The sequence below is a fragment of the Ambystoma mexicanum genome, chromosome 7q (genome assembly GCF_040938575.1).
Source record: "Ambystoma mexicanum isolate Mex_15411 chromosome 7q, UKY_AmexF1_1, whole genome shotgun sequence".
Taxonomy (NCBI): domain Eukaryota; kingdom Metazoa; phylum Chordata; class Amphibia; order Caudata; family Ambystomatidae; genus Ambystoma; species Ambystoma mexicanum.
In genome coordinates, this window is record NC_090941.1 from 256,532,574 (window position 1) to 256,604,662 (window position 72,089).

The window sequence follows — 72,089 nt, forward strand, 5'->3', positions numbered from 1 at the left end:
AAACCTCTAAAAGAACAAATGTATATTCTTTTCCATCACAAAACGAGGTGTTTGCATGAATTACAGCTTGCGTTGGTTTTGTTCAATGTATTTCAAATAAGAACTCGAGTAACAATTGTACAACGTGTTATTACAACAACGCCTTATTGATTTCAGAACGTGCGAGGACTGATATCTCCCAGCTTGAAACATGTTTTGCTATTACAGAGGAAACGTTTGCGGCAATTACAAATGTGCCCTTTTTCTACTGGTATGCAACATTTAGAAATAGAATAGAGGCAGACCTGTGCTTCTCGTAGTATCCCCTATAAATGGTGTAATTTATTGTGTGCTCTTATGTCTACATTACCCAAATGCCATGTATTCCACATGAACGTTGAGATATCAGAATATGTGCTTAATGGATATAGGGTGTTCTAATTTTATCGGATAACACTAAGGATCTGACTATGGGTCTTATCACGAGTTGGGCGGTAACGGCGGTGCTATTAGCGCCGGCGTTACTAGCCCTACCGCCAAACCCCCCAGCGCTAATAGCGTGGGATCACAGGTTTGGCGGAACGGGTATTGCCCATTCCCCACTGAGCCCATTTGGGAATTCCCCATTCCCCATTGGGCTCAATGGGGAATTTTTGCGCTCTTACCACTGGCAGATTTCCTGCCGGCGGTAACAGCGGAAATTTCCGGCGGATTTCCCCCCAGGACAGAGTTGGGGAGAAATCCACCGAAACCCTGATTTGGCGGACCCTTAAATCCGGCAGTAATAGCGCTACCGCTGGATTTAAGGGTTACCGCCGAACTCCTGATGAGGCCCTATGCATGCAATTAGCAACAACGTAAATAATTGTACATGCATTACATTTACACAAGCCTGAACATACCATAGTCCCACCCAACCGTTTATTTTCTTGAAGTGCACTTTTGTAAGTACTTATGAATTTGGTGGAACATTCAATGTGAACAATACATTAGTGGGAATCTGATGTCTAGTCCTGAATTTGGGTCTTTGCTTGTTTTCTGAAAATCAGTCTAGTGTTGTTTTTTAATTTCACTCAAGGGTGGTTTATTAAACAAATTAAAGAAAAAACGTACTCCTAGGCCCAATTTCTCCAATGAACTACCTACTCCAGAAAACAACAAACAGGTGCTCATCAAGACGTCACACAAAAACAAAATGCATCCTCTATCAAAACTACATTAACCTATTTCAGCCCTACCACTATGGAAGGAAAGAAAGAAAGAAAGAAAGAAAGAAAGAAAGAAAGAAAGAAAGAAAGAAAAGAAAGAAAGAAAGAAAGAAAGAAAGAAAGAAAGAAAGAAAGAAAGAAAGAAAGAAAGAAAGAAAGAAAGAAAGAAAGAAAGAAAGAAAGAAAGTCAGTCTAAGTTTCAGCTTAGCATAATGTTACTCCTCTTTGGGAAACAGTGGTGGCTGGTGTTTTGACACCCACCCACAGTGTTCTCCAAGTCTCCATAAGCTCCGGCTTTGTAGAATGGTGAAAATGCAAACCAACAAAAGAAATGTCTCTCAGCTTTAGATAATACAATGTCCTCTTCAGGTCGTCTGAATACGTTCAGCCGTATCCCTTCTTCTGGGATGTATTCTCCTGAACTGAGTAGGTTGGTATTCCTAACAAAAGAAGCACATTTTGCTCTTTGTCATTTTTGGGTGCTTCAAAGTGATTTCCGTCTGTAGGCTGTGGGTCTGATTCACCCTATTGGGATTATCTCTCCCTACACCTGCTTGTGGGATGTCCGTTCTCTCTGCCCTGGGTGGACCAAGTGCTTGTTGAGCCCTGCTGTGTCTTTCAGTGCTTGGTCCCCCTCCTGGATTATTCAGTTTCTTGGCCTTTCATGGGTATGGCCCGGTCAGACTGGTTTGGCCTGTTTCTTCCACCTACTCATGGGGTCTTCAAAAGTCACAGCTCCAGGTGGGATACAGGCATTTTTAGCCCAGTTCGGTATGTGTCCTTCACCCTATTGTGGGATATTCAGAATCTCACTCCTAGACGGGCTGCAGGCTCGTTCAGACCTGTTCAGTGCTCCCCCTGTTAAGGAGAATTCTCATTTCGGTGCTAATTCCCTTCTACCTTAGAGACCCCCAGCTCTTTTGCTGGACTTTAAGACTTTTTAATTTTAACCCTGGAATGAGTGAGCCCTTTTTCTCACTCTCATGTGTTTTGACATGATTTGGATTATGGGTTTCCTTTGTTTTTGGAGTCTGACAAACTCCACAGGCATCTACGTTTTTGTATGGTGACAAACAGCATCTTCATTGCAGTGTCGCAGAGAAATTCCCTAGATTTCCCATATGGTTTAAATACTGTGTCAACTACTGTTCCTAAGAACAGTAAAGTGAAATTGACTTTACTTACCTTTCTCTTTGTATGTCCAACACACACCATCTTATGTGGGTGGCGGGGGGGGGTTACTTAGTAGCCTCTTTTCCTACCTACTCATGTAACATTTGTTATGTTACCCTCACTAATTTAAATGGCTGGTGACAGTGGTTTAATTTTCCTACCATTGTGCTTTTCTACCGCAGGCAGAATCTTCAGCTGCAGTGTAGCACCCATGGGTGACCATTTTGTCAAAATGGCTGTGGTCTTCTTTTTTCATCATTTTCTGTTTGTGAGGTCTTTCTTGGGTTTTACTCTGCAGGCCAAGCCAGGTTTGAGCCCTTTGTTTATTTTGCCTTTGGCGGGTTTCAGTGCTGAAACCCGCATTTGGCCCCAGTGTGTCTGAAAGGGCAGGAAGTGAGGGAGGTTTCCGAAATGCCCCTGTCCTTTGTCTTTAGGAATGCCTGAATGCACGCAGTCCTGATTGGCTGGCTGGCTGGCCGGCTGGCTGTCCTTGCAGGACAGTCACCCTGCTGTTTGAGTGACAGCTAGGATGTGCATGAATGGGAAAAACCTACTTAAAAGGCAAGGGTTTTGGGACTGAAGACAGAGTCGAGCACTGGGAAGAACAACCTGATGAAGAAACCATGAACACAGCTTGTTGCATCCTCCTGGACCTTTGCATTGCCTGGTGAGGCCCTGCTGCTGTGCTGAAACTCCTTTTTCTAATCGACAAGAGATGCTCTGGAAGACATTACTTCTTCCCTTGGGTTAGTAGGACCAACTAACCCCAAGACAAACTCCACTGGACCATCTTCCCCGACTGGCTCTACTTCTTTGCTGCTGCAGTAACCGAGTGCCAGGGGTCGAGAAATTCGTAGTCAAGACCAACGTTTGTGATCCGGCCAGAAGCTCCAGGAGTCTCCCGAGGACCCTCCAGAAGCAGGACGACCAGAGCTTGAGTCCCCTCACCAGAGTGCAGGACTCAAGGAGTGAAGGAAGCCCAACCGGTATCCAAGATCTGCGGTGGTATTGTTTACAACGCACTGAAACCGCCAAGTGCCGCTGACCTGAAAAGAGCCCGTAGCTGCTGCCGACCACCGAATTGCTGCAGCAGGAGTCCTCCAGAAGCCTTCCCTCTTGCCCCCATGCATGAGGCTCAACAAATTAGGATCTGCATTGCTGCAACCAGACAGAAGCCAGCTGAACCACTCTTCTTCTTACCAAAGGAACTGTTCCGACTTGGGAAACTTACCTCCAAGTCATTAGCTTTGCTCTTCTCGGTTGAGACTTGCAGTAGCTACTTTGCTAGAGTTGATTTCAGCTCTGCCTTTCACAGGTGTAACAGCTTGTGACCCTACAGTGATTTTTCTTCAACAAACTCTCTAAACTTTATGCAAGACTTTGCAATCTAAGAAGTGCCTCAGCTCCATAGACTGTGAACCAATTGCTTTGGCTGTCCTGGCTCCCTGCAGACTTTTCTAGTCCATTTGACTTGTATACTTACTGTCCCCCATAGGTGATAATTTGTTTTTTAACTATTATTGCTGGGAAAGGTTTTTATCTAGACTTCATTGGAAAATGTAAAGTGCTCACATGGGGTGTCAACCTGTTTTACCCTTTTCCTTCATTTAACCTTTCCTTTCTGCAAAACCTCAAAACCTACAAAATGTATTAGTGATATATAAATGCAATTACTGTCCTAGTTAGTGAAGTCACCTTCGGGTGTAGGAAGTGTGTAAAAAGCATATCTAAAGAGTATCTACTAGCTTTGTGTTGATTCTGGAAAAATATTTTAAAGTGTATTTTATTGCTACACATATTGCCCTTTTTAAAGAATGCTTATATAAGAACTACTGTTAAATACATAAATAAATACATACATACATACATACATACATACATACATACATAAATAAATAAATATGTATAACATAAACCCTGAGTATAAGTGTTACTTGGCTACCTGTATTTGTGGATTTCTTTGCTATGGCTCTACACCTCACATTTACCCCTCTTGAGATAAGCCTGGCTGCTCATTCACACTACCAACGTGTATAGTACAGGCCTATGCGTAAACGTGGGATACCTAATACCAAGAGGACAAGGGTAGTGTAGTCTCCCCCAGGGTTACTACAGCAATTCTTGCCTAACACCCCCCCACCCCATGTGGTCTTCAGAGTTTCAGCTCAGGGATGTCATTTCACCAAAATGCCAGGGGTAGCGGAAGTGACATCACACAACCCTTGGCCTCTGATGACATCACAGGAAGTGATGTAATTTGACCCCACCCCAAAGTGATATCACAGGAAGTGATGGAACACAAAATTTCACCCCTTGACAAAACAGGAAGTTGCATCACAAAGCATCATTCCTACTTACAGTATGAAAAATAAAGTTACAATATTACTATAATGTGACATACATTTCATACAAGAATGGATCAACATATGTATCGTTAAGATCAGTGTGTATAGGCCCATATTACCAAATTACCGTGAATGCAAGCAGACATCCATGGCCGAATGATAATGATGTGTTATTATATAGCACTTACGCTTAAGTGCTTTATATAGAACAAATATACATACAATATCATCCACCCTGTGTTGGTACTCATTTATCGACTTCAGAAGAATGAAAGGCTGAGTTGAGCTGTTTAAGAACAGACTAATTCAGTGACACACCCCCTGAAGTGTGAATGAAATAGACCTTTAATGAGTTTAGCAATTAAATTAAATAGAATTCCAGAAAGAAACATTATTTTTTATTCCTATTCTTTATTATCTAGGGTCACTGCTGAGAGTTAAGCTTGTGGAAACACTGTTTAAAAAAAATAAAATAAATAAGAGGCCTGAAAAAGAAAGTAGGACACTCCAGAAGCAAAAAGCTGCATGGTGTTTGCCACAGCCCAGGAGATTGCATTTAAAAAAAAAAAGAAAGGTTGTCATTTCTTTTTCTTCTACGGGTTGCAAGGGAGACATCAGGGGTCACAGTTGTGACCTCTGGCAACGACTAAATGATGTCCCTGTTTCAGCTACATGTGGGCTATGGGCTATTTCAGCCATGTTCAGTGTCGGCCTAACTGCCCTCCAACCAGTCTCCATATGCATCTGCATACCTTCTTTCCAGCAGCAGGTATTCAATACTGTAGTCAGATTCTCTGGACCCTACATCATTCTGTGTTATTTGGCTGATTCTCTCCTCTCTGGCTGGTTTCCTGTAAGCATTAGATTCCTCCCTGTAAAGGAGATGATGTTTCCATCGGTCATCGGTCTACCCAAGAGGCGGTGACGAGTACAGATTAGAAATCTTGTAAAACAACAGATGTATCACTTTGTGTGTGCTTCGCTGGGAACTGCTCCTCTTCCCACCATGAGTAAGTAGCCATTGTTTGGCTCTGCTACACCACGTGTGTGAAAACCACAACATTGAGTTTACTGGTCTGAAATTAGTGAGGATTTATTTGTCTATTTTGCAGGTGGCTCCTTGTCTCTGAGGCTTAGGAATGTGCTGCTTGTCTCTGACCTTGGCTGCAAGCCCTGGCTTGATACTTCGTGCAGCCTAATTCTGCTTCTCTTCACCTCTCGTTCTGAGGCCTGTGGCTTCATGTACTTCTACTATAGTTATGCTATAATTGCTATTTGTGTATATTGTGCTGTTGTTCTTATCGGTTAGTAGTATTTTGGCTCTTCCAGGATCCTTATATGATCCTATAGTTCCATATTGTGAGATGCAATTAGCATCTGCAAGTTTGCTCCTGCATCTCTTGCTTCCTTGCATTTCTGCGTTTCTGCATTTGGCTAATGAGAGAAAATAATAAAGGCTTTTGACAGTATGTATGTGTATCTGTCCTCTATCTACAGAACTGTGTAAGCATTTTCTTCATGTGTGCATGTGTATGTCTGTATCTTTGTGCATGGATGCGAGTTCGCTTCATGGCTAACTTTACTATGTCATGGTGTCTCTAATGACGTCAGCACTGTTAGATATTTGTCATTAGTCGATCATGTAGAGTGAGGCACCTCCATCCATAATCAATGAGGCGCCTGTATCCAGAAAGACTTCAGCTGGATAAGGTTTGAATAGTTGTCTGAGAGAATATCTGTTTGCATATGTGCATGTCACTGGCCGTCCTGGGGGCTGGCATGTTGCATTTCTGGCTCTTCAGGCTGTCATGCTTAATGGGATCAAGAGGGACATTACCGGGACCCTCTCTTCAACATCACTAACGTTGTGTCTTACATTAAGGTTTTGAATCATTACAGTACATTTCTGGTTTATGCACAAATTGTAGCATTGTTACAACAGTTCCCTTATTATCACATCTAGTATTGATTAATAAGCCTTGTTGTGTCTATAGAACCTCAGAGGGATGGGATTCCTGTTAAGGGTCTGAACATGATTCTTGTATATAACATACCAAGATGTGTTTCTTAATCTAAATGTTCTGATCATTACAAAACAGTTATGGCTTGTATATAAATTGAACCATTGTTAGAATATTGACTTTAGTGCATTGTGTATGTTATGTCTTCAGTTATACCCCATTGTTGACACTCACATTTGTCTCAAATTCATCACTTTTCAATTCTGGATGTTGTATACACTTTTTTACCACATATTATACCATTGGTGAGCCCAGCTAGTTTCATAAGAAGTGATGCATCTCATTGTCTGCGTTAAGTCCCTGTATGATGGTCCTGAGCTTGCAGATGCTCTTTGCTTCTTCTTGGTGTAGAGTCTTTTCCCGGTCTCCATATCTTGGATCAACTCTGATATGTATAATTCCCAAAAATGTTGTCCCTTTTGTCTGTAGAGTGTTCTTTGTGCCTGTGATCAGCCAATGCAGTCTTTCATTCTGGCATGGTTAGGCTATGGGGATGTTTCACGATTCTCATCCTCAACTCACATATAGCACTTCCTACATACAACAAGTTAATTATTAAATAGAGAAATTATACATTGGCTTAAAATACCTCCTTCTTGATATCCCTCTTCTTTCTCTCACCTCCATACCCAGTTATCTTTACAGGCTATCTATGGATTATGGACAGTAGCACACAGTGAATTTACTTTGGAAAAGATTATGTACAGAAACAAAGATTTGTGTAAACTAGATTATTGTGAGGAAACAATGATTAGATGTGTGGACAGCTAATTGTATTTTGAAAGTATAGAGGGAACAATGTTATATTGGATGCTAATAGTATCAAAGATCCTAAGATTTAGTTATGGTACAGTATAGTTGGTTTTGTTTGCTTCCAACTGTGCCTTGACAAAGCCTAGGTACTGGAAAAAACATTAGCATGTGCCTCCAATTGGATTGTTTTGGCTTAGAAACAGCTTAGGGACATACTTTATGACCAAAAGGACTCAAGTAATTTAACAATAAACCACTTTTGTTTAGTTATTCTTGATCACATTGGAGTTATCAAACATTGGCACAAACTTTCTACCCTGCTCCTCACACACACTTCAATTTTTGACTGACTAGTGAATATCAGTCATAGTTAGGTGTCTGCAGCCAGGGACTTCCTATTATATACTAACGTAACACAATTGAAAATGTATGAGTGGGGCACTCAGGCATATTATTTACTTACCCCCGAAACCTGATGTACTTCACAGTTTGTCTCTTTGACTCTGTTCTTCATAGAGCATAGTCCAATTAGCTTCTCTTATGCTCTTGTGCTTTTGACAGCTATCCTAGCCTTGTATAGAGTGTTCTTATTTATGTCACTCTGTTTTAGTTGGGTTTTTTGCCCGTTAGCTTCTCTTAAGTTATTGTGCTTTTGGCGGCTATTCCAGCCTTGACATACAGGGTTCATATCTCGTGTACTCGTTATTAGCACCTCTGTATGCTGGTTAGCTTATCATAAGTTCTTGTGCTTTTGGCAGCTATCCCAGCCTCGATGTAAAGTGTTTGTATTGCTTCTTTCACTCTGTTTTAGAGGGACGGTATGCCTGTTCAGTTCTCTCTGTTTCTGATACCTGTGTCAGTTTCAGTACTCCTGGAAACCAACAGTGCTAGGTTTTGCTGGTATCCACAAGTCAGTAATGTCGGTTTCCTCATTGGTACTTCTCTCAGCTGAAAAGTTGTTTGCCGGGTGGAGGTCTGGCGCCTGGGCTCCTCTCTTATCTCTGGTCTCGGCCTCGGTGGCTCAGTGCTAGGCCCATCACTGCTCTTCAGTGGTCGCACCACCAGAGAAGACATCTTCCTGTCGTGTGTCTTCCCCTGTCAGGAGCTTCCTGCTCAATAAAAGCATCCGCCGCCCAGCCTCCATCTAGCAGGTCTTGCTCCGTTTAGTCTGTCTTCATTTATCATGATGTAGAGGCAAAGTTCAGCATTACCTGAAGCCAATAGAGACTAAGCGGGAGCTTTGTTGGTTATTGTCATAACAAGAGATGTCAAAGTCTTTCCAACATTCATATAGCCAGAAATGGTCATTTAGACTAGGAGTTGCTTATTGGAATGGGAGTCCTTGTCCAAATAAGCTCCAACTTCCCCAGACCCCTAAGGAGGGATTTGCTTAGCAGGCTTAACTCCCTAGCCTCAAACGGGTTGGCTCCTCTCTGGGGAGAAGGGATACATTGTCCAGCTTCATCACAATACCCAGATACATCCATTCTGTTGTCTCTGACTCTCATTGCACAGATGTACAAACTCACTTGTGTTTGTTTTGAATTTCACATTAGAGCATAAATTGCCAATTATTAATAAGTTTACAGTCTGCCTAGAACCCCACACACTCCTTATTTGCTTCTCTGTCTGATTTTCCTGACAGAGTCCCCAGTACACTCCTACTAGAAACTTGCTCCGTCCTGATGAAGGCCGACACAACAGCAGCTACATAACTCAGCTCTACTAGGCCGAAACACAGTCGTGTTGACTATATGACTTTTAGTCCAAGTGTCCAATGTATACACTGTTCAGGTTAGTGCATTGAAGCCCCTTGTATTGTTTATGTACATGTGTCTCTCATGTTAATCCTGATAAGATCTCAGGGAATTTATTTGTTTTTAATCATAATCCAAGGTACTGACTTTGATTGAGCACAAATTGTATCATGTATACATATTGTATGTACATTTTCAAGCTTCCTTTGATAGCTTGTAAGCTGAATGTTAATTAATTGAATTTATTAAATTTGCCAAACAACAACCATTGCCACTATGTGGTAATCTGTAATAGGAGTGGGTGTATTGGGTTCTTTGACCTTGCTCATTTATTTTACCTAACGTTCACCCACCTGGGTAGAGCAAGGCCGTAACCAGGAGCCCTATATAATATAAAATGTCACATTAGAGCTACATTCATTTTGTCATGTCTTTGAATTTCACTGCATAACTAGATAAAGCCTTTAGGCTGCTAGGGAATGTAATTGCGCAGCTACATCAGAACAAATAATTCACTCTGATGCAAGAAAATCTCACTTCATAGCTTTGTCAACTCAAGATTTGGTGCCTGAAATCTTCATTGCACAGCTAGACCCATACTTGCTGTGTCACCAAATAAGCTAATTGCATATGTGGATTGATTTAACCTTACTTCCAGAGATTCTCTGTGCATAGCTAAAAAAAATGTATCTTGCCACATTTAGCCTCTTGTGCTGCCAATACAAATGAACCCATTACATATTTAGTTGTTTCTACTGCCTCAGTTGTGTATATAACCAAATTAACTTCACTATGCAGCTTGACCAATCCTTATCTTTATACAACACAATATCACAAAAAGATAAAAATCAACCTACTAGATATAGCTGCCAATGATTAAAGTTAATAATCAGATAAGATTAGCTTACAAGCTGCTGAGATGCATTTCTTTCATTGTATAAATGGTCCGACTGATGAAGAATCTAACTTACTTGTTGCGTTAGCCAAAACAGTAATTACTAAGTAAGGCCCTCAGCTGCTAAGGCTCAGGATTAAGTGTGGTGTTGAACACACATATTAATCATCATACACCATCTTTTCTGTCTCACCTAACCAGAGGTATCCACTGCATGACATGTATTTACCGCTCAGCTAGACCGTTCTGCTGCCTTTTTAAACAATCTGCTGCATAGCATACCCATGTGCTTCCATGATCTGAAGCACCTCCAAGAAGCACAAAAGCTACATACACAAGTAATAACAGTCCCACCTCAGAGCAAGATCCAACCATGCTGAGAACAAAACTAATCTGAAGAAAGAAGGAAAGGTGCAGAGTCTATGGCAACACCCAGCAATAAATCATCAAAGGACACAGAATGCTGAACAATTCTCTCCCTAAAAACACCTGTGAAAATGTTAATCTTGTAGACCACTTCGGATAACTTATAGAGTGAGCAGGAAAAATCCAACCCTTTTCAAACATCACCACCAAGATCCTTCTAATGGCAGTCTAATAAACAATGAAGAAATCAAGATTATTCCCTGATATTATGAATGACCTAGATGTAGTCAGCGTTTGATGTGTCCTTACCTGACGTCGAATCCCTTCTCTTACTATGCTCAATCCCACAGACATCTGCACTAAAATTCCTCTTCATATGGAGAACTTCATCCTACACCCCTTTCATTGCCCTAGGCCACAAACATCTGACCATCATAGGAGATTTCAACATCAGGCTCAAAAAAGTAGGTAACACAGTTACAAGTCATTTGTTGCAAAGGTTGACACCCTTCATTTTAAACAACTGGTTCAAGGACCAACTCACAAGGCTGGACAAACCTTGCACAGTGTCTTCCGCAACAGGATACCCATTACTGACTCCATATTAGCCCAATAAATATGGTCTATCCCATTAACCATCTTCACAGATGCACCAGCACTAGTGCAACTTTCCATATGACTGTCAATGTTAACCAGTCCATGGAAAACAACACAAAGTGAATTTCCTGCTAGAAGAACTCAGCACTAAACTGCACATTCCAACAGAAACCTATATGAAATGTGAAGAAACCAGAAGACCTACTCAAAGACATTCACAACTTTATAACCACCACCGTAGCCCAAATAGATACAATACACATTCAAATGCTTATGTAGCAAACACACATTACATGGTTTAACTTTCAGATGAATTGTATGGATGCTCTTGCAAACTTGGAGAGGAAGCAACCATCTAACAGACAATTTGACAAATCACCATCCACTGCACACTACAAAGCCAAAATTATCAAAGCAAAAAAAACCTGCTACAAACAGAGTATTGATTTGCTACAATTAGCAAGAAGGAATTATTAAAAAATCTTACATGAATACAAGAACGCCATAGCTTTCAAATCGGTTCATATCCCCACAGAATTCCCTTACCTCATACTTCAGCAACACACATTTTAAAAATCCAAGAAATCCTTGACAGTAAATAGCAAACAATACCTGACCTACTTATGGAAAGGACCCCCAACAACATATAATGAAACTAGAGGACGTTGGGATAAAGGAAATCATCCTTTGTGGGTTCATGTCCTTAAAAAATGGGGAAAAAGAGACAACTCTCATGACCCCTTTCAGATCGGTTAAATTAACAAAGGGGATCCTGGGAGTCCCTCTGCCAGACATTAGTCCTGGTTACAAGAGACTTACCCAGAGTGTTTAGCTCACTATCTTTCACAGAGAAGAAATATCCCAAACACATCAGTCTTTGTCCTGCCCTGGGGTAGTCCAGCACCGAAATGCTAGGCAATTCTCTTCTGAACGAGAGTACCAACAGCATCCATCCCCAGACACGTGTTTTGGTCTGGATGGACCTCATCAGTAGGGAGGAGCTGTGCCTCTCTAAGAATAGTGAGCAAGGGGTCCACATCTGGATTCCCCTAGTAACTTAGGGTGAGACCCAAAGTTACTTAAATGTGCAAATTAACAAGGGGGGGTCCAGATCGGCCCATCCCAAAATGGCCCTCGTGGGTGAAGAGGAGGAGAGGGTCGCAAGAGTGCCCAGCACATGGAGGAAAGCCCAAACAATGAATCCTCCTAGCCAGTTAATCTTGGCACACACCTGTCCGTGATGACATGCATGGTCCTGCCAGTAAGCACGCACATCATCACGAATCCCGCGTGTGCACAACGCAATACCAACTAGGATGGGCTCAACCCTGTCACGGATCGCCACATCCGCAGGTAGAGGTGTTGAAAGAACAAAGAAATATCGAGACTGAGTATGACAAAGGAAATACATCAATCACGGGCTATAAAGATTCACAGATCTTTTATTACTGTACAGTTTACAAAGCAAAACAGATAACTATCAGGCCCCAACACCCCGCAGTGTGCACCAGCTGACACAGTGAGGAGAGTGAGGTACTGGACATCGAAACATTCGTACTTTTATACAATTTGTGTAATATTGTCCAGCCTTTCTTCACGTTAAAAATTTGTGGTCTAGAGTTTGTGCCTAGTTCACATACAGATTATACAATACTATGCAAAGGCTTACATAGGTTTCTATTTCCTTGGAGACACAATAGTGATGTATGTTCTCGGATCCCCCGGTAAGCCTTGTTCCACATTCCTTTACAATGCAGTTCATTCAAAACATATGTTTGAGGTTTGTTCTTCATTGTCCCAACATATATACAAAGATGAGGCTTGTGAGCGCAGACAACACTTAGATGACAGTTCATATGGAGCGCAAGGTCTCTTTGCTTAGTTTAAACAGTCGGCTCTCAGACAGCCTAAACATTAACAGAACTCAAAGGTCGGAAGGCTTGGTTGCAAGTCGAAATCATAGTCCACCATTTTAGAACAAAGATTACACAAGTGGAAATCAAAATGGCGGATGAATCTTAAAATGGCGGTGAAGTTAACCCTAAAATCGGAACTTTGCAATGCGGTTTTCTGTGTAGAGTGGATAGTCTTAGACCTATATAAATACTAAGGAGGCCCTATATAATTACCGTTTAACAAACCCTCCTTTTGGCCTAAGCCAAGAACCTTACGAAAAATGTTCGCTTTACTCGTAACTCCACGTTTCAATATCCGTACATCCTGAATCACATTCATCAGATGTATCAATTGCCATCAAATCTTTGACAGTAATATCCTCCATTACAAATACATTAGTCATCTTTTTAGGTGCATGTATTTTCAGTCCTAATGTTCCTACAGTTTGCGCACAATATCCGCCTAACATCAAACATATGACAGGAAGACATTGTATGCAACAACAACAAAACAACATAATTCCAAGGATTACCATTAAAACTGAAAAGAGTTTCCATCCCCAAGACTGTAAAAAGTCCCAGAACCAAGCACTAAGATCCCAGTTTCCCTCGGGAACACGTACTTCTGTAAGCCACTAATCTAATCGCTTTCTTTCTGTTCTAACATCATATTGTAGAGTTTGTTGGTGGTCCGGTTGATGGATCTCTCCAATACTCTTGCTAGTCTTCTAATATTCTCAGAATTCATGATCTGTCCCCAAAATGGCACAAAGGATTTCGCTACATCACCCATACTTGGAATGAGTATCACCATTCTCGTCCCGCCTTGGATGAGCCCTAGAGACCTAAGAGGTGGTAGCTAGATATACCTCTGGTAACAAGACACCCAAATAACAAATACCCTGCCAATCCATAGGTAACCAAGGATAAACTTCATTGCCACAAATTAAATAAACAGGATCACCTACATATAAAGGTCTGTCCTCACTAGTCAAGTTCGCAATATGGGCACAACCCTCACAAGTACCCATTGACTGAGAACCATTCCTTTGTATGAAGAAGGAAACAGAGTTGGGGCTTAGATTAATAGTATAAGAGGGAGGCATGGCATCCTGGTTGCCTACGGGAGCCAACTTGAAAGAAATTAGCGATTGGATAGGTCTAGAAAGTTTATCGGAAGGCCTAATAGAAGCAACATTCAGCTTGCTCCTATTTGCAAAAAGGGAGCACCCCAAAGGCATCAGGACTGGCCTTTCAAATTATTTCAAATTAGTCCCGTCAAAATTTCCTGAGATGCTAGCATTCCAACTACCAAGGAGTAATGCCCCTAGGGTGGCATAGCATGCAGTAGTTAGAGGCAAAGGATCAATATCCAACCAACCCAACCCTTTCCCCCGTGTTGTGGCAAATGCAAACAGATCCAGCAATTAGTTCTGTTTAATATCGCATGAGTCTCATTCATAATTAACAAAAGCGCATTGTTGTGATAACTCTGTCTGTGTTGGGAATCCCTAGGAGATAGAGTGTGCAGATGCATGAAAGGAGAAGACATAGTGGGAACACTTTCAGTAGGTATAAAAGTTTCAAGTGGACGCACCCCCTCAATAAACCAAAACCCAAGAGCAATTACTACTGTTAGACCGGTTAACATAATTACAAGAAAACAATACGTCCTCAAGGACCATGGGCCTCATTACGACTCAGGCGGTAAGGGTTTTACGGCGGCGTAAACAGCGCCGACCCTTACCGCCTGAGTACGGGGTCCCTTAGCGCCATGGCGGACTTAACACCTGCTTTTAGCAGGTGTTAAAATCCATGGAACTAAGGGACCATGGAGTTAATTACGCCACCGTAATTTACGGTGGCGTAATTAACGCCTTCCCCACTCCCATTATGCCCTATGGGGCAAAAATGGGAATGGGGAAGGGTAAATGGGGATTGGGGACTTACCGCCCCGCCAACCTCGGAATGGGGCAGTAAGTCCACCAACCACCATGGCGTAAACGTAGTTTACGCCATGGTGGTAAAGTCACGGCCCAGGCGGTAACTTACCGCCTGGGTCGTAATGAGGCCCCATGTATTTTTCTGTCCAATGTCTTTGTTAGCCACACAATTGATAGGTTGCTCCGTATGAGTAGAGATAGCGACAGGCATTGTTCCTCAAAGCTCTTTCCCGTAAAGTTTCTACAATAGACACCGTAGTTCGTTTGCTGGTGATCTCCTGACCACGTGATCTTGATTGAAGATAACTTTTACTCGTTATGCTCTGCTGTAAGTCTAGTGCCGTGGATGCAGATCGTACCTTAAGAATCAGGCAGTGCGTGATCTGCTAACAGTGTGTCATTGCTTCCTGATGGAAGTGGTGAAACAGAGGCAAGGTCGCTCAAGGGTACGGGAAGATCCGAAGAAGAATTTCAGAGACAAAGCAGCAGTCTCCCCAGGCCCCAAGGGCTCAGGAAAAATCTCCAAAATACCCTTGGTGTTGTTCAAGACCGATTGATCACCAGAAGCCAAGCAAGTAGTTTCCTTCTTTTCTTCTTCATTGTGTGGCAAAGGGAAAGGTGTTCTCTTTATATGTGTAGCGTGTATCCAATGTTGTTGGCTGGCTACTCGTACAGCAGTCTGTGGCTAAAAGGACCTGAAATGGTCCTCCTGTTGCGCGGTGCGAGACTGGATGTTCTCTCAAATGACCTTGTGAGCACCCAGTCACCGGGTCGAATTCTGTGACCTGGCCCCTTGTATTTAACTGGGAGGGCTTCTCACACCTGTTGGTAAATCAAATACAAGTTTTGAGTTAACTGGTCACAGTATTCAGATAAAAGTAAATGCTCCACGTCTCTCAATTCCGTAGCTTTAGGAAAGTTCCAAATATTAGCTGGCCTCCCCATTATTATCTCATAGGAGGAGAGTCCAGTTCTAGTCTGTGGTGTTTTCAGGATGGACAGCAGTGCTATAGTTAAGGCATATGGCCATTTCAGATTACTGCTGGCACAGACCTTGGTGAGCTTGTTTTTCAAAATGCCAGTATGGCGTTCTACAAGTCCAGCACTCAGAGCGTGTCTAGCCGAATGAAACCATTTATCGATCTGTAATCCCGCGCATACTTGCAGAATAACAGGGGCTATACAATGTGGACCATTATCCGACCAGATGACCCTTGGCAAACCAAACCTAGGGAAATATTCCTTAAGCATGGTTTTCGCCATTGTCATAGCTGTAGCATCTTTCATGGGGAAGGCTTCAACCCACTTTCTAAAGGCACACATGACTACCAAGACATATTTGTAGTTATTACAACTCTTCCATCTCAATGACGTCAAAATTAATCACTTCAAAAGGCACAGAGGGGGGGCCAAAACTACCCCTAGGTGTCGTCGTACCCTTCCCCGTATTATGCTGTAGGCAAACCATACAATTCTGGACAAAACGCTCAGCAGTTTTTGAGATATTTACATTCACCTAGACAGATTCTAGCATGTTACAGATTTTCCTAGCACATATGTGAGTGGGACCATGTGCCATTGTGATCATAGCGGTGACATATGCATCGGGTAGCATCCATCTTCCCTTTGAACTGTCTACCCAACACCCTTCCTCATCCAACTTTGCCAAACCCATAGCCCAGTGTTTAAGCTCATCTAAAGTGGCATCAGCCTGAATATTCCATATCAAATAAATCCCTTCATCTACTGTACAAGTATGTGTGGCTTCCTTAGTAACATACATTTCTGAATATAAGTCGAAGCAGTCTGTTTAGTACCCTGTCAGCAAAAGTGGTTCCTCTCCCTACATCATCTACTACTTTCTGATGTGCGGTGCACTTCATGATTGCTAGTTGAGTAGGAAGCGCAAGTGCTGAGAGTAGCTGAACTATTAAGGTGCCATGTTGGATTTTTGTTCCATGTGAGGTCAAGAAACCTCTTTCAGCCCAAAGTCTACCGAAGTTGTGAACCACCCCAAAGGCATACTGGCTGTTGGTAAATATATTCACTCTAAGCCCTTCTGAAAGTTCACAAGCTCGAGTCAGTGCAATAATCTCTGCAGCCTGCACAAAGTTAGGCGAAATTCTCTTGGTTTCCATGACCGTGCTTAATGTAGTGATAGCATAAGCAGCAGTGGATGTACCATCCGGAAGTTTGAAACAGGAGCCATCACAAAACAGCTCCCTTTGTGGATCATTCAGAGGTATATCTTTCAAATCAATCCTGCCTTTAGTTTCTTGCTCTGTGGTATAAAGGCAGTCATGTGACATTTTGTCACTGCAAGCAATATCTTGCTGCAGAGGCAACAATTCAGCCGGATTCAATACGCAACACCTTTTAATTTGAAAATGCAGTGCAATTAGGATCAGTTCATATCTTGTTAATCGTGCGGAAATAAGGTTTTGCATTTGCGTTCTATTTAATAGAACGTCTACAGAGTGATGTACCATAATGGTTGAAGTATGGCCTAGAACCATACCCTCACTCTGCTTTACAGACACAGCAGCAGCAGCGACAGCCCTCAAACATCTCGGCAAAGCGCATATCAAATGTGGAGGAAAAATAACCACACAGCCTATTCTTCCCTTCATGTTCCTGCGTTAACACAGCCAAAGCACATCCATCACGTTCATGCACATACAACACAAAGGCCTTATCATAATTAGGTGTGCCAAAACTGGTGCTGATCACAGTGCAGTCTTGAGCAGATCAAAAGCTTTCTGGTGTTCCAAGTTCCATGGTAGTGGCAAAGAAATGCCCTTCTTTGTCAATACCAACATTGGTTTTATCACTAATGAGAAGTTAGGGATCCACTGTCTACAGTAAGAAGCCATTCCTATCAAGGCTCTGGCTTCCTTCTGTGTATTTGGGACAGACATGCCAGAAATGCTCTAAATTCGTTCAGGTGTCAATCTTCTTCCCTCCTTTGGCAGGAGATAGCCTAAATAGGCGACCTCCATGTCGACAATACTGAAACTTTATCAATGAAGCTTTAATCCCATGCTTTGCTAGATGAATAAGCAATAACACAGTGCCTTCCTTGCAAGCACTTTCTGAGTTTGCAGCTAAGAGAAGGTCATTCACGTACTGTAACAATGTACAAGTAGAAGGCAACTCAAGTGTATCGAGCTGCTCTTTCAAAGCCCTACTATAAATGCTCAGACTCTCTGTGTACCCTTGTGGTGCATGGGTGAATGTAAACGAGTGTCCCCCTAGGGTGAACGTGAACAAATATCTACTATCCATGTGTATGGGAATGCTAAAGAAGGCATTCTTAAGATCCACCACACTGATATGAGTAGCAGAAGCTAGAATCATTGTTAGTATTGTCGTTACATCAGGCACAATTGGAAATTGTGGAGCGGCAATCTTATTGATAGCACGCAAATCGGTAATGAAACAGAAAGGAATCACATTATCCCCTTTTTTATACACCGGTAAAATCGGGCTATTGCACAAACTTCCTGCAATTTCTTTGACTACTCCACGATGAACAAAGTCAGAAACTTTACACTTCAAGGCTTGCTCACCATCAACTGAAATCTTATATTGTGGAATTTGTGGCAGCTTAACTCCTGGTTTCAAAACAATTTTAACAGGCTTGATTTGTAAAATACCAACATCATTGTCGTCAACCACCCATAAACACCCCAGAACTTCACTAAATTCTGGCGGCAAAAATCTAGTCAGAAATTGTGAGGCAGAAAATTGCTGAGGTGAAATCGTCAAACGCACTACATCTGAAGAACAATTAATTACCGCATTTAATTCCTTCAACAGATTCAACCCCAACAAATTCTCTCCACAGTTCGTTGTCAGAAGAAACGGACAGTGATCCGTGAATGGACCCAGTGAAATCGGTTCCGGCAGAGAAACCGGACTAACCACTGGCGTACCAGAAAACCCATAAGAAAAATTATTCTGCCCTTAGAGTGGAATGTCTGGAACCCTTGAATGATCAATGGAACACTTCTGTGCTCCTGTGTCTATCAAAAATAGATGCTGCCTATTCCCCACCATCATCTCAATGTAGGGACCTTTCTGATTAACGGGAATATGCGTCGGTTCCAGACCCTGCTTCGGGCTGTCCCAACAGAACAATATATCATCGAAAACAAGATCTTCAGAGAGATAGGCAGTTGAAGGATTATCAAAAATATTTCTGCTATCTACACTAGGTTGCTGATTATCTTGTGAGAAAGACTGAGAATTTTTAGCGAACTGGCTCCTATCAGGACCACTTACCCCAGGGCGGCCTCTGGATCGTCTACCCATGACACCATATGTGTTATTCGACCTTTGCTGGAGGATCAGGCATTGTGCTCCTCAATGACCCTCTTGTCTGCAATAAGCACATTGGTTTGCGTGTACAGGACCCAACGGCGTATTACTTTGTGGAACAAATTGACCTCTAAACTGTTTACTTCCACCTCTAGGACCTCTGACCATCTGTTGCAATAATACCTTGGTTTTTAGACCTCCCCTTTTATTTTCAATCCTTTCCTTTTCATTATTTACTCTATTCTCATAATACTGAGCCATATGCAATACAGATTGTGATTTGGCTTGCCAAGCACCCTCAGAAGTCATTATTTGTGACTGGATATCAGGAAACAATCCACGCACAAATCTATCCACAAACAATATTTTCCCTGACTCGGTGCTCAAATCTTGTCTGCTAAAATCTGAACACACTTTTTTGAACCGATTAAAGAATTCGGTACCACCCTCAGATTTTCCTTGGGTACATGCAGTGAGTTTGTCCCAAACAATCCTTCTTTCTGGAATCAAAGTCTTTAATTTTGTAACTATTCTATCTGCCAAAGTCAGTATCACTTGCAGTGATCTTTCACCAGCTTTCCTTTCTCCAACTAATCTAACCAAGTTAACCCATGTGTCACCTAACCCCACTGAATCATCCACAGTCCTAATCTGTTTCCATAAATCAGCAGGTAGGATCATGGGGAACAACAACTCTATATCACCCAAAGTAAAAACTGACAAATGCAGGACAGATTCTATTTCTTTGTAAAACCCTGTTGGATTCTTCCTAATTTCTGGAATCGACTGTCTAATAGTATTCACTTCCTGTCTTGAGAACGGGACGTGAACAAACTGTGATACATAATGAGCTTCAATATCGATGGCTGCTGCACCTGTTGCAAAATTACCCAGAATCTCAACTTTGGGAACGAATGTCAGAGGAACCTCTTTCATAGGCAGCTGAGAAGTAGGCGATTCAGAACGTTTACTAAGCAACAGAGCCAAATTGAGTGCTAAAGTGGTGAAAGCAGTATCGGACGCAAAAGCTCTTTTATAAACATTAAATAATTCTGTGGGACAACAAACCTTTTTCTTTATACATTCATCCTGCAGGTATTGTACCATTATCTAACACATTCCTCTGCATTTCTGGAGTATACTGACTATATGTATCATATACTTCTACGGGAGATATCGACATATCTGAAATCCATCTAAGCGCATCCCTTGTGCAAATTCGCGTTTCTTCACTCGTTGACTTACAAGGAGGAAGGAACCGTTTCTGCACATAAAAAGCGTCCAAACCATCACCATCTATTTCATCATTCTGTAACCGTTCTAACTCCCTTCTAAACTCAAAAACCCTCTCGGCATGCTCATGTACATTCTCCGCAGTATCCCTTGAATAAGCTAAAACTCTCAGCCCTTGTGGGACATCTGTGTCAGTCTATCTATTCCACATTACAGCCAAATGTATCCCCATCCCCTCAATAAAGACATTCTGATCGGGAATACTTTCTAGATTAAGGAGTGTGGCTAAGACAGTAGATTGTTCACCTTTCTCTATACATTGCTTAGCCCATGCATTCAAATTTCTCCTCTATTCTTTGGAAACTGGGTTCCGCGTTAACATTTTTGATTCAGCACTCACCCCTTTATCAGCTACAAGCAAAGCCGAACCGTTTGGTAAAGAGAGAGTAGATAAATCCTGTACAACAGGTAGGGGAGACACTACTACTGGCAACAAAGACAGATTTACTGGAACAGTAACAGGCGGTAAAGGTGGAGGTACAGGCAGAGGAACAACAATAGGAAGAGGAGCAATAACTGGCGGCGGAGGAGCAACATGAGGAACAGGAATTGCTATGGGAGGAGGAGCGACAGCAGGAAGAGGTAAAACAGCAGGAATGGGTACATAAGGAGGTGGTGCAGTGGCACCAGGCCTAAGTTCATTTAAGAGTTTATCAATTAGCTTATCTGAGGTATAAAAATCTTTAGACAGATTTATTTTCTGTATACCAAGTTGAAAAGCTCTATCCATGTTTCTAACAGACTTGACTGTCCTTGTTGATCATACAATAATGCCTTTTCTGAGTTTGACATGTGACGACATGCATGCTTCTCTTTACTCTTAAGTTGCTGCGTAGCTTCCTTTTTCCAAATTTGTATTACATCAAATGCTGCAGGTCTAGCTTTTTTCTTAAACAATATAGATTCTAAATACTCTATCCAAGCAATCTCAAAACTAGATTTATTTGGGAGAATGTCTAGTTTGTCTGTGCCAAATATCGTTGAATACTATAGTACCAATGCCATACTTACAGTACATAGTACATGCCGGCGACCCCTCCTGTGGTGCCAGACAGCCAAATTCCAAAGATTGTCTGTCTCTGCGGAATAACGCCCTGAAACAGGCAGACAATTTCCCAGGCATGTCAGATTATTGGTGTTACCTGGCACCGATTGTGCTTGTAAGTACAATACTACAACCAAATATTAGGATACTTAGGAATCAGGGCACAACTCACCTGATTCAAAGGACATAGGGAGGTCCGATCGGATTACAAAGGACAAAGGACCCTGTGGTTGGTGATTTCGGCAAAACTGCCCACCTCGATATATGGACCCTCATCAAGATGTCGTGTCGGACCGCGTGCTCACCATCCAGGATCGGATTGTGCAGTACTGTTGAGGTGTCACGTCTCTTCCAAAAAGGGGCCCCCTTTTCTCACCGTCCGATCCCGGTCCAATAGCCACGTCAACTCTTCAACGAGGTGGCAGCAATCTTGAGGGTCTTTATTCGGGCGCCATCTGAAAGAACATAGAAATATCGAGGATGAGTACCACAAAGGAAATACACCAATCACGGGCTAAAAATATTCACAGATCTTTTATTACTGTACAGTTTACAAAGCAAAACAGATAGCTATCTGGCCCCAACACCCCGCAGTGTGTACCAACCGACACAGTGTATGGAGAGTGAGGTACTGGACATCAAAACATTCGTACTTTTATACAATTCGGGTAATATTGTCCAGCCTCTCTTCACATTAATAATTTGTGCAAAACAAGGGGGGGGGGTCTCGGAATCTTTCGACACAAACACAGCCCAATGACCTGTTCTTGGGTGAGTAACCCCTGGGAGAGACTCTAGTCTTTAGCTCACTGTCCCTTTCACAGAGAAGACATTTCCCTGCATATCAGTCTTTGTCCTGCCCAGCGGCAGTCCAGCACCCAAATACTAGGCAATTCTCCTCTGAACAAAAGTACCAACAGTAACCCCATACACGTGTTTCATCCTTGTTGGGCATCATCAGTGAGGTGAAGCTGTGCCTCTCTAAGAAAAGTGAGCAAGAGGTCCACGTCTGGATTGCCCTTTTAACTTAGGGTGAAACCCAAAGTTAATTTATGCAAAACCATGGGGGTCTGGGAATCTCTCTACCGGCACAAACACAGCCCAATGACCTGTTCTTGAGTGAGTAACTCATGGGAGAGACTCTACCAAGTCTTTAGCTCACTGTCCCTTTCACAGAGAAGAAATTTCCCTGCATATCAGTCTTTGTCCTGCCCAGGGGCAGACCAGCACCGAAATACTAGGCAACTAGAGTTTGTGCCTGGTTCACATACAGATTATACAATATTATGCAAAGGATTACATAGGTTTGTATTTCCATTGGGACACAATAGCGATGTATGTTCTCGAATCCCGCGATAATCCTTGTTCCACATTCTTTTATAATGCAGTTCAGTCAAAACATACGTTCGAGGTTTGTTCTTCATTGTCCCAATGTTTATACAAGGATGAGGCTTGTGAGCGCAGACAAAACTTAGATGACAGTTCATATGGAGCGTAAGGTCTCTGCCTAGTTTAAACAGTCGGCTCTCGGACAGTCTAAACATTAACAGAACTCAAAGGTCGGAAGGCTTGGTTGCAAGTCGAAAATATAGTCCACCATTTTATAACAAAGAACACACAAGTGGAAATCAAAATGGTAGATGAATCTTAAAATGGCGGTGAAGTTGACCCAAAAATCGGAACTTTACAACATGGTTTTTCGTGTAGCACGAATAAGGTAAGGCCAATATAAATACTAAGGAGGCACTATATAATTACCGTTTAACAGAGTGTCAGTTGACGTTGAACTCCCCCCTACCTGCAGACGGGCCTGGGATGGGGCATCCCTGCCAGTGCATGGTGATGTAGTCTCAGTATCAAGGACAGGATTAGGCATAAGCCCCTTCACGGCAACCTGTGCTTCCTCCTGCCCCTGGACTGCACCACTTGCCCTAGTGGAATCACCCCCACCAGGCACCATGTATGGGTCTAATGCGGCCTCCTCCTTCTCCTCACCCACCACCAACCTGGATGCCTCTGCACCCTCTACCTCTCTGGACAGCCCCTATGGGGGCTCAATTGCCCCTAGCGCTGCCGAGGAGCCAACCTCGGCCTCTTGGGCATCCCCTCGGCAGCTCTGGCCATGGACGCAGCACCAGTCCCCTCGCTCCCGGAAGATGACATGTCCTGGGAGGGTGACCGGGCCATGCGTCTCTGCCTTGTGGAGGCATCCATGTTGCTCTGCTCCACAGCGCCGTCTCCGCCCTCTTCCTCAGTCACCGCTGTAGATAGGGAGAGATTGAACACAAGCATCAGGGTACTGAACAATAGTCTGCTAGACACAAAGAAATTGCACATGAGTGGCACTGTCAAACGTCACTTCTATCATCACCGTCCACAACACACAGGTCAGTGCAAGCAACACACATGCACAAACAGGCATGGCACGAGCAACAGACATTTGCATCCATGTCCAAGGCACTGTTGGAACATCCAATGGGGGGCTGAATGTCACATGCATCATGGGACATGCTGATCACATGCACACACTCAACCGGACAGTCATGCATCTGGCCATGTCTACCTCCGTCACAGTGGATTCATGGAAAACTAGGCCGCATCAGTCAATTCACGCATTTTGATGGTCATGTGTCATGCATCCATTGTGTTTCCCAGTCACATACACACTACTCAGACACACACATGTATACACCATGCATGACCATGACAGTGACATCAGCACCCATGTCTCACACCCCAAACATGGCCAAGTCCAGATACAGGCATGCAAACATGTGTGCGTTGTCACATGCTGGTGCACATCATGCATTGCAATACAGATGCCACTGACATGGCACAGGCTTGAGTGAACTCACATGCAGCGCTGTCATGGCCATGCACACAGACATACATACATGGGGCATGCTAGACATGAGGCCAAGGTGCACTCTCCTGCCAGACCTCAACATGCAGTACGCTGGACAAGAACACATGGAAATTTACCACTCGAATCCCGACGGGTCTGCAACTCGAGGACCGGGTGGTGAAGCGCTGGGTGTGTGCGCTCCAGGACCCGCATCTGGATGTTGGTCAACTGGTCCCAGCGCCCCACTTCTTCATGAGCTGCAACGAGGCGCCGGACCTTGCTGTGAGTCCTGGACCTGAAGTCCTCCCAGTGCTTCAGGACATGCTTCTAGTCGCGGGATGCCACCCCATCCACGTAGAGGGCATCCACGATGGCTGACCATGTCCTCCTCCGTCCTTCCTTGTCGAGGCACGATGTCAAGAAGAGGGCACCATAATGCCCCAGGACTTGCTCCACCAGGATGCCAACTTTATTTGCAATGAAGCTGACAGCCTCTGCCTCTCTGCCAGGGGGTTTGCACTAGCCCCGGATGGTGTTTGGTCTGACATGGCAACCCCCGAGGCAGGTGTGGGTGGGAAACTGGTCCTGGGGCTGGGTTGTGGAGCGATGGTACACCAGTGATGGTAGACCAGTCGGGAGTCTTCTTGGTCAGTAGACGTGGTCTCAGGAACAGGTTCCCTGGCAATGGCTTCTGTGCATGTACCAAATAGCAGGGCATGTTGGCAGCAGGCAGGCTGGCAGCAGCAGATAGCTCGTAGGAGGCTGCTCAGGGCTCTGCGGGACAGGTAAATGGCCTGGGCAGGAGTGTGGTCTTCCGTGTGTTGTCGCATGGCCAGCTTGATGCAGAGTGAGTCTGCACATTAAAAAACAGCATGTGAGCCTGTTTTGAGGAAAGGCCCTTAGCGCCTATGCACGTAAGCAGTTCGCTGTGCGTGATTTTCGTGGAGACTGATCGCGTGTGTTTCTTTATCTTGTGGTTTCACATGCGATTACTTCATAATGCTTAAAGTTTGTATTCTTGTTTTGGCGAGGGAGTTGCCTATGCGCACACACGCGTGTCTTTTTCTTTTCCACGCAAGTCAGAGGGTGAGTCGTGCATGCTTATTTTTCCCACTGTGGTTGCCCCTGTGTGTCGCGCACCCATTTACGAGGTCAAAGTATCCCGCTTGTTCCATGCGTAATTATTTTTTGTGTCCCTGGGTGCCACGGCGTACTGCCGGAGGTTTATTCCATGCACGTGGGCTACTGGGGGTAGCGTGCACATTTATTATAATTTGTTGGGGTGCCTGAGCATTGCATGACCCGTCTTTTTTCACCAGGGTTCACAGACAGCCTTGCAGGAGCACAGGGGTGTTTCTAACATCATGTACCCTGCCCCCTTCACCCCTATTGCCCAGGACAATTGTTGTGTGCACCTTCCATTGGCAATATACCATCTGTGCCATGGTTGAAAGGCCACCAAAAGGGAAGGGCGGCAAAGCTGGATGACCTCCCAGGGCTGGGGTGTGGTGGGGCACGTGGCTGGAGTGGCCAAGGAGTCCAGGGAGGCCAAGTTAGACGCGGAGGGGAATGTGGCCAGGGTGTTCCACTGGACAGGATGTCCAGCAACTTGCTGGGACAGCCATGACACCACCCCAAGCAGATCAGAGAGATGCTGCAGTCATCCCCAGCGCAAATCTGACCCCACAGCCAGTGCCATCTGCTGGCACGGGCCACCAGGTGGTGGAAGCCGCAGGTGCAGCTGTGGCAACCACCACCCAAGCTTGGGGTCAGACAGGCATGCTGCCTTGGCACAGGACTCCCAGGCAGATTTTCAGGTGAGGAAGGCCAAGTCACGTGTGTCAAAGGTAGCTGTGATCAAGGCACATGTATCTGGGGCAGTGTTGACATCTGCAGCCCCAATCAGCCAATCAGTCTGCCAGCCAGAACTGTGTCAGTCACAGCCCCTGGCACTGAGGCAGTTGTGCTGCTGGGTCCTGGCAATAGCACCCAGCAGCCAAGTGTTAGGGAGAATTCTCTGTAAAGGCTAATTTCCCAAACCTAGTGAGTCCCCCAGCAGCTTTGCTGGATTTTTGGGGTTTATTTTTTTCTCCTGCTAAGAGTGAGACTCTTTTTCTCCCACTCTTAGACATGATTTGAGGTGTTCATTTGACTTTGTATGTGTTCTATGGGCTATGGGGCCCTCTACCCCATAGGGCTTCATGTGCTTTGGATATGTGGGTTACACAGCACCCTCCGTGCAGTAACCCAGGGGTGTCGTCGCGACCCCCAAACATAGACTCCATACCCTGGGACTGACTACTGTCTCCGAGGCCATGTAAAGTCACTATTGGCTTTACTAGTCTCAAATTGTGAACAGAACCAGTACAAACCATCATATTGTGGACGTACTGGTCGGGGCAATTCGATTGCCCCGGGGTCTGTTGTTCGAGGGGGCACTGTCCAGTTTCCCCGACCGAGTTTTGGCTGGTGGCATACTACTTTTTATATTCGACCGCGAATATATTCCTATGGGATTTTCCCATTGTTCGAGGCTACCACTTTTTAAAATAGCCTCGAACATACCGCTGGTTTATTAAATTAATATAAATTCACCGGTTGGTATTTTTTGCCGAAACTCAGTTCCAAAATGGTGTTTGTGTTCGCTTCTGTGACTCCAACCCAAGTCGAGCCCTTTGTTCCACTTTTTGGTGGGCTTCTCCCCAGAAGCCTCCAAAAGTGGTGCCACTCTGTCGGGGTACCACAGGGGGTGTGGGAGGGTGTTTAGGCACCCTGGACTGAGTTGCCTCGGCAACTCAAGTCGCACTCTTGTGTGATTGGCCCAAGTGGTGAGCCGCCCGGCTTACCACTTAGCATGTTTGAGTGACAGCTAGGCTGAATGAATGGGGGTTTTCTGCATAAAAGCAGGGCTTTGGGGACTGGAACTTCAGAAGTCGCCACAGGACTTAAAGAATCCGAGGAGGGAGAAGCTGAGCCAATCTGCAATGATGACACCACCGGTGGAGCCCTGCTGAGCCGTCTCACCACTTTTCCTGACAACAGAGGAGATCTCCAGTCGGGAGAGTCTTCTTCCTTTGACTGGTGGGGATAACCAGTTTGCCCATCTTTTCGCCTTCCTGGACCATCTTGTGGCCGCCTTGCCCGTGCCAAGCACCCCGGCAACCGGAATACCACGGTTTACCACTACCGCGAAGAAATGGGTGGTACCTTGTAACCGGGAAACTCTGTGGCTGGTTTCTTCCCTGGCAGTGCAACGAGCTTCAGCTTTCCTCCATGTCGAGACCTCCTCTTTCTCTGGACGAAACACCGACTTGCACCCGCTGCCAGGAACAACTGCCCCCGCTGGAGCGTTCTTCCCATTTTCAGGTACTGTGTCCCGCCTGCCTTCCCTTGCGACAGATTGTTCGGGGTGACAGTAAATCCTCGACTTTCTAACCTGGGTTAGCCTGGGGCCTGTTAACTAACTTTTCCTGACTTGATCTCAATCTTTTGTGAACTATCTACAAAGACTCTTTGGGCATAACCCCACTGTGTGATCCTGGACACCTTTCGCTTGCTCTCTCTAAGACTGGGCCTGGCATTTGAACTTCCATGCTCTCCAGTAGACTTTGCCTAACCTGCCTCACTGTGGTTCTTTTAAAAGTATTGAAATTGTGTGCTTTCATAACTCTGCCCTTTCCCTCCCTTTTTATATAACTCATTAGAGTGCCATCTTAGGTTAAGCACTCACCTCTGTCTGAAAAGTCTTGTCTCACTAAGACTTGTCTAATAAGTAATCAGGGTTGTATATATATAATAGTGACTGTGTGTTGAATTTACTTACCTCTTTTTGTGCTAGTGTAATTTACAAGTGTGTCTTTAAATAAATAATTATATACTTTTACACCAAAGCTCTGGTCAGTGTTTGCTTGTGCTACTGTCTCTCTGTACCTATTGTGTATACTCTATATACTGCCTAACTCATCTTGAGAGAGGTCTGACTGCTCAGCCACAGCTACCAGGTAAACATGGGTGGTACAGACTGCTACCAATTGGGTTTACTGCCAACCACCTGTAGTCCTAAATCTTTTGCAGTGGTCCCTAAGGGAACTGCACAGGTTTCTGCCTAACACTGGTGGCAGTGGTGGGATTTGTATTGAGTATACATTTTAATGTGCTTATAGATACCTTAGTGCAACTAACCACAACGCTTAGCACTAAAGAAGTTATTTTCTAAACCTGTCAACTATGGAAAGTTATAGTCAAGAGTCCCTTGCTACAAAAACTGCTGATTGTTTAAGAGTTCTCTGTAAGCAAAAGAATCTTCTGACTAAGGGCAAGGAAATGGAGCTAATAGAAAGGTTGTTAGCAAACCAAAGTCTGGATGGTGGTTCAGAGGAACCTACCACTCCAGCAACTGTAGATAACAGCAATGATACTGATATGAATGTTAGTATTGATAACTTTGAGTCAGAAGCAGAAGAGGAGGGGGACGATATTAGAGTTGTCTCCCCTGGGCCTCTACCTGCCCTGCTAGCTGTACCTACTGGAACTTTACCAGGTCCCATACTTAATCCCCAATATATGGAACTAGAAAAAAATGAAGCTTGAATTAGAATTCAAAATAATTAGTGCTCAAACAGAACAACTAAGGCTCAGAGAAATGGAGCTCAACCATGAGCTAGTAATGAAAGAAATTGTCTGTGGAAAATGCTTCTCTCTCCAAATCCTCTAGGAGTTCCAGTCCCAAAAGACCCCGGATGCCTAAGGAGTTGGTGGGTATGTATGAGCCTAAATTGGATGTGTTGGACTGGTTGAGTTTGTTTGAATATAATCATGGGCTCCAGAACATTACAGGAAATGAGTTACTTTCCTGGTTGTTCTCTAGGCTCCCCTCTGTTGCAACTGATGTGGTAATGGAGTTGGGGGAGGAGGATAAGAAGGATTATGAATGTGTGAAGCTAGCTTTGATAGCTAGATTTGGGAAGACCCCTTTGGGCTACCTGGGTGAGTGAGTGTTTGAAAAACTTAGAGGGATGGATTAAGGGTTACAAGGTGAACACTTATGAGGAAATGAGAATTCTTGTAATGTTGGAGTCAATTTATGATGCCTGCTCTCCTGAGCTCAGACAGCACTTGGCTGATTCAAAGGAATTAGATCCTAAAAGACTAGCTAAGGCTGCTGACTTGTGGGTTGCCAACAGGGCTACTCACAAGGATTCAGGGTTCACCCAGAAAGAGGATGAGGGAAAGCAGCCACCAAAAGGGAACCAAGAGATTTCTAATACCTCCCAACCCAAAGAGGGCCCCAAACAACAAAATAACCAGGTAAGCCCCCGGGTAATCCACAACAGGCTAGTGTACCTTCTGGTCACAAACCAGAAGGAGGTCAGGCCAAGCCACCCTTCCAGAGAGCATTTGGAACATGCTATCTCTGTGGGGCAACTGACCACATCAAAGGAGATCCCAGATGTAAGGGTAAACCTGCAGGGATCAGCACAGTCTCCTTAGCCTTCACTCCTCAGGAGGAAGTCCAAATGGCTAGTGCTCACTTTGAAGTCTTTGCTGAAGACCCTTTGGCTGTGTGGCTGATTCCATTCTCCCCCCTGATAGGCAGGTGGAGCTCCAGCAGCAGGCAACACAGTCCACATGCCGCTCACTCAGGCTGGGCAGGGCGGCATCCAACACGGCCCGCAGTGCTGATCTGTTGGTTCTGTGCTCAACTATTGCTGCTGAGGCGCAGGGCCACAGGGAAGCCCTGAGGGAAGATTACTCCTCCCTCAGAAGTACTCTGGGTGCTCTCATCTTGGCCCAGGATACACGGGCAAACCAGACGATGGTGCAGCTGGAACACAGACTCTCGGCTGTACTCCATGCAAGCCTTGAGGAGGTCCTTCTGGCACGTGAGGCCTCCCTGGCAGAACTCTGTGTTATACGTGAGGTGGTGCATGGGGACCTCTGTGCCATATTCATTTAGAACCAGGCTGGCTCAGCAGGCCCCTGTGCCACGTGCACCTCCTGATGTACAACCAGGGGGTGATACCGTGTTAACCATGGGCCGATGGAGGATTTTCTTTTTGTCTCAACATCGACACTTGTGGGTGTTGAGGTACACCCTGCACTTCCTCCCTCCTGGGTGCACCCCTCCCAGGTCCACTATGGCTATGTTAATTTTTTGTCTATTTTGCATTTATGTTGCAGTGTGGTGCTATGTGGCATCCGATGGCATCCACTGTGTGTTCCGGCTGGGCCCATACAGGCTTGTCTCGTGTTTGTGTTTGTGACTTGGGGTCCGGACACATATGCCACTCCTGCTTCCCCTTTCCATGGGCTCGCAAGGATGGCACCGTGTGACAGTAACTTACACAGAGGCATTGGACTTCCAATATATCTGTGGCCAGTCTGAAGTCCAACTTGTGTATACACCCCTAGTGGGGATTCAGGATGGTTTCTCCAGCGCATGCTTGGACTGCATTTTGGTGAGTATATTGTTGACTGTGCATGATTTCATTTTGCTAAGTCATGTATTCCCTTGACTGTATACATTGTTCATGCACCTCATGCTGTATGCGCCCCCATGCCCCCTTTAGCTGTCGGGGCCACTCTCATGATAGTAGGGGGACGTATGGTGGCAATGTCCCATTGAGGCACTTGTGCTATGGTGTTTACTCACTGTCTGACATTGTCACTGTTGGGTCCTGTGTTCATGATATGTTACGCTGGTAAATTGATCGTCCTGTGCTGGGTTTGCTTATGATGTGTCACAGGATCAGCAATATGTTTCCGTTGCAGATCTGTCCACAACAGAGTGCCTCACATGGTAAATGTATGCTAACTGTGGGTTCATGCATTTCCCATGCTAACGTGCATTGAATCGCCCTGAAAACACACCCCCACAACACACACAGCACCCTCCCACCCCCAGCCCCACCCCAACATCCACCCTCCCACACACTACTTGCCTACTGAGGCATTCTGTGTCCCTGCTGTACATGTTCACATTGACTTTCGTAATCGTGAACTGGCGCCGCTAGCTCATTTTTTCTCTTTTGTTTATGCAGCTGCAGGGGTTTCCAGGCCGCTGACACCACTCACTGTACTGTGCGGTGTAGTGAGCGGGGTGTTGTGGGGGACAAACCCACAGCGCCTGCATTTTCTTTTTTTTTGGGATTTCCTGAAATGCATGCCACCAAAGGTTCGAGGTTTTGGGGTTCAGACTTTTGGTGGCATGCATTTACATACTTTTCGTATACGTTGGTTGTTTTTGCTCACTCTTTTCTTCAGAGTCCGTGTCTGAGGGGATTGCCTGTGGCCTGTTTCCATTTTTAACAGTGCGCTTTGTGACAACTGTGCCATGTGTGTTGATATTTTTATTGAAGTTTTCACATTGCATGCCATGGCATGGTGTTTGGGGTGGGTGACATGGGGTTGAGGGAGGTTTAGGTGACATACCAGCATTTGGATGTGCTATGTTGCATGGGGGTGGAATCTGTAGCTTGCATGTGTGCCTTTTGGTCACACAGGATTGTGTTTGTTTAAGTGGCTAGGGATGCACACAATACTGCAATTCCAAGGACACATTCTCAGGGTGTTAAGGTTGTGACAGTTGACTCTGCCTTTGTCATCATCGATTGTCACCTGGAATGTGCCAGGCCTGTGTGCACTCCCTAAGGGGGTAGGGGGTGGTTTAGGTGAAAAATGTAGCCACAAGCTGGGTACGGGCTGCCTTGCCACGTGCCCTTTCCCCTCCCATGCGCAGCAGCCGTGCGTATGGTTGGGGATGTGGCGGCACCACCATGTCCACCGGTACACCCCGCCAGGTTGCAACGTGTGCAGGACACATGCTGCCACAATAATCCTGCACACTACTTGGGGTGCATATAGTAGCTGCAAACCTGAGCGGTCAAGGGAGCGGAAACGTGACTTGAGCACTCTGAATGTGCGCTCCACTATGCCCTGAGCTGCAATATGGGCTGCGTTGTATCTCACCTGGGGTGGTGTGGTGGGGTTCCATATTGGCGTCATCATGTGGGTGCTCAGAGGGTAGGCCCTGTCCCCTGGGGAGGTGAAAATGGTTGTCATTAGTTGGGTTTGTGTATTTGTCTGTGTGACATGCATGCATGTGCTGAGGCATTTGTACTCACCAATGAGCCATGTGTTGCCATGCCTCCCAGCTTCCAGGTCCTGGTGTAGGGCTGACATTCTGAATATGAAACTGTCATGGGTGGACCCAGGATAGTTTGCATAGATAGAGGTGATGATTCCCTTGGCATCACAAACAACCTGCACATTCATGGAATGCCAGTGCTTGCGGTTGCGATAGATGTGCACTTTGGTGAAGTGTGCCAACCCGTAAAAGTCCTGGACCAGGGCCTTCCTTTCTTCAGGTGTTCTGGGCATATATATGTGCCTGCATACTGAGGGGCATGTAGTCATGATTGCCAACACCTGGTGTAGGCAGCATGACTGCGTGGCCTGTGAGACGCCCCCAACTATGGCAGTTGTCCGCTGAAATGACACAGTGGCCAAAAAATGAAGGACATTGAGCACCTTTTCCAAGGGGCTCAGTGCTTGGGAGCACAAGGTTGGTGATGTGAGGTGATCCTCCCGCTCAGTGACCAGGTCTAGGATGATATGAGGTGTAAACCTATACCTGCCATAGACCTGGCCATCAGGCATCCCAAAAAGGCTGGTCCTCGGTAAGAAAATGTGGGGCCTGGCTATCGTCCTCCTACTGCGGTGTCCCACGATCACTGCTTCGAGGAATGTGACATTCATCATAGCAGTATATGCTTGCTTATTGTTTGTACGCACTTTTATGCTGCACCGGGCCACTTCCGCCTACTTTCGCATGGTGGACGTGTTTCCGGCTTTGCGCGTCTTTTGGCTTGCTCGGATTTGCCCTGTTCAATTCCATGAATACGTGTTGTTAGCACGCGTGTGGGCGTTGCAAGGGTTTCACTGCTTTACTTCCCCCGTTACGCCCACATTTTCGATTGTTGTTCCCCATTTCGCATGTTCCGACCCCTTTTTAAGTGTGTGCACTGGACTTTGTGCACCTTCACTGGGCGAATCGTGCACAGGTTTCGGGATGTTGCAGTGATGGTGCGCCATGCGCGGATTCAGCACAGGTCCCAGGTAAGCCACGTGCAGTGCCTTCCATGAATCGGTAAACGGGTGCCCACGTGTGTTTCTCACACGTGCGCTGCGTTTCTCACGCTTGCGCTAGAGATTTCAGCGCACAATAATCCCATGAATTACCCCTTAAATGTTGCACACTGCCACACAGGGATGGCAGAGTTCCTACTTGCCCTCTCAACACCACAAGATTTTTTCATCTGCCATTCCTGTTATCCTACTAACAACCTCCTCACTCCGACTTCTGTTTTACAGAGCCATTCAAACAGGCCACCAACAATGGCTGAAGGTTATTATTATTATTATTATTATTATTACTATTATTATTATTATTATTATATTATTTTAATAATAGTCTATGTATAGGTCTTGCAGAAGTCTGATGAGAAGGACCAATTTATTTTTGCTCTGTTTTTTCTTGTTATTTTCCCAGAAAATATATTGATTACGAATTCAAGAAGGTAAAGTGTGGAACAACCTAGAGTTAGATGTATCCAAACTCACAATCTGTTTCCCTGCATTGCAGGGTGTGGTCAATGTAGTGTGAAATATTTAGGGTGCTGCCAGTATTTTTAGAGGCATGTGTCTTTGTCCAGATGCACCTAGAAAATCAGCATAATGAAGAATATGTTAGTATGGCTGTAGTGTGATGAATCTGATGGACTCATCGCTGATTCTCTGGTGGGGACCTTCTCTCATGGGCACCCAGGGGATGGCAGCATCTACCTGAGACTGTCCGTAGGAGTGGTAATATATTGAAGGATTACATGGGAGGGGACAACTACCGGGAGGAGGGGGTGACTCCATTGGATGAGGCATTGTATTCCTCCTTTGTCCCTGACCAAGAACCTGGGCCTCATTATAAGTTTGCCGGTCTGGGAACTACGGTACCAGTAATCATGCCGGTACCATAGTTTCTGGACTGGCAGACTACGAGTTTTGCTCACGGGTGCCTTTCTGCACACCAGGTCAGAACTGGTGGGCTGAAAGGCACCGCGAGCACAGTATGTCGGATGCAACGGCACCACTGTAAACGGTGCCGGTGCATCCGACCGCCCCATTCCCATTGAGCCCCATGGGGCTCGAATGGGAATGGGGAGTAATGGATTCCGGACCCTGGAAATGGGGACATACAGGGTCCACCATGGTCGGAATGGCCCTGTTCGTCCCAATTGCCAGGGGCCAGAAAAAATGCCACTCTGGCAGCAGCCGTGCCTGTGTTACAGACACGGCTACCTCCATGGTTGTAATGAGGCCCCCCTGACTCTGAGAAAATTACAACTTTGTGTCTCCTCTCATTTCTGAACCCCCTCAACCCTAATCAATGTCTATGTCTATTATTTAGTGAGTTTAAAAGAGTGATATGTCCCAGAGGTTCTTGAACAAGCATGGGTCACTCCTTTAATGATCTTAACACAATGGAGTGTGCTAGCTACCAACCAATAACGAATAACCACTTCTTTTACAGATTTTGGATCAGGTAGCTATCTCTCAGTTTCAAGATCATCAATCCAGTTTTCATCCTGGAAGAGGAACAGTGCTGGGACATGTGGCTATGAACAATGCTCTCTTAGGGACGCTAGATCAAGATCAAGTAGGACTGTTGATGCTCCACGACCTATCCACAGCATTTGATACCATTGACCACACCATCTTATTACATAATATGATGGAGGTTATACATGTTTTGTAGAAATTGGATAACTGGATTTGCTCACTGTTGAGCACAGACATTGGTATTGAATGGTGTGGCTGTAGATAATAGATTGTTTTGTGTGATTTGATTTGATTGAAACCTGTCCTGTAACCTTATGTATTCCTGTATGTATGTTTCCTACATGCAGCTGTTTCTAAGTGGTTGTACTTTTCAACAGAAAAGGTGGTGTCAAGTAATTGTATGATCACCTTGAGTATTGCAGAGTATTCCATGGTGAGCCTCATACTTTGGTGGAAGACACTTAGGGATTTTTAGAACTGTTTCAGGTAATCTTCACCCTCTGTCCTAATCAAGAATATGTCACTGATGTAGCGCTTACATGTTAGTGGTTTTTAGGATTGATGTTGAAAAACCTGCTGCGATTTCTGACATGAAAACATTTGCATACCCGGGTGTCGTTTTTGTGGGTACAGCTAAACAAAAGAGGTGATGGATGGAAGGTGTAATTTTTGTGGCCAGGGCCATTCCAGACTTTTTAATGACATGTCTTCCCTTGAAGCAAAAATTGTTTTGTGTACCTATGAACCTCATGAGATCTTTTTATCTCTAATAGGGATGTTTGCTTGGTGGTGGTGTTTTGTAGGAATCTCTGGAATGCAGATATTACATCTCCATGTGTAATGTTGGAATAAAGAGAGGTGATATCCAAAGTGGTCATTAATGAACCCATTGGTACACCTTCTACCTCTTCAATCTTCCTCAGAAATTGTGTTTAGTCAAGTACAAATCTGTTTGCACCCATCATAAGGTTTTAGAGTGCATTCAATATATCCAGATATGGCCTTGGTTAATTTGCTGAACCCAGGGATGATTGGACAGCCCAGATTTCCCAATTTGTGAATCTTTGGGAGCCTATCGAGTGTGCATCAGTCGGATTGCTTGGTATCAGATGTTGGAGGTGTTCCCCCACACTGCTTAGCAGGACTTGATGATGTGTTCCAGAGTTTATTTGATTTTTGTTTACATACAAATATATATATTCAGTAAAAAAAACTTTGTTAAAGAGACGTTATGGTTAAGTTGTGCTACTAAAAACCCATGTAATTCAGTAAAGAAACATTGTTAAAGGGATGTTATGGTTTTAAGTAAAACCGAAAAACCCTTGAGATTCGCCAGTTATGGTCAGCTAAGCAACCATAACTCGCGCCACCACTGTGCATTGCTAAGACTAACACCCAGGACATCAAAGATCTAGGAGCCTTCCACTTCAAAATTTCCCTTGCACAGCTCGAACACCTATTCCTACTCATCAATTAACAATCTAGTACACAGTACAAACTTTTACCAAAACTGCTATTTATCTTAAAATGGCATCAGCTAAGCCCATCCCTCCTCCCCAAGAGACACCACCGCTGCTTTAATCAAAGAGCATGAGAAACACTGCCCCCTACCTTAGAAACAAAACAGGCGCAACATTTTCCCCTGCCACTCCATATTAGTGTTTGGTGCCTCTTCCCTCATTTCCCTCCCCACCTTTCATTCTAAGCTCTCCTGCCAAACCAAATCCATCCAAAAACAAAATAAATGTTCCTTTAGGCACCACCTTTCACAGTTAAAAAATAGAACTAAAAGAAAACACAGCATAGACTCCATCTACTTTATATTTCTCAGTAAAGTACATAGACTCAATAAGATTTTCCAAAATTTCCATTTCAATTTGGTGTTATGCTAATGGGAATATTGGGGCGTTCATCCTCCGTTCCACGGACTGGAACGGTGGATACCGGCCCAGCAGCCCAAGTTATCAGCACAAGCGAAGCGAGGGTGGATAACGAGATCTCTGAACCATTAACCCCCATTCCAGCCCCTGAAATGGGGGATGAAGGCCATTAGCAGCCTAGGTTCCCAAAGCGTAACCCGTGGAACTAAAAAAGAAGATTTTTCGTCCTACACCAGGAAGGAAAATCCTTTTCCAAGATGGCCACCATACAAGGCCCCTCTTCACTTTCCATGGCAGCCTGCACAAGGCAAAAAGAAAACCCAGGTGGACATGGCCACTTTAATCCTATGTTTTGTCCCTTCTGGTCATGTCCAGTAGCCACATTGTCTGGATCATGACCTTATTCCATGACCTGGACATTCTGGCCACTGTCCATGGCTACAGCCTACCGCTCAGTCAGTAAAGCTATACCGCTATTTTTTAAACTATATTATGACAATTGTCAAATAAGAAAACACTGCCACATTTGCAAAACCATGCTTTTCGATCCTTGCCAATGTGCCTTATGCAAGTATGCTGGAAATCCACCCACCTTTTATTTTTTCAAAACTGTCAAATGAATGCACATACAGTCGTCAAATAAGCTCTGGACAAAATCCCACCAAAATGTGTAAACTCATTCAAAATCATGTCAGAAATATCCCACCCATCATCATCACCCTTCAACTCCCCAAACATTATTTCATAAGTTTCACAAGTGCAATGCTCAGAAAATATTGTCCCGAGGGTTCAACCATGTATTTTTATACATACATTAATATATCGCAAACATTTCCAATTCACCTTACCTCACTTTTCATCTTTTAAAAACATACAAAATCTGGCGCGTCCATCTTGTGCTATTCTTATCCATTGCTGCATCTGCCTAAGGTAAACTGCCCTGAAGTCACTAAATCATATGCCCCGCCCCTAACCCTCACATCACCATCCCTAGTGATACTCTACACCTTTCTCGGTGTCGTTCCTCTTCAGCGTATTCAAACACACCCATAATCACCCAACGTGATGTGATGCAGAACCCGAAAATCAACACACATCGACTAACAACACAGCACATCACAATTCGGAATATTAAACCATTCTTTAAAATAAAACAATAACGCAGTACAATTTGTAAAGTACTTTTATTTCACAATAAACGCTCCGACAACATCCGACTATTCCCATATTAAATCAAATTGCAAATTTGTTTCTTCGCTCGTGATCCAAAATGTTAATCGTGAGGCACACGTTATTCTTTTTCCGTACACAAAGTGTTCATTTTCAATAAAAAGAACCGCTTGGGTCGCACAGTGAATGCCAGGGCTTCTGCATCAACTTGGGCCTAGACCACCATAAAGGATGTTATGTTACTCCTAATCGCTAGTACAGCGTACGGGCACATTGGCCCTAGACGATCGTCCCAAAAACCAGTCACTGAGATCCAGCCATTGACACCTACGTGCAACTGGCGATTGAAGAAGCCGGAGAATCTGGAGCTATGACAATCGCAGAAAGGCAGGATGTAGCTATTTGGAAAACATAACAGAAAATGTGTATCAATACCCGAACTTTATTACAATATATCTATTGACTTTTTAATTCGGCATAGAGTTTAAACTAACGATTAGCACACACATCAAACAATCTCAACAAAGAGAAAACAACATGCAAACTGATACACAATTCCATATGGTCATACATGACATTTAAATGAAATATTAGCGTTGAACCTGGGTGAACCTAGTGATAGTCTACATGCACCTAGATCCTGCACCCCCCATAACCACGTAAAAAAGACAACCACACAGAAAAATTGTACTTGCGTTACATTGCTATAAGAAACACAGAACAAATGAATAGAACATAACCCAAAATTAATCTAGGTAATAAGTTAATGCTTGTTCCGGTATACAGTCGTCAAAATCAAACTTACATTATATTCACCATTTTCATTCTCTTGGCGTAAATCAGACCATAACGCTCACTGCGCTCGCACCAAAGATTCTTCATGAACTGAATTTACATGTTCCTTACACACTTTTGGAATGCATAACCTTATCAAATGTTTATTATTACAAACCTCCTCTCAATGAATTCCTTACAGAATATTCCCTTTCTCTCACTGTCAAAAAAATATTTAACCTTATACTTTGTGTCCCATGCGTGGGCTTCCTTAGCTCGCAACCAAAAAATCAAAGCTGGTGACCTTCACTCAGAATCTAAATACATTCTCACTTTGCAACAATGTGGCTCATCGCTCCATGAGAATTCGTACTCTCATACACGTGCAGGGCCTCTCTTTCCATCAGACACTGCAGGTGGCTGCCTCAGATGCGAGACTCTAGGGGACGACATTCTGACTTCATTATTATTTTAAATACATTTTAACACAGACAAATTAGTCCTTCGCCTGTACTTTATGCACATTATATTGTGGAACACCTCCACATGTACTGTATGACTTACGTGACAAAAAAACACCACTTTTTTGATTCTTGCTGCCATATCCCATCCCATCCTCATCAACCCTCACTTCCCCAGACAGTATTTGATACATTTAACAACTTCACGCTCTTCACCATCCAATCAGTGAACGCATCACATGTCCGCGGACATGACTCGAGCAGATTAGCCAATCAGTGTCCAGCCCGCTGAGCGTACATAGATATCAATCATTTTTTTAGACCTACTTTTTGATCGTTTTATAGAAAACTACTGGACGGATTTTCACCAAATTTACAAAAGCACGTTTTTGGGACCAAGCCGCTGCTCCGACCGCATTTGGTGAAAATCCATCCAGCGGTTTGAGCTGCATGCGTGCGCAAAGTTTTTCCCCCATTCAGTCTATGGGAAAAAAAGAAATGTTGGGACCCCCCTATAACTTTTTCCCCCCTGGACCAAACCTCACCAAACTTTACAAAATAATTCAGAGTGGGCCATATACTTTTTTTGCAAAGTTTGGTGTGGATTCGTCCAGGGAGAGCGAAGTTATAAGCCACCCAAAAAGTGCGCTTCCTATGGGATTAGCAACTTAACCATAACTACACGGCCACTATCGTGGCCATGTAATGTTAAATGGCCTGCGGTAGCGGCCACATTGTTATGGTTAAGTTGCTAAAACCATAGGAAGAGCACCCATAGACATATTCTCACCAACCTTTGCAAATAAAGTATATGGCCCACTCTGAATATTTTCGCAAAGTTTAGTGAGGTTTGGTTAAGGGGGGGTAAAGGTATAGAGGGGTATCCAAAATGTCTTTTTTCCCATAGACTGAATGGTGAAAAAACTCAGCCCAAACCTCTTGACGGATTTTCAGCAAATTTGCAGCAGGAGTGGCGGCTTGGTCCCGAAAGCATGCTTTTGTACATTTGGTGGAAATCTGTCCAGTAGTTTTTTTTTAAAACGACCAAAAAGTAGGTCTAAAAAAATGTGTGATATCTATGTCCGCTCCGCGGACACACTTCCCTGTTCGGTCCACGGACAGGACTTTGATTGGGTTAGAGGGGAACCTGGTGTCCGCGGACAAACGGACGCACCCACTGATTGGATGGTGAAAAGCATTAAGTGCGTCAGATTTTTGGAAACACCTGCCATCTTGGATTTGCAGACAGTAGCCGGTGTCTGCAGACATTGCGGTAAAACCATATTAAAAAACACAACATTGCACTCGTCAAATTTATCAAATAATATCTGGGGAGGTGAGGGGTGATGAGGATGGGATGGGACATGGCTGCAAGAAGCAAACAAACTGGTGTTTTTTGCTGTAAAAGTCCCCAAACAGTCTGGATGCTCGCAAACAGTCCTGAGAAGTTCGTGAACACCTCAGCATTACAAGGTTGGTGAAAGCAGTTCTTGGATGGCTGATGGTGCCACTTTATGAAACTGCATGAAATCTTGCAATTACATTTCTAACCTGATCCCGAATGCGTTTGCAAAGTTTGGTGGGATTCTGTCAAGAGGAGGCAAAATTAGAGGGGGGTCCCAAAATAATGAGGAGACGTAAATGAGGGTCATAAATGAGGTGCCATTTGACAAATCTACACTTAATTTGGCAAACTGAGGATAGATTTAGATATAAATGTTTTTTCAAAGTTTGGTGGGATTTTGTCAAGAGGGGGCAAAATTAGAGGTGGGGTTCCAAAATATTGTAAAGGCTTATCAATGTATTGGCATTTGATAAATCTACACACAGGTTTGCAAAACCATTATAGATCTAATGTTTTCTTAAAGTCTGAATGGATTTTGTCAATTGGGGGCTAGGTATTATGACAATTCTATGTGCATACATTTGACACTTTTGAAAAAATAAAACATGGGTAAATTTCCATCAAACTTGTGTAAGGAGCTTTGGCAAGGACCTGAAGCATGGTTTTGCAACTGTACCTGTGTTTTATTTTTTGATGAGTGTCATAATGTAGATACACAAAATAGTGATATACCTTTGGTGACTGGGGTGTAGCCTGTGGCCATGGGCAGTGGCCAGATTGTCCGGGTCATGGAATAAAGTCATGATCCGGACAATCTGGCTAGTGCCCATGACCACGAGTGACAAATCATGGGGTTAAAGTGGCCATGTCCACCTGGGACTTGCTTTGTGGTAAAGTTATTCGAAATTGGGATAGGTTTGAAAGGGAAGAAAAATGTGCTTGTGTAATATGGTCATAGGGATCTCTTTTCGCCTTCTGCAGGCTGCCATGGAAAGCAATCCAATCAACAAACACGTCACATGTCCGTGGACATTACGCGAGCCGATTAGCCAATCGGTGTCCTGCCCGCAGAGCGAACAGGGAAGTGTCTCCGCGGCGCGAACATAGATATCAAGAACACAGTGCTAAATCATTTGTATACTTGGACATTCAGATTTACATTAAAAACAAGAAACCCACAGCAAACCCTAACACAAACTGACAAGTCGGAACTCATTTTACATGGCCAGCTGAGGATCATAATAAACAACATTTGATATGGTGAATCCATCTAAACCAAGCACAATCGTTCAGAGAATTCAGACTTTCAATTGCAATAGTCATATTGCAAAACATTTTCTCAAGAGAAGCTACAGAAGTAATATTATTGATTTGTATTTTTAAAGCTGAGGCTCGATCCCGGGAAGAAAGTCTCATGCCAAACATTACTAAAAATTCATATCAGTTAAAAACATTAAAGTATAGAAGTGTTTTTATATTATCACTATATTTGTATGAATTTATACTCAACTCTCATGTCACAATGATCAGATGTTATTTTGATTTTTGAGGTTAGCTTTAATGGAATTCTTGATGGAATATGTAAACCACATATGTCCACTGGGCAGTTTTGTTTCTAATGCTCTTGTACATCGTTCAGGATCCTTCGCTGAACAATAATTGGTTGAACGATGTAATGTGATTTAGCCCATATAAGCAACATTTTCAGTTCTGTAACTTTGCAAAGTTCTGACACAGCTGTGCAATAGGATAACTTCACAGGTTTTGTGTCAAGGTCTGCACAATAATGCTCCCCTTTTTACAGTACACATGTTTTCCTTAGTATTACTTCTTTGAGAGCACTTTTACTTTAATTCTGTATTGTTAGTCAATCTTATCATTCTGCAATTGCAGTATTACATTACATTAGTAGGACGTTTATCTTCATGCATGCTCATCTTCACAGACACAGTTACAACTACTTACATCATAAATAAAATAAAAGATCAAACCAAAAATAATAATGTATGTGCTGTCTTTCACATAGCGATGTGTACCAGTGGAAGTAAAATAAAATACATTTTTAAAGTTTATAACAGATTTGATGCTGGTAACTCTGTCTCAGGAAGTCGGCCCTGCAAATGTGGCCTCCATTTCTTACTGCTGCATGCTGACAAAGCATAGTGCACATGCATTCCTTTGAGTGGCCCTGTCTACTTTCACACCAGCCATGGCATGCAGCTTTGACAAAATGGCATCAACAGAGTAACATGTGCATTCCTGACAAACAGAAAACAAAATCAATTCCAAACCTGGACAGTCCTTGACAGTGGGCTCCCATGAACCAAATTATACATGTATGTACATCTCAAAGACCTGATGGCAGATTCTTTGATAAAACATGAGCTATCCTCGTGAGGATAGCTCAGGGGCAACATGCTCACCTTGGAAGCAAGACGATACGGAGCACCACAGGTTTGATCTCCGGGTCTGCGCTTAGAAACCTCTGGGTACTAAGCATTTTATAAATAACCTATCATATCATATCATATATCATATCATATCATATCATATCATATCATATCATATCATATCATAAAGCTAATCTATGGTTTGAGATATGCAACTCTGAGGAAGAATTAGCATTGCCAAACACTCATCTCATGTAATTGTTTCATCATCTTGGTTTCTTTTGACCCCTGCAATTGTCAGAGTTCGTATGCATCATCTCTGGGGCTGGGTTTCACCCACAACAATGAGTATGAGCTCCCCTACTAGCTCCCTTTTTCCTCTTCTCAGAAGGCTTGACACTGTATGAAAAGGATATCATGTAACTGCAGGGGGTAAGGATGGGACCAGTGCTTCAAATGAAGCCCTGCTAGCACAATGGGGTAAGTCATACAAGGGCACTAATTACTGGAGTTTCTTTTATGCAATGTAGTGTGAGAGAGGGGTGTGTGATTGGCATGTGTTAAAATGGTCCAGGAGAGAAGTTACAGCCAAAAGAGGCATTCAAATTGTTAGACCAATCACACTTTATATGCCCCCTCCTTGCTTCCTGCAGACAAGGTACTCAGGGAGATATCACAAGGCAACATTTGTGTTACATAAACTGAGATTGCCCTCTTACAGAAGGCTTGACATGCACCAATCTGCTGTTCAAAATTGTAATCATATCTGGATCCCAAGTATACCTGGCACTTTATTTGGTTACAGATTGCCAAAAGCTCTCTGCCACAGAGATGAAGATAAAGACTTCCAATGAGTGAGCATGGCCCACCTCTCACCCATTTCAGAAGGCCCTTTGAATTGACATGATTTTGTAGAAAGCCTGCCTGCTGCTGAAATTGGATGCAGGACCCCACTTTCTGGAAGTTGCAGCCCCTAAAAGAATCTCTTTGGCACGCTTCCTGGCTTGGAAGGGCAAAAGTAAGACTTACCTGCCTCACAGGAACAGCATTGGGCATTGTTTTACACCTCAAACTACTTTCAGGCGGTTTCAACGTCTTTTCAGACATCTTTGAGTGAATGTAAGACCCACAGAGTTGCCTTTGATACTCAATGGCCCTCATTACAACACCGGCGCTAAACCATGGCGCTATTAGCACCATGGTTGGTGCTGGTGTTGTAACGGGTCCGCCATGGTTCAATGGGGAATTACCACCCCATTCCAAGGTTGGCCGGGCGGTAATTCCCCATTGAACCATGGCCCTTCCCCATTGACATTTTCGCCCCATGGGGCTCTATGGGAATGGGGAAGGCGCTAAGTACGGTACCGCAAATTGCGGTACCGTACTTAGCACCAAGGTCCCTTTGCGGGTCCCTACTTTAACGGCTGGTCTAGACCAGTCGTTCAGGTCGGGTCCCACAAAGGGACCTCGTAGTAAGGCGCTAAGTGTTTAACGGCGCTGTTAAACACTTAGCGCCAGGGTCCTAATGAGGCCCAATGTCTTTCACAATAATTTGTGAATTTAAGCCTGTTCTCCCAGCTTCCTCGAGCTGATCACTGCTGCAGGACTTATTTGCACTGCTGAAATGCATCACATGGAATGAACCATTTCAAGCCACTGATCAACCTGCCTCTCTCAAGCCCAATCGAGCAGAGTACTGCTGCAGAAGTGAATTTCACAGCTGAATGTCATTGAACTGACTCAACCGTCTACACTCTGACTTGATCTATTTGAGGCAATTGGAAACAGAAAACCAAAATTCATGCACTCTACTCGGGAAATGTGTTGTTTGTTTGCTTATTTATTTGATAATGCGCACCAAACCATTTTGAAAATACTGTTAAAAAAAGCTACCACAAATTTGCTAACACTTTTTTCACAATCATGGCTTTGTCAAATCCTAATTGATATCAACCAATTCATGTATACTGGTCATAGTTGTCTTAATCACAGTTTATCGTGAGGAATGTAGATTTCAACCCAATGACAATGCTGTCAAAGATTTTTTGTTGTGTCCAGTATTGAACTAATGTTTAAATAGCATTCAGTTTATCTACTTTTTAGGATTGCTGACAGCTTCCTTTTGGGAACATGATGTTCATAATGCGTGTGTATTATTGCAAAGTGTCCTTGAAAGTTACTTTTTTATCCCACTGTAACTTGGGCACTGTTGTAAAGTGTTTATCTGTGAATGCATGAGATGTGAGAATGATGGAGTCTTGCTGTAGAATGGTGTGCTGTGAGTGTGTGTGAAGGTTCCAACCTATGCTAGTTGGAGCTAGGCCTACCTGGGTGATGGGACCCAGTTGTGTCCTCTAATGTAAGATCGTGATGTAACTAAGAATGAACCTTAAGTGTTTCACCTGCAAAGCGTACCGAGGCTGCTTTACATCAGGCACCGTAGATTAAAGATGCCAATTTTCTTGCGGGAGGGTTATGTGAAACTCCCTCACCCTCTTTAGAAAATCGATTATAGAAGACAGCCCAGCGCAATTTGAGATCTTAAAAGATAAACCAGATATTGCCAATGATGCAGTGTTAAAATCATGGTCTGCAAACTCTAAGTGCATTTTAAACCACATAGGTTCCAGCAAATTACAGCTGAAGACAAACCCATATAAAACAAAAACCAAACTGTGGTGTGCAGATTTTAACCACAAAGAAACCCAAACTCGATCAGCCAAATTAGGTCTGCTAGCAAAAACAAATAGCAGATTGTTGAACATAGTCCCTAAATATTTGATGAAATTTCCTAGTCCTGCTCAGAGAAATGTATTTCTCAGGTTTAGGATGAATGTCATACACACAAAAGAAGTCCACCTCATACGGAGTCAGGAAGGAACTCCTGACACTCTCTGTAGATTTTGTAGCAGACACAAGGAAAATGTACAACATATGCTTCTGGGCTGTGAGTCCCTCAAAACTCAGAGAGCAAGATTTCTGTGAGCCCTTTTATCTGAAGTGGCATGGATCGACATGGATGAGTGGTGGGAACGTTTTTACTGCGGTAATGAATTTAAGTTAATGTTCAGCTTATCACATTTTTTTATGGAAATCCTGCCAGATACAAAGCAATTTGAAGGACATGTAGAAAGGAGAGGACATTGAAGACAGAACTTGGAACGAGTTGATGCTACTCTGCCCATCCATTTGTGTATCTTTAGCAGCTGGTGTTTTTGATATTCAATCTGGTGACATGTTAATTCGCTATTTAAAAGTTTGTAATAAACTATACACCTAATAAAATAAAATAAATAAAATAAAATTATGCCGGAAAAAAAAAAAATGGTTTCCAACTCTGGATGGAAATTGTACATATTGGGCCTCATTACGACCCAGGCGGTAAGTTACCGCCTGGGTCGTACCTTTACCACCATGGCGTAAACTGCGTTTACGCCATGGTGGTTGGCGGACTTACCGCCCCATTCCGAGGTTGGCGGGGCGGTAAGTCCCCAATCCCCATTTACCCTTCCCCATTCCCATTTTTGCCCGATAGGGCATAATGGGAGTGGGGAAGGCGTTAATTACGCCACCGTAAATTACGGTGGCATAATTAACATCAAGGTCCCTTAGCGCCATGGATTTTAACACCTGCTAAAAGCAGGTGTTAAAACCTCCATGGCGCTAAGGGACCTCGGAATCAGGCGGTAAGGGTCGGCGCCTTTTACGCTGCCGTAAACCCCTTACCGCCTGGGTCCTAATGAGGCCCATTGTGGCTTTGGTGGGTGGTTCATCTGCATCTGCATCCAGGATTTAAACAAGGGTAATGTATTTGTTTCCTTTGGGTTTGCATGTGCAAAAACAATCTGAAGAGTTGTTCAATCATTTTGTTACACGTTTTAGCATTTAAACACGGGAACTCGGGCCAAGTAGTATTTATGTTTAACTTTATGATTGTATTGTCTGCCTGTTTTTTGGCTATGTACTACACTCTTAGATCAGTGATTTTGTGATGAGTTCAGCTCTTATAAGGGTCAGCGATGCACTGCCCCGTGCAACCTCCTGCCATAAACTGCGCCTAGAATACTTAGCTAACGGCTGCACCTGAAAGTTTCAGACAAGCTGAACACTTAAGAGGGTGGCCTGGTTCAACGCTTGAGTCTCTGGGTTCCGGGAGATTCAGCCACGTATTGCGGAAAGTATTCAAAATTCTTATTGACCTGGACGTCTCTATGTATCTATCTATCCAGTTGGTTATAATCAATGAGAAATACCCAATAAAGTAGGTACTGGGGTGGCGGAGAAGATCTGCAATGCCTTGGTCCTGTACAGCAACATCATGACTCAAGCATTGCTATTACACTGAGCAGCCCTAGGCATAACTGAACCTTGATTACTCAGGTCTTTGTGATTACTGCACCCAGTTTACTGCACAGGCCAAAATGGCTAACATTTTATTTTTTCACAGCATATATATGTGGGGGAGACGTCCACAACCTCCCATACTTCCCTAACATTATTTATTTACTGTACCCCATCCCCAACATATATATGCTGAGTAACAGGGGTAAAAAAAAAACAGTCGCAATTTTCAGCCAGTGCTGTAAACTCGACACAGTGAATGTATGATACCGATTACTCAACATTTATCTGCACCTGGAAGCTACTAGCCTCGTACAGCAGGTGGTAGGTGGCCAACCACAGCATTGCTTGTAGTAGTACAAGGCCCGGGAAGGTATGGCCATGTAATGCAGACTAGAGCCAAGTTCACACTAGAGTTAGAGGTTCCTGAAGCACCAGACACCTAAAAAGAGGAGCATAGTTAATTCAGTAGGGACAAGAAGACAATCAGGAACAGAGACCTCTTTCAACACTATTTATACTTGCACATACCTCAAGCTACCCTGACTCTCAGCTCAGCAGCTACAACACTAGAATGCAGCTATTCCCATGATGCATTCGGCAAAGCTGCACATACACCACCTCGCAGACTGCAACAAACTTTAGAACACAGCTGTACCCCACGATAAATTCTGCCTAGCTGCACACATAATCTCACCTAATAGCACCACCTCCGAAGAATGCATCTACCCTATGACAATTTGGCCTAGCTGTACACTTACTACCTGTCTCACATAACCTGCACACTAGTTCCAGCATTAGAATGCAACTATCCATCCTGAAAAATGTGGTCTAGCTCCAAACATACAGAGTACATGTATGCACTATTTACTGCTCGGACTATCTCCACTGACCTGAACTCCGGTCCCTGAGGCCGTTCAACCTACAGCACATTGAGACCATACCAACAATGAAAGGCGCTATACAAATGCCCATTAACATAACATATCATATAACACATGCCACCTTCTGCTTTGGCAAAAAAAAAAATCCACTGCAAGTTTAGCATATCACCAATTCATGCAAATTGCACTCATGCCAAGTCGCAGAATTCTGCCAAGTAAATGTAAGCCAAAGCCTACTTTGTTGAATACCATTTCTATGTCAAAATAATTGACAAGATTAAAAAAATGAACATGTGGAGACGTGATTAAGTTATATGCAAAAAAGTGTAAGTCAAGGGCTAGAGTCCGTACCATCATTTTTCAGCCTGTCATACCATTACAGCAGGAGAAAAGCATATAGAAATCAGGTTTGGTAGTACCGCAAAAGTGGCAATCATTCCCAAACTGATAGGTCACTTTCCTTCTCAAGGAACCACAAGCAATCGAGACATGTTTCAGGCTCATTGGCCATCATCAGTGAAGTTTACATTGGGTCTCTTAGCATGGCAAGGATGGGACCCATGTCTTTACAAACCAGATCAACTTAGTGTGACATTAGCAATAAAAGGAACAATGGATGTAGTGTTTTTAATAAATCTTGGCCTGTGGCATAGCATTGGTCAGCCCCGAGACTATTGTTCTGCAGACTGCCATGGCATTTCAAAAGGGGAAAGAACATTTCCTTAATTAGTGAGATGCAGTCCACCTTTTTCAAAAACATTGCATCACGATGAATGGTGGCATGTATAAACAACAGCAAATAGAGGCTGTGAGGAAATACAGAGTAGTTTGCACTTTGTGAAAAAGATACATACGTGCTGTAATTTGACAAATATCCTAAATTATTAACTCCACAATAAATAAAAATAATGTATGGAAGTTTGAAATTAACCATGCCCTGTTAACACCTGAGCACACTTCATAACACAAACTCCACACAACAGCACCTCCAAATTTTGCAAACTCAGGTCATGAAGCCCTCTTTGCATGTTCCTCCAACCAATAAATCCACAACTCTGAAAATTAACCATAGTCATTTGATGAGATCCATTCGTCACCAATGCAGAGAGCAGACAATGGAATTATACACTTTGTTTTAAGTTCAACAAACCAAACTCTTGACTGTCTAAGCGTAATAGGATGCCGGAAAACAGTGAGTACACGTTCACTGCAGGGTGTGAAAACGGCACGTTAGAGTTCCCAAATGGCAGGTGCAATGGTGTACTCAGTGATATTGCACGAGGGACACACACAGGTTACCTTCTTTCTCTACCCACTATTTGTCCAACCTCCTCTGATTGGTTGCATACGGGCACCCTCAAGATCATCCGCCAATCAAATGAACAAAACCCCATCTAACTGTTTCACTTCAGCACAACAGTTCAGAACTATCTTTCAACCCAGACAGTGGGCCTCATTATAAGCATGGCGGTCTGGGAACTATGGTACTGGTAAGCATGCTGGTACCGTAGTTCCGGGGCCGCCATACTATGAGCTGTGCCTGCCAGGTTTGCCCTAGCAGGCAGAGCAGCACCCGCGAGCGTAGCATGTCGGATGCACTGGCACTGTTGTTGATGGTGCCGGTGCATCCAACGTCCCCATTCCCATTGATGCCTACGGGGCTCAAATGGGAATGTGGACTGACAGGCACCGGCAATGCAGGAATTACCGGGTCTGGCAATGTCGGAATTACCCGGTAATTCTTCATTGCCGGGTGTGGGTGTCAGAAAAAATGCAACTCCGGCAGTAGCCGTGCCTGTTTTACAGGCACGGCTACCGCCAGGGTTATACCGAGGCCCAGTGTGTTTGTTCTTCTGAACTTGAGGCTTCACTATCACACACTATCTGTCCAAACCTTTCCATTATAATATTGCTTTATCTACAGCCAACAACATCTAAGATGACATCCTGCAGGTATGTTAACAAATAAACCATTTTTTAAAATAATGTAATCAAGCCTGTCAAAACTATTCAGTAAATATCTTTACAAATGTACAATGCAATAGCCATGTACATTGTTTCTTTAAGAAACATACATCTCTAAATGATAAACAGTGTTTTTCTTTCAGCACTCTGTGCACCTGAAATGGCAATCATCAGCAAAATAAGTAATGAGAAATACTACTGCATTTAAGGATTCTTCTACTTCCATTATTTACATATACTTGGGATAATATACACAATTCCATGGGCAGGTGATAACATATCCTTCTATAGATACCAATTGCACTATGTTTACCATGTTCATATAGTACACGTGATACTGTAAATAAATCAAGCTTACTTTTACACAGCTGTAAGTCACTTTCAAACACATGCACAAAGGATTGTTTAGCTCTATAAACATGTGATCTACTTGGTTTGGATGAAATGTTCATATGTTAGAACTGCAAATGATGAAAATAAAACCTATTCCTATAGTATGTAGGACTATTGATGAGTGTTTTTTACTTCACATTCTAAAACATGATGCAGCATATTTTCTACTTTTGCACTTACTGGGAATGTTTAAACTGAACTCTACCAATATGAATACTTGCAAATTGCGTCAGCCTTAAAATAAAATAGCAAATCTCAACCCTTACCACCCAAAAATGTAAAACTCAAATACCATTAGGAATTACAATATAAACATTCTAGGAAATATGATCATAAAGTGACACTGGGGTGCCCTTTTAAGAAATATGCAGTTCACCTTATTCAAAAAGGGCACTTGCACATTTCTGACACTCTGCAGCAGAAGAGAGGATGCCCTAAATAGTCCCTTTACATGCACTGGTTTTGGGTGCATGCCCCCAACACTAATGTGTGACAAGCTCCTACCACCCACATGGGCAATGGAAGAACATTTCTCAGTGATGGGCACTTAGAAGTACTGTTATTTTGAAATATAAATACAACAAATAAAACCACACCTATCCCTCTTTGTGGGAGAGACATGCAAGAGCAACAATAGCAGTTAAAACCTGCTGCTGTCTCAGATAATGTGTCTCATTTCTACATATTTCAAGGTGCAAGATCATATGAATGAAAGAGCATCTGAATGTGTGCATCTACTATACATTTCACAAACACTTCCCCAAACACAATGATGTAACACCACCCTAATTTCCATGTAAATCTGAATCACCCTGGTACACTTCTTAAATCACTGATTTCTACAGAAAGTAAGCAAACTAGTTAAGTATGAAACTCCTCCAAAAATGCTAGAGCAAATCTACCACCGTAACAAGCCCAAACAAATATGTATTGAAAATAATATTTTACAAAAGCTTCATTTCTATATTTTTCAATTGTGTGTAAAATTATACTCTGTAGAATGCAAGCGTTACATATGAAGACTCCTGGGGGGAGAAGGATAGTTCTTAAGCTCCTTTATTATGTTATAAGACATAGTAGGTCAGGAACAGGACAGGTACTTGAAAGGATAAGAAAGGACAGGGCAGAGTACACTGGCTCCCACCACCCAGGTTTACATCTCCAACTGCCTGGGTGTAGAACCTCTGTCACACACAAATATGCTGGTCATTCTCACAGGAATCTCTAAATGACATTACTCACTCATGCATCCATAAAGGCAATATCAAACACCACGCTTTTGGCAACCCCAACATGTTAAGATTATAGTTTCCTATCTAAGCTGCAGTTAAAGTTATAATTTTACAAATATTTTCAATAGCCAGATACACTTTCCAAAATAGAATTATATACTGCTATTACTCTTGCACAGTTATATTGGACAATACATTGATACCGTTTCAGTATCTTGAAAAGAGAATCCGTCCCTCTCTTTACAAAGCAACCTAAAATATTATACACTTACCATGTGCCTAATTCTCCAAGGCTTGCCGGACACAAATGAAATGCAGTAACAACATTCATAATTTGCATCAAAAAAAAGAGGCACCCTATTCTCAAAGTTCATTTCGATGTTAACAACAGAATGTGCATATTTAAGTGCCATTTCCCCGTCCCTTTCAAAATTTTTACAAATCAAGAAGCATTGCTGTACAATCTAAAATGTATCCTCTATTCACAAATAGCACCAATACATTCACTACACTTTTTACAAACGGGACACATGCAAATACAACAGATAAGAGAATGAATGTAGGTACTTTCATATTCTTTCTTACGTGGAACCGCAACAGTACACATCTCTCTAGTGGTAATTGCATTCATATCCCTTAAATGGGAATACACATCCTTCTTTTGCATAGCTTCGCTAGAAAGCCATTCTTAACTATTTCCATTTCGGAATTTGTATCTTCCTGCTGTGATGTAGCAAAGGATGGTGACATCCCTATTCATCTAATAGGACATCACAGAAGGAGAACACGCAAATTCTCTGCCAGTTCTTTTATTTCCTGTGCTGTGGTGTGAGGGGAGAGGGAACTTGTAAGCTATTAGATGTTTGGCAATACTTCTAAAAATAATACGACCAAAATCAATAATCTTTTCCTCCACTCACAATCACAGTAAATACACCTGATTGTGAGTAGCACAATAGCAGCGTTGAACTCCATTCCAGCAGACCATAGGATTGCTTTTGGGTATGTTGAGGATTTACTCCCTTCATGAATACTTTTTTTCAATGTAAGTGCAGGGAAAACTCCAGTAAATGTTTATCGATGTCTCCCACTTCATACCTAAATCAGAAGTCGATGTTATGAGAAGTTATTGGTATAGTGGTGGTAATGAAATAACCACCACGTTACCAATATTTCTTTCTGCACCATCCATAATCAGACAATTTAACTTTTTTATTGCACATAATCTCACATGTCTCCACGTTATCCCCCCAGTAATTCTGGTCCACAACGGACAGCACACACAGTGGAGAAGAGCGGTAGGAAGGACATGCCCAAAATAAAACTATGGATAGGTAGCTTAACCTATCAAACACATTTCACCTACAGTTTCTGATTGACATTGTAGACACCTGAGCCTATCATAGTCTGTCAGATATCACTTGATATCCCATCAGTAGAATACAACCCCATATTTCATAGACTTCCATCTATAATTCTATGTCTTTATGTTTGTTGCTATTTCACAGTAAGTAGCCGAATACACTTTATCACATACAATTCTTGGACATCTTTTTTTTGTTCTCAAAAGGTACAGAAAAAACAAAGCTAAGCACAACTCTAAATTAACAATGCAAAAATCAATGTACAGACCTAGAGAAGATATTAATCTCACCATAAGAATTACATATACACCAACCACCAACATTTGGCCCAAAACAGTTTCTTCCAGGGGTGCTAACACAAAGCACACACTACAGGCAAGGAAGGCATATCCACCAATTTCATTGTTGTACCAATATGGCATTACAAAAACACATTTCACAAAAAAGATTTCTGTTGCAGATGCCATACTAATCTGATACAAAATCTGAGAAGTTAATTTACTCACTTGATAATTATCAATGAAAGTTAGTTTTTGAAGCAATAATGCTACAATAATAATTTTTAATTCTCATTTTGAAAAGAATAAAACTGTTTAACTGTTTGCAAAATACAAAATATTTTAAAACATTTAAAATTAAGCTTTGAAAAATGTACATGTTCAAAGTAGATAATGGGCCTCATTATGACCCTGGCAGTAGCCGTGCCGGTAAAAACGGCACGGCTGCCGCCAGAGTAATTCTTTCTCTGGCGCCCGGCAATGGCGACTTACCGGGGCATTACAGACCCAGCGGTCCCGGTAATTCCCCATTGCCGGGCTCCAGAAAAAATTACTCCCCATTCCCATTTGAATCCCATTGAACTCAATGGGAATGGGGAGGACGGTAGCACCGGCACCATTACAAATGGTGCCGATGCTACCGTCAAGGTCTGCGAGTGGGTGCCGTTCCACCCGTCAGGTCAGACCTGGCTGGCTGAAAGGCACCCGTTCGCAGAACTCGGAGTATGCTGGTCTGGTATCAACGGTGCTGGTAGCTTACCAGCACCATTGTTGCCAGACCAGGAATACTCATAATGAGGCCCAATGTCTGCAACTTTTCTGATGGAGATTGGTTCATCCGACCAACATGGAACCTTTCTACAAGCAATCAGTGTACGAGCAGAAACACACACAAATGTAGTTGCAATGGAAGTTGAGGGCAGAGGCTATGAGATGGTCATAGGAAACATTTTGAAAAAGAGACTTTGGTCACAAAACTTCCACTAACCATATGTATGCCAAAGCTCATGCACAATAGGCACCACTTAAAGTGTAGAGATGGGCATGCAGCTCGAGCTGCAATTTGTGACCAAAATCATTAAATCATGATGCCTATTTATTGAATAATAGATAAATGGAAAAGACACAATTAGAATCAAAACTCTGAAGAATATGTATTCCTGTCATTTACACTTCCACACTGGATAATGTGGACATGTTTTGGGCTGTATTTCTTTAGCATCTTGCAAAAGCATAAAAATCATGAGAGCACATCACTCCATAATGTGCAGTCTTGTGCAGATATTCTATGGTACTAAAAGTCCAGCTCCAGAATTGCTCAAACTAAAGGAAACTTTGCTAACCAAGGCAGCAATAAATATCCTTAAACATATAAATTACATGCACAATAAATATTTTGCTACAAAGGAACAGGAACACAGAAGCACCAAACCACTTACTAATACAGAGGAGTTTTTTAAGCAATAAATACCTTTCAACTGCCTATTACAAAATATAGTTTAAGGTTTCAGAACACCTCTGCTGACATTCCAGACACAATATGAGTCTGCTGTCATCAAACCGTTTACACACATAATACAAAAATAGTAGATATCTGACAAAAAAACAAGACAGTGAACAATCCGAATAGTTTAAAATGGATTGATTCCGCACAACAGAAAATAAATATGATCTAACTGGTTTACTTTTATTTTGCTTACGCATCAATAATAAGCTTAGTGACAACCGGATGTCTGTTGGTATTCTTCAATACTATATTTAACTATATGAGCACATTATAATTCAAACAGTACAATGATTCAAAGCTGTCATATCACAAGCCTGCCAAAGTGTCTCTTCACAATTACTTAGGGGCATTTGAAGCAAGGTTGAATATTACTCATTAGATCTCAACTGAGTTAATCATTAATTGCATTGGTCAATTGCATGCCAATAAAAGGCAACCTATTTTAGCAAGAACTACTTGACTTAAGCATAATAAAATATGCCCTACAGTATCTAAAATGTGAACAACAGATTTTACAAAGACATAAACAATGGCAATTACAAATTGTCTAAAAAGATAGCCAAAAAGAAATGTGAAGACAAACCATAAACTGGTCAATCTGAATGTTTTGATCCTAAAACTTTGTTTAAATGCTTTGGAAACATAACAACTGCATCAAACAAAGGACTTCCTCATGAGTAGATGAGAAAAGAAAGTTCATAAGCACAATGCTTTCTGCAAATCGTCACTACAGGAAGAGGCCGAGAGCATGTATCAGAGCATCACTGTTAGAATGTGAAAGACAAAGATGAAAGTTTGGCGTCAGGTATTACAGATCACTTGGTAGACATGTGTGACGCAAGCACAACTGGTTCCAGCATCACCCCGATGCTTTCTGTACCTTAAAGGACCTAGGGCATCCCACTTGGTTATTCTCCTTTAATTGCGCAAGACACTTCCACATTTGGCTATGAATGCAAAAACGATGTACAATGTATCCCCGAAAATATTTTACATGTCTAATGCAGATGGAAGACATAAATAATGCACTATGAGTTTCATGTTACCAATGAATTAGGGTGCGGGGGGGATACAGTTGATGATGATACAGAAAAAAATGGCAAACACTACAACAAACCTCCTCTTGAATTCCCCAGACCTGTCTGCATCAAAGGTCAGGTAAAATATTTCATGTCTGCTGTTAGACAAAAGGTAGAAGGCAAGTCTCCCATGTGCACATATAATATCAAAAGAGATGAAGCCGCTAAGTATATTAATGATTACAATCTCATCACTGCATGTATGTGCGATGCAAATGTAGACTTTAATTTCATAATTCAACTGTGATTCCAAGGTATGTCACCCGAACCTGAGAAGACTGAGTTAACAGATGTGTGGAATGACATTTCATCTAAAAAATGCTTTCTAGGCTTTCTATGACATGGCAAATCTACAGTTATTCAAACCTTGGAACACAGAAGAAGAATCTATAGTGAAGTACAATACGTTTTAAGCTGCTTTTAAGGCAACATCAATGAGCCTCACAAATGACACATTTAAACGGTATAAACAATTGTTAGAAGGTGAGATTTGCCAAGGAGAACACATATATGAAGAAGTTGGTAAATACACGTTTGAAAGCAGTTAGCCATTCCTTATAGGTAGCCAAGAACAACAGTTAGATGGTCAGAGAACAACCCTGTCAAGAGGGGAGTAGGACCAATCTCAACCTGGGGTGGGAGGCCTACTATAGTTTTAACAAGAGCCATCCATGCCTCAAAGGTGGGGTATGGGATTTGGGAGGGTCCCAGTCCCTGTCCATGTTACATGTGACTTTGTGTTTGAAATGAGAAACAGCTTTTCTTTCCCCAAAGCTGTATTACACAATGCTGGCCAGTATCTTTCTGTTTGTCCAATAGGACTATCTTCCCAAAATAGCATGGTGGAGAAAGGCAGAACTAGTCAACCAAAGCTTGATAGAGACAGTGAGAAATGATGAACCAGTAGAAAAATCCTCACATTAACGTAGCAATTCCAGAACTCCACATGATACAGACCTGCAGTTTACCTTCAACTGGCTAGCGGAGCAGCAAAGCAGTGATCCCAGCATGCTATGTACCACATAATAAAGTATTTCTTATACAAAACTACACACCCATATGTCTCAAAGCGCTGAAATAACAGAAGACATTACTATCCCACGGAGTGGTAGTCAATTTATCAACATCGGAGGAATGAGAGGCTTGCGTAGACCCTAGCAGCATTCAAACCTGCCACAGCAGGCTGCACACAGATATCCGAGGTAGGGGCTTAGCTCACTGTGCTATCTGAACAGACATACTGTCAAGCGGGGTCTCCTCCTCCCCAGACTCCTCCTCACCTGTTTGCTCAGATACTTCCTCCACTCTGACTGAGCTCTTCTTCTTGGTCTTGATCTTGGTCTTCTTCTCAGGCTTCTTCTCTTTTTTTTGTCGTAAGTAGGGCACCGCTCCGTCGGCCGCCTCCGTGGTCTGAATACAGTATAGATCCGGAGGTAAACCGAGGAGCACGCCCTAAAACGGGGAAAAAGCCGTTAGGCAGAAGAAAAAACGCAGATCACGAGACTGTTGTGATGGGGAGGTCCAGATAATTACTAGAAGGCTAGCTGAAGTCGGGAATCCGGTCTGCCGATACCACAGACGCTACCCTCCGATCTTGGATGAGGAGGCTGGTTGCTGGGTCTCTAGTACCCTTCGGGACCCAGGGATAATAGGTGTGTAGTGAGACCGTAGATCCAAACGGTCTCACAGACTTCCGTGAAAGTATCTGCACCGCTGGAACGAGGCAGAAAAGTACAGAACAGAGAAGGTAAACAATAAAGGAAACAAGAAAAATAGAATAGAACAGAGTAAAAACAGAGTCTCCCTTCCGCTCAAGCGGGTTCTGACAGCAGAGACCAAGGTGGGTAGCAGAGATAGACACGTACAAGGAATACGCGTGGTAAATAGAAAATGCGTAGTGAAAGCGAAAGTAGCTTAAAAAGATCCCGATCACCTTACCTGAAGACCTTAGGACACCACGAGTGGCAAAGAACAGGAAAGGCTAGAGCAAAGCGATACGGGAAGAGGATAAAGGCAAGTCACTGTAAGAGACTGACAGCGCAAGTAACAATTACGATACAACGCGCCGTGCGCTAGTTTGATCAGCCAGTTATAGGTTCCGTCGGCTATCTTGGAATAAACTAGACCGTTGGGTTTGCTCCTGGAATCCATGTTAGTAGTACTTCCAACGGTAAACTAGCTTCCAGGGCTGGTGCATGACAGTATGCCCCCTCCTATACTTGCTTCCTCCTGGTTTTCCCGGATACAGACTATGGAAACGCTGTACAAGTCTGGGGGCTTGCACATGGGTTCTTGGTTGCGATGTTCTTTCGGCTATGGGATAGCCTTTCTAGTGGATCAAATATTGCAATGTTCCTTTACTGTAACGAGAATCAACAATTCTGTCCACCTCATATTCTTCCGGTTCATCCTGAGGTGGGACTAAGGTTCTTCTCCTAGATCTCTTGAAAGGATCTTCTTGATGTGTCTTGAGTAGGGAGGCATGGAATACAGAATGCATCCACCGCAAGGCATGGGGTAGCCTTAATCGGAAGGCAACTGGATTGATTTGAGACGGAATATGATAGGGACCTATATATCTGGCTGAAAACTTTCCCATATGAGTCTGCCTGGGAAGATATCTTGTAGATAGCCAGACCAAGTCTCCCGGCTTCCAAAGGGGAACCGCACTGCGTTTGGCATCGGCATAGGTCTTGTATGTCTTGCGGCTGTCCTCTAGTGCTTGTAAGGCCTCCGTGTGGGTACGGTGGAGATCTGTGAGCATCCTCTCCAAAGCGGGAGTGATGATCTGACCTCTGAGAACTGAAGCTCCTGGTAGGTGGTGAGGATGGTATCCATACGTACACTTGAATGGTATCATCCTGATTGCTGTGTGGTAGGTGTTGTTATAAGCGAACTTCGCCATCGCTAGCAAGACTGCCCAGTCGTCTTGTTCCTTGTTACAAAAACAGCGAAGATACTGTTCTAGGTTGGCGTTTAACCTCTCTGTTTGCCCGTTGGTTTGCGGGTGAAACCCAGATGACAGGGCCCTTTGGATACCCAGTTGGGTGCATAATGAGTCCCAGAACTTTGAGGTAAATTGCGTTCCCCGGTCGGATATGATGGAATGTGGTAAGCCATCTAACCTAACCACCTCACGGAGGAAGACAGTAGCGGTTTCTGAGGCAGACGGAATCCCTGAAAGGGATACGAAATGTGCCAACTTAGTGAACAAATTTACTATCACTAGAATCGCAGTCTTCTCCTTAGAGATGGGAAGTTCCACTATAAAGTCCAGTGAGAGGTCTTCCCAGGGGAGTGTAGGTGCCTTAGCTTGATGCAGGAGACTGTGTTGTCTGTGACGGGAGGTCTTGTTGATGGCACAGGTAGGACACAAAGAAACATAAGACGTTATGTCTCTTCACATAGACAGCCACCAAAAGCTCCTGGAGACTAGTTCAAATGTTGCCTTTTCTCCCTTATGTCCTGCTAGGGGTAGGTCATGACAAAAACCAATCGCTTGTGTTCTCAGAGTGGGTGTAGGAAGAAACAAAGCTGATTGATGAAACCACAATCCCCCACGTTCCTGCAGCTGGCAGGAGTTTTTCTCCTCCTGTGAGCTATGAAGCAGTTCCTCTTGAACTTCTTGAAGGAAAAGATTGGCATTTATGTGGAAGTGGTGTCTTGGCAGAATCTTCTCCTTCCTCACCTCTGATAGATCCTCATTAGCCCAGCTTCGGGATAAGGTGTCTGCGACACTGTTTTGAGATCCCGGTATGTGGGCGATCTGGAAGTCAAAGTTTGAGAAATAGTATGCCCAACGAGCATGCCTTGAGTTTCTGCACTCCGTCTGTTGAAGAACCTTCAGATTTCGATGGTCCATGCGGATTATGAACTGATGTAAGGCTCCCTGTGGGAGATGTCTCCATTCTTGGCAGGCACTTCATATTGCCAACAGTTCTCTCTCGAGTACCGAGTAGTTCCTTTCGCTTCCCGTCAAGGTACGAGAGTAATAAGCAATTGGGTGTTCCAATTTGTCAGCTCCTCTCTGTAACAAAACGGCTCCCAATGCTCCTCCAGAGGCATCAGTTTCTAGAACAAAGGGTTTACTCTGATCAGGCTGGACCAGAACAGGAGCAGAGATAAAATATTCCTTTAGGTTCCTGAAGGCTTCCTGAGCGGCGGGTCCCCAATGGAAAGCTACTCCCTTCTTGAGGAGATTGATTATGGGCAACACGAGATCCGAGAACCTTGGTATGAACCTGCGATAGAAATTTGCCAGACCTAAGAAACGCTGGATCTCCTTGACTGAGGTGGGTTCTGGCCATCGGTCTATAGCCTGAACCTTGGTTGGATCCATGCGGATCCCCTTGGTGGATAAAAAGAACCCCAGATAAGGTACCTCTGAGGCCTCGAATTTACACTTCTCTGGTTTGGCAAACAGATTTTTCTCTAACAGTCTGCGGAGAACCTCGCTTACATGGGCACGATGTTCAGCCAAGGAGGGGGAGAAAATTAGTATATCGTCGAGGTATACGACCACTGATATGTGTAACATATCCGCGAAGATCCTGTCAACAAAACGCTGGAACACAACTGGAGCATTCACCAGGCCGAATGGCATAACGCAATATTCAAATAAACCCAACAGTGTTCTGAATGCCGTTTTCCACTCGTTCTCATTCTTGATCCTTAACAAGTGATATGCTCCTCGGAGGTCGAGTTTGGTAAATACCTTGGAGTCTCTTACCGCCTCGAGAATGTCTCTGATGAGTGGCATCGGGTATCTGTCTCGAATGCTTATGCTGCTCAGACCCCTGTAATCAATACAGGGGCGTAATTCCTTAGAGTCCTTCTTTGAAATGAAAAACAAAGATGCTCCTCCTGATGATCTCGATGGTCTGATAAGGCCATTTTCCAAATTGGCTGCTAAGTACTCCTTCAAAGCTTCCTTTTCAGTCAAGGATAGCGGATACATGCGTCCAAATGGAAGTGAAGTTTCTTCCTTGAGGTCTATGCTGCAGTCCTCGTTGCGATGAGGCGGGAGGAGTCTAGGTTTGAGATCTTCGAATACTCTTGCGAAAGACTGGTAGTGCCTAGGTAAGGAGGATACCAAGAGGCTACCTTGAACACTAGCCAGATGGATCGAACCTCTGTTGAGGATTCCCTCAGATTCAAGCAGTGCTCTTGACAAAGGTCTGAGTCGAAATTGATCTTGTTCCTTGTCCAGTCGATTTTGGGATTATGTCTTCTCAGCCATGGAATCCCCAGGATCAACGGAAAATGGGCTGCTCTGATAACATCAAAGCGGAGAGTCTCGACATGGTGCTCCATTCCGATCGTGATGGGAATGGTCTCCATGGTAATGGGTCCAGAAGTTAGAGGACGACCGTCCACCCCTTCTACCAGTACAGCTCTGTCCTTTTCTCTTAGTGGGATCTTGTTCTCCTGGGCCCAGTTCACATTGATGAAGTTTCCTGCAGCTCCGCAGTCCAGCATGGCCAATACTGAGAGTTTCTGTCCTGGTCTGCAAGTAAACGTAACCTGGAATACCATCAAACGGTTATCCTCTACTACTTCACGAGTGGTTCTGGTAAGATTGCAAGGGTTTGGGCTGTCTTCCCCATGGTCTCCCTTGCAATTACCTGGGGTTTGGCGTTTCCCTGTCGCTTAGAGGGTATGTCTGGACAGTCCTTGAGTGTATGCTTAGCTGACCCACAATACATACAGAGATTCAGGTCCTGTCTTCGCCTTCTTTCTGTCTTGGTAAGGGGTCCTCTGGTAGAACCTATCTGCATGGGATCCTCCAAGGTAAGAAGTTCTCTTCTTCCCTGCGGTGGGCTGTACTGAGAGGTCGGTCCCCCCTTCCTCTTCTCCTTTCTGTTCGTCTTTCCTGAAGACGGAAATCAATCTGAAGTACTAGGCTAACTAGTTCTTGGAAGTTGTTAGGCCGGACCACTCGAGCCAGCTCGTCCTTAAGGTCTTCATTTAAGCCTCGTCGGAATAGAGCCTGTCGTGCTGTGTCTGGCCATTCTGTAGACACTGCCAAGGCCTGGAACTGGGCAATATAACCTTGTAGATCTTGCTTCCCCTGTTTGACCTCGAGGAAGGCGTCGTACTTAGAATACTGTACGTCAGAGCGCTCAAATCTGTTCTTGAATTCCTGTACAAACAGGGCATAATCATTCACCATAGGGTCTTGGCTGGTGACCAAAGGGGTTACCCATGCCAGAGCACTTCCAGCCAGATTGGCTATGAGAAATCCTACTCAAGCCCTTCCGGACTCAAATGCTCGAGGTCTAAATGAGAAATAAACCAAGCAGGCATCGAGAAATTCTTTGATGTATTTGGGATTTCCATCGTATTTTCCATAGGTAAACGGCATCGGAGGTAGGTCATCTCTACTGGCTTCCCGAGCCGCAGCTTGCTGTCGAAGAAGAAGGTTCTCTGCATGGAGTGATTGCATATCTGCTCTAAGGCTCTGTATGGCGTTACACATCTCTTGGATCTGTTCCGGAGATGCCATTTCCTTTCTTTGGCGTTGTATACTGTCAAGCGGGGTCTCCTCCTCCCCAGACTCCTCCTCACCTGTTTGCTCAGGTACTTCCTCCACTCTGAATGAGCTCTTCTTCTTGGTCTTGATCTTGGTCTTCTTCTCAGGCTTCTCTTTTTTTTGTCGTAAGTAGGGCCGCGCTCCCTCGGCCGCCTCCGTGGCCTGAATACAGTATCGATCCGGAGGTAAACCGAGGAGCACGCCCTAAAACGGGGAAAAAGCTGTTAGGCAGAAAAAACAGCAAAGATCACGAGACTGTTGTGATGGGAAGGTCCAGATAATTACTAGAAGGCTAGCTGAAGTGGGGAATCCGGTCTGCCGATACCACAGACGCTACCCTCCGATCTTGGATGAGGAGGCTGGTTGCTGGGTCTCTAGTACCCTTCTGGACCCAGGGATAATAGGTGTGTAGTGAGACCGTAGATCCAAACGCTCTCACGGACTTCCGTGAAAGTATCTGCACCGCTGGAACGAGGCAGGAAAGTACAGAACAGAGAAGGTAAACAATAGAGGAAACAAGAAAAATAGAATAGAACGGAGTAAAAACAGAGTCTCCCTTCCACTCGAGCAGGTTCTGACAGCGGAGACCAAGGTGGGTAGCAGAGATAGACATGTACAAGGAATACGCGCGGTAAATAGAAAACGCGTAGTGAAAGCGAAAGTAGCTTGAAAAGATCCCGATCACCTTACCTGAAGACCTTAGGACACCACGAGTGGCAAAGAACAGGAAAGGCTAGAGCAAAGCGATACGGGAAGAGGATAAAGGCAAGTCACTGTAAGAGAATGGCAGCGCAAGTAACAATTACGATACAACGCGCCGTGCGCTAGTTTGATCAGCCAGTTATAGGTTCCGTCGGCCATCTTGGAATAAACTAGACCGTTGGATTTGCACCTGGAATCCATGTTAGTAGTACTTCCAACGGTAAACTAGCTTCCAGGGCTGGTGCATGACACATACTTTCAGTTTACCTGAAACAGGGAGCAGTCTACACAGCAAATAGGTGACCCTAGAGCTCTATCTGCCACAGATATTCAGTTTACCTGCAATGGGAGGGCAGCAATTACAACACAACTTGTAATAATGGCCTGTGTAGAGAATGGGCCATCCCATTCCCTAATGCAGGTGGACCAGAGTACAATACGTGGGTAAGGCTTAATGCTTGCTATATTTTTTACCTGTAATCCCAACCCCTTGGGTGGAAAGACTGCTGTTTGCCCAGGCAGCCAACTGTGGGAGTGAGCCAATGGAGGGGGATAATAATGAAGGGACACAGGAAACAAGAAGGTGTGGGTTGTTCATGTGAGGCCATGTGAGGTGAAAGCGGACCAAAACACCAAAAGGAAGAATGAACATGCATAAGAGCATGGAGGAGGAATGCTGACGGAGATTGCATGGTGAGCTATTGGTTTGTCAGAGAAAGTGGTACTTGAGTGTGAGTGCACCTACAAGGGGTGGAAGTGAGACTTGCAGAGTATTGGTGAATGAGAGCGAATGAGAAGTTAACTGGGAGAAGGAAGGGAGGATGCATACGGGAGAGGGTGTGGGTGGAGTAATAGTATAGAGAGGGGTCAGTAGAAGAAATACAATGAGGGGAGAATTGTAGGGGTGACAGAGAGGAGCGGAGAGTAGGAGTGTGGATAGGGGAGAGTAGTAGTGTTGTGGGGAGGGAAGGGGAGGGACATAGTGGTCGAGAGAGTAGGGATTTGTAAGAACACAGAGGGACAGAATGAAGATATATAGAGAAAGGCTAATGTGAGTGGGAGTAAGGAGGGGAGGAGCGTATAAGGTAGGTAGAGAACCCACAGAACATTGAGTCAGCGGTATAAGGGCTTGAAAGGCAAGAACCAAGTGAAAGGTGGAATGGGGCAGGTTCCTGGAGGCAACAGGTAGCTTCATAAGCTTCTTTCTTTACTTACAGAGTAATCTGGTATAATAAGGACATTAGGTCATTAAAAGCAGAAGAACAGATCTTCAGGAAAGACTACTGGCCCCACCACACAGGCTACATAACTCCAACTGCCTAGGGTGGAACACTCACTCCACAAACATTCCATGCACTCTCAGAACATTCTCTCATGACATCACAGCCCATGCAGGAAGTAAGACAGGATATAACACACCTCCCTTCCTTCAACATAGCACAGAGGAACACAAACACACCGAAGGGACCAGGACACAGCACACCTCCCTTCCTTCAACATACAACCTGAGAACACACATACGCTGGAAAGACAACTACCACACCAACAGCTTCAATCACTACCACCTGTGGAATCAGAAGATATGGTTGTCCCAACCATGCGTAACTAACATTCAGCAGAAGGCTGAACCACAAACAATACTTTCACAGCCACCAAAATAGCACATTCCACCTTATACCCACTACTGCCACTATTGGGTGTCAATCCAGCCATGGTGGAGCACAAACCTGCCCCTTCTGGGCCTACAACCCAGGACCACAGGCATGCCACACCCGAGCACTGACTGCCCCTATTCGGGTTGACATGCGAGCCTGCTGCAACAAAGCAAAATATTCACTAACATTCAAGGAGAATCAATCTCAAACTGAGATTGTCCATGCACAGGAATCCAACAACAAATACCATACTTTCATACAGCACACCATGCAATCACACACGCTGAACCACACACACACACATAGCAACAATGTGAGCAAAAGATTCCACTGAAAACGAACATCTCTACAACCCAACCCAGAATACTGGCAATGCAAATTAAGAACAAACAAAGAATTCCACAAAACGCCAATCAATTGAATCCGACAAAGATGAAGAACATGTTGCATCAAAAACAATAATACCAATGACTTACATTGCAGACAGGGCTCACAACTACATCACTTTAGACTCACCTCCAGTCATAAAGTACACGACAAGTACACACTTGAGCACCACCTACAACAAAGCACCTGTCACAAAAGGCACAAATTCCTGTAGATATTATACTATGGGTCCTAAATTAGGAATCACCTAGATTGCTCCAAAAGGGAGTTAACTTTAAAGGGTGTTAGCTCTTAGGTCATCACAAGTAGACAGACAGTATTTTAGACAGTCGAGGGTACTGATCTCTAGAAAATGTTCTAGGGTTGAGGGATGCATGTGCTAGGGGTGGAACTGCCCACACTATATGGAGGAGGGAGGAGCAGCCTTGCCTGAGCCTCTTTGAAATCTTTCTAATAAAATCCCTTGAACTCTCTACTAGATAATTACCAACCCCTCCACTTACATATTATTAATGATACTACTTCTGGCAAAACCTTCCTAATGGAACCAAACACAAAATGTCTATAAGAAAAAACAAACAACAAACTCTCATGTGCTGTTACAGAACTAGCTGTTTACAACTTAAGTGGTGTACCTGTTCATTCAAATCTTCAGAGGAAGTAGTTGAATTAGGAAGAATTCTACAAAACATTAAATTTTCTATTAATGGATGTGACCTGTTTGGTAAAATTATAGTATTTGGTGATCTCTTGCAGTAAACATCAGTCAAAGACCTACATATATTCAAAAGATTCAGTCATAAAGAATGACATATCACAATAGGCAGGAGAGAGTGTAAAACTCTAGGGTCACTTTCGCTACAGAGAGCTAGTAAAAAAGTATCCTTCAGGTAACAAACCCTGTCATTAAACAGTTTGAGTAAGGTGGGCTGTCTCACGTACGTCAAGTCTACGCTACATAAGATAGGCCTGGGCACCTGTTTCTCTGACTATAAAGTCCAGGTTGCGATGCTTAAAAGGACCTTAAAGTTTAAGATTGCGCAGTCCTTCGCGGAAAACAGGGAAGATGAAATGATAACTGGTGCACATGTTAGAACATGTCTCCCTTTTTCACATAGGAAGGGGCTGCCAGGCTATCTTACTTTTGTGACTAAACAACACCACAAGCATCTGCTTACTAGAGTAAGGCTAAACATTCTGCAATTGGCAGTTTGCATGTCTAGGTGGAAGTGCAGTGCCATAGAAAATCTGGCACATTTCATTCTGTTTTGTCCCATCTATGGAGACATTAGGAAGTGTTGGCTGAGGAAAATACTTAGGGAAAGCAGGATAAGGCACTTCAGACCCGCTCTTGTCTTCCTACTCTCGTGCTCTGTCAGAGTCATGTTTGTCCTGGCTTCATACCTGAGCAGGGCATAGTGTACAAGAACTAGGCTAATTTCTGCTGCTCCGGTGTAAGGTACTTGGCTCAAGATATCCTGGCCGCCCCGGTTTGCACACCTGCAGGTCGAGAGACCTTAGCTATAAGTAGAACTACTCCGTTCTTGTACATTTTATCCTTGTTTAAGACATGTTGTGCTGCATATAGTGTTCTGCCTAAGACTCTATCAAATCTAACCTGGTAAATGCATTCTATCCCCTACGATGTAACCTACCCCTTTAGGATGTGAAATGCACGTAATCACTGTATATGAGGACAAAGATTGATGCATTTAATGATATTCCACGCATTTATACATAACTGACACTTATGATATTTATAATTGATTATGAATTTTAATTCCTGATTTGCTGACCTTAAATTATTTCAGTGTTATTGTTATTTTGATTCATGCATATTGCATTGCATTATCGTATGTTTTTTTAATGTTTTATGTGAATCTTTTAATACGGTTCCCACCAAAATAAAGAATATTGACTAACTGGGTAATGGTTGCTTGCAGAATGAGTGGCTCAGAGCCCCTTAGTGAAAACTCTGTGGATTCCCTAGTAACATGCCCTCCCTACTCATAACCGCAATAGACTGGAGTCAAAGAGTGAGTGGTACTCGGGCAAGTGAGTGTGAGAGTCCTGAAGATAATACTAGGCAAAGAAATTGAGCAAAGGCCATTTGAGACATGCAGAGGTCAATGCATAGGGCTCATCTGCACATGATATGTTCACCATCATTAACAGTTTTAAGTGTACCTTATTAGTCTCCTGGCATTAACTGACATGGTTTATAAACATAATCAATTGCCAATAGAGGGAACATTACATTTGGACAAACTAGGAGTCCTCAGACAAACCTTAGAGGAACAGGGGTAAACTAAGCCCCCGTCATTCGGAACTGTTTCGGACTTGGTTAAAATAAGTGCTAGTGAGAAACAATGAGTGTAAGATTAGGGCACTGAATCGGGTTAATGACAGGTTGCAACAATAGATTACATTCCTAAGGGACAGAAATCATCACGCCGTGGCCCCTGCATCAAGAAGGGAAAGACAGAATCAAAACTGGATGATCAGGACAATGAGACTGCACAAGTCATTATAGACTTTTTCACCATTGTACTGGCCACAACGAGAGTAGACCAGCGGCCGGTGGGGCAAGGGGCACAGGTAACGAAAGATGTCCAGACTCCTGCTGCTGCCCACCACATCCTGTGGGACTCTCTCCACTGACACTGCCCGGACAAAACTACTTGGGTGGCCAAGGGGGCCCCCTGAAACCTGAAGTACCTCAATCTTAAAGCCTCTTGGAGATGAGGGCACAGTTTATGGGGGGAGACTCTAGGGACCTCCAAGCACGCCTTAGACAGATGCCAGTTGGGAATGAGGAGCAAGAGTAGCAACAGCCCAGCTTCGTTAGCGTACATGTTCCATGGGCACCAGAGACTTGCAGATTTCCAAATATTATGGAGGAACCACTGTGGTTCATAGAAGACCAGTGAACAGTTATTCAGTGCAACACCTAATCTACTTGGTGAGACATGCATCAGCTCATGAAGGTGATAATGCTACTCCAAGAGGCACAGTGACTTACTGAAAGTGCTACTTGGCCATATGCAGACCCTGAATGATGTTTCCCCTTGTTCAAGCTATGGAAAATATAGTCACTGCTTTCCCTGAAATTTGCACCCAAAAGACTGATTGGGACAAGATAGAGAAATGTGAACACAAATACAAGAGTCTCACTGGCAGATTATCTAGACTGGTAACTGGAGGGAGAGCCCTAAAAGTGCCAGGACTGTGGGCTATTTGAACGTGGTACAAAAGGGGATTGTCCTGACCACGGTGTTTGCGTAGACTACTTTCTAATTGCTGTAAACCCCAAAAATGTTCTGTCATATAACACACATTTACATTTCTTTAGTATGTAGTAGTACCCAACCAGTCAATTGATAATACAGACAAAGTTTGAAACTAGGTACAGCTTTCATTTATTTAGCTGTTCATGCATTTTGCAGTCATGCATTTAAAAGTTTTTTTGAAAAGATTTTTTACACATAAAAGTTCAGTTTACTGAGTGTAGTTTGTTTTTTTACATTTACAAATCCTTTGCGACAACTGAATAATGTAACACAATTTCATTTTTACAAAGCTGGAGTAGATTTGTGCTTTAGAATTTTTGTGTATATCCACCACCTTTAGTGACAAGTTATGTTATGTTATGTTATTTTGCATTTATATACCATTGGTATGGTCTGAAGGCGCTGGTAGGTTGAACGCCCTTGGGAACCGAATTTCAGGTCAGTAGAGAGAGTAGAGAGAGTCAAAGGTGCATGTGAGCACCGGGTATGTGTGCAGCTGGTGCGGTATTCGTGTAGTAGCTGCTTCTTAGCGGTAGGTGTGGTGGTTGAGAGATCAGGAGTATGTGTTCGTTCTGGCAGGATTTATCCAGACCGAATGTGGCTGCGTTAGGCCTGAGGAGAACGCCTGGCTGGGGGGGGTGTAACCAGCAGTGCTTACTTAGAGTGATGGGGAGTGAGCGGCAGATGTAGGTATGAGAACAGTTATACCGAATGTTGTCATAGTATCTCTGTGTTCTAGTTGAGTGTTGGTGTAAAGAAGAGAGTAAGCGTGGTGGTGTGATATGATGGGTTATATGCTCTTTCAAACGTTCCCAGCATTCCAAGCTATACTATGTACATCACGCAATTCTATGCGCTCTAGTCCATTCCATGCACTCTTATTCATTCCATGCACCCCAGTCTGCTCCACACACTCCGGTCTGCTCGACGCACTCATGCACTCGAGTCCGCCCCGCGCGCTCCAGTCCACCCCACATACTCCAGTCTGCCCCACGCATGCCCTCTTGTCTGCCCCGTGCATGCACTCCTGTCTGCCCCACACATGCATTCCTGTCGGCCTCATGCATGCATTCCTGTCGGCTTCATGCATGTACTCCTGTCCGACACTCGCACTCCAGTCCACCCCTCGCACTCCTGTCTGCCACTCGCACTCCTGTCCGCCACTCGCACTCTGTCCGCCACTCGCACTCCTGTCCGCCATTCGCACTGAAAACCGCTATATTTACTCCAATCCGTTTCATGTATTCAAAGTTGTGTTATGTACTCCCTCCACATATTTCATCCGTACCATTCTGTGTATTCTAAGTTGTTTTATTCGGCACCCGTTCTATCTACATATGTCAGCCGTTCCATCAAGGTACGTCACCCGTTCCATCCACGTCCGTCAGGCGTTCCATCCATATATTTGATCAATTCCATTCACATGTATCATTTGTTCTATCAATATAAAATCCATCTACACACTTCACTCGTTCCGTCCGCTCTACGCATTCAGAAGCTCTACATACTTATCCGTTCTGCGCACTCATACATACTGCATGCACTCTGTACTCACTCGTTCTACATACTCATCCGCTCTACGCAACTCATCCGCTCTACGCAGCACATCTGTTCCCTGTAGGCGCTCGTTCATTCGGCTCTAGGCACTCATTCGCTCTAGGCACTCGTTTGTTTTATGCCCTCACACGCACTATGCATTCACCTGTTTTACGCACTCATCCCCTCTACGCACTCGTCCGCTCCTCGCACTCATCTGCTCCCGCACTCGTCCGCTCCCAGCCCTCAACCGCTCACCTCAGTCATCTGCTTGCCTCACTCATTCGCTTCCCGTACTCATCTGCTCCCCTCACTCATCTGCTCTATGTACTCATCCGCTCTATGCACTCGTGCTTTCCACGCATTCAACTCATTTGCTCCCCGCACTCATTCGCTCCTGGCACTCATCTGCTCTATGCACTCATCCGCTCTATGCACTCATCCGCTCTAGGCACTTGTGCTTTCCATGCATTCAACAGCAATATGCGCTCATCAGCCCTATAAAGTCTTTCACTAATACGCAGTAATCCTGTTCTATATATTCATCTGTTCTCTACACTCATCTGTTCTGTACACTCATCCGCACTATACACTCATCTGCTCTATACACTCATCCGCTCTGTACACTCCTCGCTCTGTACACTCATTCGCTTTATACACTCATTCGCTCTATACATTCGTCAGGTCTGCACATTCCTCTGCTCCAGCGAACCACACACTCTCCTCACTTCCGTACTCATCTGCTATCCACACTCATCTGCTCTACGTACTCATCCGCTCTACGTTCTCATCCGCTCTACATACTCATCCATTCTACATACTCATCCGCTCTACATACTCATCCGCTCTACATACTCGTCCGCTCTACATACTCGTCCACTCTACGTACTCATCTGCTCTAAATACTCGTCCGCTCTACATACTCTTCAGGTTTACGCTCATCCGTTCTGTACATTCATCTGTTCTACGTACTCACGCGTTCTACTCGCTTCTCTGTATTTACACACTCATCCGCTCTACACGCTTGTCCGACACTCGCACTCCTGTCCACCCCTCGCACTCCTGTCTGCCACTCGCACTCCTGTCCGCCACTCGCACTCTGTCCGCCACTCACACTCCTGTCCGCCATTCGCACTGAAAACCGCTATATTTACTCCAATCCGTTTCATGTATTCAAAGTTGTGTTATGTACTCCCTCCACATATTTCAATCGTACCATTCTGTGTATTCTAAGTTGTTTTATACGGCATCCGTTCTATCTACATATGTCAGCCGTTCCATCAAGGTACCTCACCCGTTCCATCCACATCCGTCAGGCGTTCCATCCATATATTTGATCAATTCCATTCACATGTATCATTTGTTCTATCAATATAGAATCCATCTACACACTCCACTCGTTCCGGCCGCTCTACGCATTCAGAAGCTCTACGTACTTATCCGTTCTGCGCACTCATACATACTGCATGCACTCTGTACTCACTCGTTCTACATACTCATCCGCTCTACGCAACTCATCCGCTCTACGCAGCACATCTGTTCCCTGTAGGCGCTCGTTCATTCGGCTCTAGGCACTCATTCGCTCTAGGCACTCGTTCGTTTTATGCCCTCACACGCACTATGCATTCACCTGTTTTACGCACTCATCCCCTCTACGCACTTGTCCCCTCTACGCACTCGTCCGCTCCTCGCACTCATCCTCTCCCGCACTCGTCCGCTCCCAGCCCTCAATCGCTCACCTCAGTCATCTGCTTGCCTCACTCATTCGCTTCCCGTACTCATCTGCTCCCCTCATTCATCTGCTCTATGTACTCATCCGCTCTTTGCACTCGTGCTTTCCACGCATTTAACTCATCTGCTCCCCGCACTCATTCA